The following is a 72089-nucleotide window of genomic DNA, read 5'->3' on the forward strand; positions in this document are numbered from 1 at the left end:
GTAGCGGGCAGTGTCAGTGGCACTGTATTGTCCTCAAAGCGAGCAAAGAAGTTGTTTAGTTTGTCTGGGAGGAAGACATCGTGGTACACGAAGGGGCTGGTTTTCCTTTTGTAGTCCGTGATTGACTGTAGACCCCACATACCTCTCGTGTCTGAGCCGTTGAATTGCAACTCTACTGTGTCTCTATACTGACGCTTAGCAGGTTTGATTGCCTTGCGGAGGGAATAGCTACACTGTTTGTATTCGGTCATGTTTCCGGGCACCTTGCCCTGAAACCTGTTAAGGATATGGCAGACATATGCCCCCTTTGGAGAGATTGGGTACCCCTAGTAAACTGAAAAACAAATCTGTCAAAAATTGCTAATATATGCATATAATAATTATTATTGGATAGAAAACACTCTAAAGCTTCTAAAACCGTTGGAATTATGTCTGTAAGTATAGCAGAACTCACAGGGCAGGCATTCTTCCAAACTAGTTTTTGTGGTCATGAAAGTTGGAGCAACTTTGACGTCATCGCCCCCACCCTTCCCAACCAGTTATGATTCTGGGGAGACACTCAAGAGAAGGGCAGACGATGGCCGATTGAATTGAAGTTTGTTTTGTGTGTCTAAAACATCATAAAGCTTGCTTCTGCACTTAGTTTGACCTGTTTAGTCGACATATAATATGTAATTTTGAAGTTTTGATGCGCAACTTTTCCGGACCAGAGGACATTTTGGGTGCATTTCAGCTGATGTTATTAGCAGTAGCTAATACAAAGACGCAAGACTTGAAACCAAACGATGTATTGGGTAAGTATGAAGCCTTCCAGAACATTCTGAACGAAGACCATCGAAGGTAAGGGAATATTTATGCTGAAATCTGTGTTTCTGTTGACTCCAACATTACGTAGAAATGTAGCTTGTATCTGAGCGCCGTCTCAGCATATTGAATAGTGTGCGATTTCTGTAACGTTAAAAATAAATCTAACAGAGCGGTTGCATAAAGAAGCAGTGTATCTTTCTAACTATATGTAGAACATGTATATTTAGTCAAAGTTTATGATGTCTATTTACGTTATCTTGCCGCGCTACCTAGATTTCCTGCGGACATTTTTGAGTAATTTCTGAACGTGAACTCACTGTAAATGGACATTTATGGATATAAATGGCATATTATTGAAATTTTTTTTTTTACTGTGTAACATGTCCTATTACTGTCATCTGATGAAGATTTTCAAAAGGTTAGTGAACGATTTATTTTTTAATCCTGCGTTTGTTGATTGCATGTTTTGGCTATTCAAATGAGCTGTGTCTGGTGGTGGTTTGACATAAATATGTGCTATGTTTTCGCCGTAAAACATTTTAGAAATCTGACTTGCTGGCTAGATGAACAAGGTGTTTATCTTTCATTTGAGCTATTGGACTTGTTAATGTGTGGAGGTTAAATATTTTTAAGAATATTTTTGCGTTCCATGCGCCACCGTTTCAGCTGAACGTGGGAGGGTTGATTCCCAATTGGGAACCAATATCTTAGACAGGTTAAAAGCAGTGGTTCGCGCTTTCAGATTTGCGCGAATGTTGCCATCAATCAACGGTTTCTGGTTGGTGAATGTTTTAATAGACGCTGTGGGTACAACATCACCTTCACCTGCACTTGCTAATAAACTTGCTCACCGAATCAGCATATTCATCAATGTTGTTCTCCGACGCTATGCGGAACATGTCCCAGTTCACGTGATCGAAGCAATCTTGAAGTATGGAATCCGATTGGTCGGACCAGCATTGAACAGATCTGAGCACGGGCTCTTCCTGTTTTAGTTTCTGTCTATAGGCTGGGAGCAACAAAATGGAGTCGTGGTCAGATTTTCCAAAAGGAGGGCGGGGGAGGGCTTTATATGTGTTGCGGAAGTTAGAATAACAATGATCCAGGGTCTTGCCAGCCTGGGTCGCGCATTCGATATGCTGAGAAAATTTAGAGAGCCTTGTTTTCAGAGTAGCCTTGTTAAAATCCCCAGCTACAATAAATGCTAGCCTCAGGATATGTGGTTTCCAGTTTACATAGAGTCAAATGAAGTTCTTTCATCTCCTTTGATGTGTCTGCTTGGGGGCGAGATACACGACTGTGATAATAATCAAAGAGAAGTCTCTTGATAGTTATTAATGCGTTCGGCATTTGATTGTAAGGAATTCTTAGTCAGGTGAACAAAAGGACTTGACTTCCTTTATGTTGTTATGATCAGACCACGTTTCGTTAATCATAAGGCATATACCCCCGCCCTTCTTCATACCCGAGAGATGTTTGTTTCTGTCGGCACGATGCGTGAAGAAGCCAGGTGGCTGTACAGACACTGATGACGTATCCTCAGAGAGAACAGTCTATGACTAGGGTGGCTGGAGTCTTTGACAATTTTTTGGGCCTTCCTCTGACACTGCCTAGTATAGAGGTCCTGGATGGCAGGAAGCTTGGCCCCAGTGATGTACTGGGCCGTACACACTACCCTCTGTAGTGCATTGTGGTCGGAGACCGAGCAGTTGCCATACCAGGCAGTTATGCAACCAGTCAGAATGCTCTCGGTAGTGCAGCTGCAGAACCTTTTGAGGATCTGAGGACCCATGCCAAATCTTTTCAGTCTCCTGAGGGGGAACAGGTTTTGTCGTGCCCTCTTCACGACTGTCTTGGTGTGCTTGGACCATGTTAGTCTGTTGGTGATGTGGACATCAAGGAACAGTTACCTCTGATGCAGAGGACAAGTTCATTAGAGTTAACTGCACCTCAGATTGCAGCCCAAATAAATGCTTCACAGAGTTTAAGTAACAGACACATCTCAACATCAACTATTCAGAGGAGATTGCTTGAATCAGGCCTTCATTGTTGAATTGCTGCAAGGAAACCACTTCTACAGGACACCAATAGGAAGAAGAGACTTGCTTGGGTCAAGAAACACGAGTAATGTCCTTTGGTCCAATGAGTTTAAATTTGAGATTTTTGGCTTCCAATTGCCATGTCTTTGTGAGACGCAGAGTAGGTGAACGGATGATCCCTGCATGTGGATGATCCGTGCATCCCCACTGTGGAGCATGGAGGAGGAGATGTGATGGTGTGGGGTGCTGTGCTGGTGACACTCAGTGATTTATTTAGAATTCAAGGCACACTTAACCAGCATGGCTACCACAGCATTATGCAGTGATATGCCATCCCATCTGGTTTTCGCTTAGTGGGACTATCATTCGTTTCTTTACAGGAAAATGACACAAAACACACCTCCAGGCTGTGTAAGGGCTTTTTGACCAAGGAGAGTGTTGGAGTGCTGCATCAGATGACCTGGACTCCACAATCACCCGACCTCAACCCAACCGAGATGGTTTGGGATGAGCTGGAAAGCAGAGTGAAGGAAAAGCAGCCAACATGTGCTCAGTATATGTGGGAGCTCCTTCAAGACTCTTGGAAAAGCATTCCTCGTGATGCTGATTGAGAGATAGCCAAAAGTGTGTAAAGCTGTCATCAAGGCAAAGGGTGGCTACTTTGAAGTATATTTTGATTTATTTAACACTTTTTATGGTTACAACATGATTCCATATGTGTTATTTCATAGTTTTGATGTCTTCACTATTATTCTACAATGTAGAAAATAGTAAAAATAAAGAAAAACCCTTGAATGGGTAGGTGTCCAAACTTTTGACAGGTACTGTATGTTCTGTGATTTTTACCCAAAAATCAACTGTACTAGTTGTTCACGCTCTGGTCATGTCCCATCTTGATTACTTTATAGTAATATGGACAAGTGGACAAGTAATATGGACAAGTAATTTGGACAAGCAAAGAAAGACCCAGCAAATATTCAGCTAGCTCATAACAGAGTATCACATCTTGCCCTTAACTGCACATACACAAGAAACATCAACAACATACATCCAGTCTTTTCTGGTCAAGGGTTTACTGGAGATTCTCTTCTTGTTTTTAGGAGAAAAATGAGTGTATTGAAAATGATAGATTGTCTGCATAATCAAATAACATTCAGCTCAGACACCCATACATAACCCCACAAGACATGCCACCAGGTGTTTCTTTACAGTCCCCAAGTCCAAACAAAATCATGGCAACGCACAGTATTATACTGATGGACCTCCCTTCCATCTCCAATTACTAAAGCAAACAGCAAAATTACCATTAAAAGAGGATTAAACGGCCTCCCAAGTGGCGCAGTGGTCTATGGCTGTGCCACTAGAGATTCTGGGTTCGAGTTCAGGCTCTGTCGCAGCCGGCCGCGACCGGGAGGTCCATGGGGAGGCATACAATTGGTTAGGGGAGGGTTTGGCCAGCAGGGATATCCTTGTATCATCGTGCACTAGCGACTCCTGTGGCGTGCTGGGCGCAGTGCACGCTGACACAGTTGCCAGGTGTACGGTGTTTCCGTCGACACAATGTGCACATTGGGCTGGCTTCCGGGTTGGATGGGCATTGTGTCAAGAAGCAGTGCGGTTTGGTTGGGTTGTGTTTCGGAGGACGCATGGCTTTCAACCTTCACCTCTCCCGAGTCCGTACGGTAGTTGCAGTGATGAGACAAGACTGTAACTACTACCAATTGGATACCATGAAATTGGGGAGAAAAAATGGGTCAAAATACAACTTTTTTTTTAAAAGGATTAAACTATATCTCATGGAATGGCGGGGACTGTGAGGGGACACGCTCACACAGACACACTATCGGACACAATTTTTTTATTGTTTTTTTATTGTTTTTTAGTTCTATTGTTTGTATATCATTGTATTTTGGATTTATGTGACTGTCTTTGTCTATCAGTGTAGATTTTGTTGCTTGTCGTGTTTTGTGTTTCTTGTAGACCCCAGGAAGAGTAGCTGCTGCTTCTGCAAAAGTTCATGGAGATCCAAATAAACAAACAAATAAATTCATTATGATTCCTCAGGTTGTTGATTTGCTTGCAATAGAGCAGCAAGCCGTCCAAGAAGTTCATCATCGATGTTGCATAAGTTTACAGTAATTTGTCTCTAGGCTCAGCATTTATTGTTTGCGAAGTCTGAGTTAAGTTATTGAACTGGAAATTCATCACTCTTCTGTACTTTAATATGTGATATTTGGATCAACAATATTTACAGTTGAAGTCGGAAGTTTACATACACCTTGCCAAATATATATTTTTCACAATTCTTGATATTTAAACTTTGTAAAATGTCCCTGTCTTAGGTCAGTAAGGATCACCACTTTATTTTAAGAATGTGAAAGGTCAGAATTTATTTTATGATTTATTTCAGCTTTTATTTTTTTCTTTCATCACATTCCCAGTGGGTCAGAAGTTTACATACACTCAATTAGTATTTGGTAGCATTGCCTTTAAATTGTTTAACTGATTCAAACTTTCACAAGCTTCCCACAATAAGTTGGGTGAATTTTGACCCATTCCTCCTGACAGAGCTGGTGTAACTGAGTCAGGTTTGTAGGCCTCCTTGCTTGCACACGCTTTTTCAGTTCTGCCCACAATTTTTCTATGGGATTGAGGTCAGGGCTTTGTGATGGCCACTCCAATAGCTTGACTTTCCCTCCAAACATAACTATGGCCAAACAGTTCTATTTTTGTTTCATCAGACCAGAGGACATTTCTCCAAAAAGTACGATCTTTGTCCCCATGTGCAGTTGCAAACCGTAGTCTGGCTTTTTTATCGAGGTTTTTGGAGCAGTGGCTTCTTCCTTGCCGAGCAGCCTTTCAGGTTATGCCAATATAGGACTTGCTTTACTGTGGATATAGATACTTTTGTACCTGTTTCCTCCAGCATCTTCAAAAGGTCCTTTGCTGTTGTTCTAGGATTGATTTGCACTTTTCGCACCAGGTATGTTCATTTCTAGGAGACAGAACGCTTCTCCTTCATGAGCGGTATGACGGCTGTGTGGTCCCATGGTGTTTATACCTGCGTACTATTGTTTGTACAGATGAGCATGGTACCTTCAAGCATTTGGAAATTGCCCCCAAGGATGAGCCAGACTTGTGGAGGTCTACAATTTTTTTTCAGAGGTCTTAGCTGATTTCTTTTGATTTTCCCATGATGTCAAGCAAAGAGGCACTGAGTTTGAAGGTAGACCTTGAAATACATCCACAGGTACACCTCCAATTGACACAAATGATGTCAATTAGCCTATCAAAATGCTTCTAAAGACATGACATAATTTTATGGAATTTTTCAAACTGTTTAAAGGCACAGTCAACTTAGTGTATGTAAACTTCTGACCCACTGGAATTGCAATACAGTGAATTATAAATTAAATAATCTGTCTGTAAACAATTGTTGGAAAAATGACTTGTGTCATGCACAAAGTAGATGTCCTAACCGACTTGCCAAAACTATTGTTTGTTAATAACAGGAAATTTGTGGAGTGGTTGAAAAACAAGTTTTAATGATTCCAACCTAAGGTTATGTAAACTTCCGACTTCAACTGTACCTCAGGTCAAATGCATCTTTCCTTCTATGTTTCAGGAACAGGTTGCATGGTGCCGGGGATTTTCTCATCGTGGAGGAAAGGTCTGCATCCCAAATAGCACCCTATTTAATATGTAGTGCCCTATGGGCCCTGGTCAAAACTTGTGCATTATGTAGGGAATAGGGTGCAATTTATATGGCCTAGGTCTTGGCCTGTGTAAAAAACACATTCTCTCATCTACTGGTGGTATCTGTATGGTAAGTGTTCATGATGTAATCTTTAATGAAACGAACCAAACACTGAAATACAAAACAATAAAGTGAACAAACGAAAACCGAAACAGCACCGTGTGGCAACAAACACTCACACGGAAACAAACACCCACAAACCAAAAGTGAAACCCAGGCTACCTAAGTATGATTCTCAATCAGAGACAACTAACGACACCTGCCTCTGATTGAGAACCATACTAGGCCGCACACAAAAGACAACATGGAAAAACAAACAGACTGCCCACCCCAACTCACGCCCTGACCATACTAAAACAAAGAATAAAATAACAGAACTATGGTCAGAACGTGACAGTATCAAACATTCAGCCGGACTGTTTTTCCTCTACACGTCCTTCACTCTATTTTGATATGTGATATATTGTTTATAACATGACAGAATACTGTGGGTGAGGAATTAAATTTAGCGGTGAAACCAGGCCAATACACACATAGTCGACTCTGCGAAACTCTCATTGCTCTGTATTGGCTGTGCATCATTAGTTTCTGTGGGCTGATTTTAGGGGATTTGAGGAAATATTTGGCTAATGCTTTGAGGGAGAGTGCTGGAGTGTGTCCTTGGCCTACACCTGAGTGTTGAAGCATGTCCTTTGCCTACACTACGGCCTGGGCTTGTTCTCCCCATGTCGCCTCTGCAGGACAACAATCTTTGAAGGATTCAATTGATTGTTCACTTGGCACCCTGCCAAGCACTACACCCCTGCCTGTTTTATGAGAAATTGTCCTGAGTACAATTAATATTAGTAATGGGCACCAATATGGAAAATATATATACAGTGCCTTGCGAAAGTATTCGGCCTCCTTGAACTTTGCGACCTTTTGCCACATTTCAGGCTTCAAAGATAAAGATATAAAACTGTATTTTTTTGTGAAGAATCAACAACAAGTGGGACACAATCATGAAGTGGAACGACATTTATTGGATATTTCAAACTTTTTTAACAAATCAAAAACTGAAAAATTGGGCGTGCAAAATTATTCGGCCCCTTTACTTTCAGTGCAGCAAACTCTCTCCAGAAGTTCAGTGAGGATCTCTGAATGATCCAATGTTGACCTAAATGACTAATGAGGATAAATACAATCCACCTGTGTGTAATCAAGTCTCCGTATAAATGCACCTGCACTGCGATAGTCTCAGAGGTCCGTTAAAAGCGCAGAGAGCATCATGAAGAACAAGGAACACACCAGGCAGGTCCGAGATACTGTTGTGAAGAAGTTTAAAGCCGGATTTGGATACAAAAAGATTTCCCAAGCTTTAAACATCCCAAGGAGCACTGTGCAAGCGACAATATTGAAATGGAAGGAGTATCAGACCACTGCAAATCTACCAAGACCTGGCCGTCCCTCTAAACTTTCAGCTCATACAAGGAGAAGACTGATCAGAGATGCAGCCAAGAGGCCTATGATCACTCTGGATGAACTCCAGAGATCTACAGCTGAGGTGGGAGACTCTGTCCATAGGACAACAATCAGTCGTATATTGCACAAATCTGGCCTTTATGGAAGAGTGGCAAGAAGAAAGCCATTTCTTAAAGATATCCATAAAAAGTGTCGTTTAAAGTTTGCCACAAGCCACCTGGGAGACACACCAAACATGTGGAAGAAGGTGCTCTGGTCAGATGAAACCAAAATTGAACTTTTTGGCAACAATGCAAAACGTTATGTTTGGCGTAAAAGCAACACAGCTGAACACACCATCCCCACTGTCAAACATGGTGGTGGCAGCATCATGGTTTGGGCCTGCTTTTCTTCAGCAGGGATAGGGAAGATGGTTAAAATTGATGGGAAGATGGATGGAGCCAAATACAGGACCATTCTGGAAGAAAATCTGATGGAGTCTGCAAAAGACCTGAGACTGGGACGGAGATTTGTCTTCCAACAAGACAATGATCCAAAACATAAAGCAAAATCTACAATGGAATGGTTCAAAAATAAACATATCCAGGTGTTAGAATGGCCAAGTCAAAGTCCAGACCTGAATCCAATCGAGAATCTGTGGAAAGACCTGAAAACTGCTGTTCACAAATGCTCTCCATCCAACCTCACTGAGCTCGAGCTGTTTTGCAAGGAGGAATGGGAAAAAATGTCAGTCTCTCGATGTGCAAAACTGATAGAGACATACCCCAAGCGACTTACAGCTGTAATCGCAGCAAAAGGTGGCGCTACAAAGTATTAACTTAAGGGGGCTGAATAATTTTCCACGCCCAAGTTTTTCAGTTTTTGATTTGTTAAAAAAGTTTGAAATATCCAATAAATGTCGTTCAACTTCATGATTGTGTCCCACTTGTTGTTGATTCTTCACAAAAAAATAAAGTTTTATATCTTTATGTTTGAAGCCTGAAATGTGGCAAAAGGTCGCAAAGTTCAAGGAGGCCGAATACTTTCGCAAGGCACTGTATATAGAGAGAGATTTCAGTTGCATTCTTTCGGAACCAACGTCGATATCATATCGGTTTGAATGAATAACATTGCAACTGTGTGGACTTCACTTCCATGACTTTGTGAAGTCCAGACAACTTCTTGCTGATTGCAATTTGGGCATGTGTGAATGTTCTGGGACCCTAACCTACCCAACCAGTTTGAATACAATATAAAGCCCGTTGATGGCCCATCAAGCAGGCAGTTAAGTATGCTAAATTGAGTGCCTGTCAGAGGATACTGGTGCCCGCCACTAATCAATGTTCATACATCACAGTCATGATAAATACTGAAAGAGAGAGAAATATACCTATTTCACAGAGAATTCAACGTATGTTACCTGTAAAAACAATCTGGCAATGTTTATATGATCCTCTTTCAAACAGTCCCATTTTTTTAACTTTCTTGCCGGTATAACCCCCTTAAATACTTTGGGAGCAAGAGACTTTGACCTGGTCGTTGCCACCATTTTATGGTAACCTGACCATGACAGCATTGATCAAGTTCTATATTCATGCACTGCTTTTATTTCTTCACATTCACAAACATAAGTTTGCTATTTTTGCTCTCCACACTTGTAAATAATTAGTAAATACTTACCATATAATGTGCTAATTTTCCTGTTATCATGAATAAAAAATCTAACTCAAAACATTGTCAGATATGTTCTGGTAATTACAGTGCCTTCAGAAAGTATTGACTTTTTCCACATTTTGTTGTCGTACAAAGTGGGAGTAAAATGGATTTAATTTTCATTTTTTTGTCAACCATCTAGACAAAATATTCTGTAATGTCAAAGTTGGGGGAAAATTCTAACATTTGAAAAAAAATATATATATATATGAACAATAAAACAGTAAGATTTCTTCATTAGATATGCATTCAAGCCAATACATGTTAGAATCACCTTTGGCAGTGATTACAGTCTTTCTCGGTAAGTCTTTAAGTGCTTTCCACAACTGGATTGTGCAACATTTCCCTTTCATTAATTAACAAATTATTCAAGCTCTGTCAAATTGATCATTGCTAGACAACCATTTTCAGCTCTTGCCATAGATTTTCAAGCAGATTTAAGTCAAAACTGTAACTTGGCCACTCAGGAATATTCACTGTCTTCTTAAGAAACTCCAGTGTAGATTTGGCCTTGTTTTTTAGGCTAACGTCCTGCTGAAAGGTAAATTTGAAGTTTAAAACTTCCACTTTAACATTTAAGACTTGATTTGCCCTAAAAAAAAATATGAAACCCTACAAAAATGTCCATGAATTAAAATCGACACAATAATTAGCATTTCCTGTAGGATCTTAGATTTGTAGATCAAGAGGTAGAAAACAATATACCGCGTTTCTTTCCGGCTACCCCTTTCACATATATAAAGTAAAGGCGGTATGCTTTTATTTCATTTAACTAGGCAAGACAGTTAAAGAACAAATTCTTATTTTCAATGACGGCCTACCCCAGACAAACCCGGACAATGCTGGGCCAATTGTGCACCGCCCTATGGGACTCCCAATCACGGCCGGTTGAGATACAGCCTGGAGCCAGGGTTTGTTGTGATGCCTCGCGCTGAGATTGAGTGCCTTAGAACGCTGCGCCACTCGGGAGGGTATAAAGAAGACGGTGTGGTAAAGATCACAAGATTTTGTTTAGGTATGAAATGGATGAGAGAAAGAGAAAACGAGGGTGTTAGGAAGTTTAGAAACGTCTTCAGATGCCATGTAAGTCTTATCTGTCACCTGCAGGCCACCTTTTTCTTCCTATATCAGCATATCTAAGTGGGAGGGAGCCGGGAGAACTACGGTTCTCATTTGACCAACCTCTTATTCCAGAGGGGTTTTTCCTTCCTGCTTGCAAATTGATCCGGCAGCCCTTCAGCCTTTCAGGAAGCAGCCAAACTTCTCCCTCTCTCTAGCCAAGCTCCCAAACATTGTGTCCCATATGGCACCCTCTTCCCTAAACAGGCATGTCATTGCATAAAATGTCGAAATGAGATCCTCTCCGGGACCACTGAAATAAAAAATATAAAATCACATAATAATCACATTATAAGGTACAATGGAGATTTAAAAAACTATTTTTAGCAGTATCTCTTCTATCTCTGACCCCCCCACCACACACACACACACACAGTTTACATTACGTCTATGCGGTCAGATAAATCTGTGAATCATAAAAGCAAAGCTTCCATCAATCATTCAAGTCACTCTTAGTAGTTATCTAGACCATCACACACAGACACAGACAGACACACACACACTTCCTACACTCCCAGATTTTAATTGAAGAACCAAAAGAGCTGCTGACGCCTCATTTTGAATGCACAGCCATTGTTAAGGTGACAAAATAGCATGGGGGATGTGAGTGAGTGGGGCTGGATGGATGGGCCGGTGCATGGGCCATTCCCCAGTGTTTTGCAAATTAATCTGCCCTCAACGGCCTTTAGGAAAGACTGGATGAATCAAATGGGACAACCCCAACCCCCCGTACACACACACATATTCACCAATCAAACCCTCTGTCTGTGCTCAAGATGATTTAGTCTCAAACCGTTAACCATGTACTTTGCCAGTTAGACTGAAGTAGTTGACAATGTCATACATTCACTGGGTTTCATTGTTTTAAAGAAAGAGGTGACTAGAAAAGTATCAAGATTATTGATCTGTGTAATGAACACGATGGGAGACAGAGAGCTGGTGTCAAGCGCAGGGCGCAGCAGGTGTTTATTTGTAAAGGACCACAGGAGGAGGCAGATAGCTGGGAAACAGTAAAGGCAGGGAAAAGGCTAGTAAACATCGTCTGGGAGATCAGGCAATAGGTTGTTAACAGGAAATCCAATAGGCTAAAGTACAGGCAGATGGCATCATTAGTGAGGCAGGCAAAAACTACCGTACGCGGGAGGATTAAATTATGGGAAAACCAGCGCTCCGACTAGAAGTGTGTCACAAAACAATCAATACCTCACAATGATGGTGTGCAAAGAACTGAACTAAATAGTGTGTGATGATATGTGTGTGACCAGGTGATCAGAATTCAGGTGATTGGGCTCTAGAGTGTGAGCTGCGTTCAGGGGATCTATGTGTTTGAGAGTGTGCGCTGGAAAGTGAGCTGCGTTCAGGGGATCCATGTGTTTGAGAGTGTGAGTTGGAAGCAGATGTTACAATCGGTGTATCTTAATTAATATCACTTTTTTTGCCACTTTACTTTAAAGGGAAGCAAATATACAGTGTATACAAGTAGGCCCCATTGTGATACACAACAGACTCTGTGGTCCAGAGTTGACTTCTTTACAAACAACTAAGCCCTACAGAAGAAGAACCATATATGTGAATTTTACGTTATTGGATCAGTGATGTTTTCAAATGTCATTATCTGCTGACTGTAACATCAAGAGTTTTGTACAGACATATGCGTAGATAGCAGAGATGTGTAACATTCTAAGTACAAATGATTTAGATTGTTTATACAAATCTAACTAAATCAGCTGTTGAAAATAATTTAAACTGGAGATATATGGTTATTTGTCTGTAAGGCTGGTGAATAACGCCTGAAGGGAACACCTTGTCTATCAATGGCATGTGCATATTGATAGAGGGTTTGTGTGACTGTGGAGGCAGGTGAGGGGTTTGAAGAGCAGAAAAAACTGTATTTTCTCTAAAACAGGGATTCTCTAACTAATTCCTTCAATGAGGAGGAGTCATACATTTGTAAAACTTTCCCCTTTCAATAAATCATTCTCTAAAGGACCACACACATCGCAACAAATGTAGATCTGCCGTTCGTCTGCTGATTGTTTGGCACGCTGTGTTTTAGAGACCACCCGCTGAAGTTTAAAATGTAAAATCGTTTTGCGCTCGGGTTTTCAAATTACAGCCGACACTCTGCTCAGAGGTGCTAAGTACTCCCGGCCAGCAAACACTATTGGTAAACTATATATACAAAAGTTTGTGAATACCCCTTCAAGTTAGTGCGTTTGGCTAGTTCAGCCACACCCATTGCAGACAGCTGTATAAAATTGAGCACACAGCCATGCAATCCCCATAGACAAACAAGGTGAAAAATCTGTCGATGTGCCCTTGCGCAAGGCACTTAACCCTAATTTGCTCCAGGGGCGCTGTAACCACATTTCACTGCACCCATCTGGTGTATGTGACAATAAAAAAACAAACATCTTTATGAGTTTATACCAGCTATTAGCATGTCTCCAGACTGAACAGACCATCTCCTTTTAAATGAACAGAAAGCCTGTTACTATTACCAGCATAAACATTAACTATTCATGAGAGAGAGAGAGAGAGAGAGAGAGAGAGAGAGAGAGAGAGAGACAGACAGAGAGAGAGAGAGAGAGAGAGAGAGGCCATGTTTATGCCTGGTTCTAACATGCAGCCCTAAGACCATTAAAATATGCATTGTGATCTGATTGAGAGATCCTGAGTGTAGGTTATTTCCCTGACATCTGGGATCAAGGACTCATAACCCCAATCTTTAAGAACGGAGATAAATTTGACCCTAACAATTAGAGGAATTTGTGTGACCAGTAACCTGGGGAAGTTTCTCTGTAGTATTATAAATGTAAGAGTTCTAAACTTCTGAAAAGCACAATGTCTTGAGTAAAAGCCAAATTAGATTTATACCAAAACATTGCACGACTGATCATATTTACACCCTACACACACTGATAGATAAACATGTCCACCAAAATTATACCAAAATATACGCTTGCTTTATCGACTTCCAAAAAGCATTTGATTCTATTTGGCATACAGAACTGTTCTACAAAGTTATTGAAAGTGGTGTAGGGGGTAAAACATATGACATAATTTTATTGCATTGAAATTGGCAATAAAATAAAATAATTCTTTAACCAGGGGTGGGGCTTTCGCCAGGGTTGCAATCTGAGCCCGGCACTCTTCAATATTTACATCAACAAATTGGCTACTTTTCTAGAATAATTCTCAGCCCCTGGTGTTAGTCTCCACAATTCAGAGGTTTAATGCCTACTCTTTGCATATGACCTATGTCTGCTATCAGCCACAGCACATGGCCTACAGCAGAGCCTGGACCTGCTAGAGCAGTACTGCCAGACCTGGGCCCTGGCAGTAATACACAAAAATACTAAAATAATGATTTTCCAGAGAAGATCCAGATCCCAGGGAATTAGACCAAAGTTCTCAATTGGTAAAAAATATATATAGTACTGCACACACTACAATTATTTGATTTAAAAATAAGGACACCTTAATGAGGCAGTGAATGAACTGAGAGAGAAAGCACACAGGGCTTTAAAAAATTAAAAAACAAACTCAAATTGAAATACCTATTAAAATTTGGCTTAAACTAATTAAATGTGTCATTGAACCAATTGCACTTTATGGCAGCGAGGTGTGGGGTCCATGTTTATACCTGGTTCTATGCAGCCTTAATCCTGATCTTTGACACATTCTGATTTTGACAAGTTTAGTCCATTATAGACCATTAACACAAACAGGCAGTGGACTGTTGTTTTTCTGGCTGAGACTCATTCCCATTTTATCTGATTATGAAATCAAGCCATTACTTCATTTCCTGATGAAAATAGTGGTATTGAGGGAGGATCTATTGTTGGCAGGCTGGGAGGTGGTTCAAGTGCATGTCCCAAAACACACCGAATTGGCATGTTGTTATCAATGCAATCAAAGAATGCCAAAGGACCATTCAAAGACCCACCACTTTCATTTGCATGCGGGACTGAGTGTGAATACCTGTCTTCACAGTAGTTATTTAACTGTTCAATAAAACATGATGGAATACCACAATCTGGTCTTTATAGTACCTGTTTTATCTTCTCTATTTTATTTAATGAACTAAACCTGCATTGAAAATGTATGTCTTCTGATGTAGCATGCCAGACACATGCCAAACACATTTGTTGAGAACGATTTACTTATGATTCTGTAAAAAGGGAGCGGAATTTCCACAAAGCCTATTGTTTTCATAAACACGCAGCAACAGCAGCTTAGCCGCCTGGTCAGTCCGAAACCTTTCTTGATGTCACGTCTGTCGGGCCGGTGTCAAGGTTTATCAGATGGTCATGGCTTTCATCTGTGCTGCCGTCAGCATTTGGTTTCCATTTAAATATCTCAATGCCAGTTACAGTCAGTAAATTAAGGAGCTCAAACCATTCACAAGCAGGAAATGAGGGTCCAATTATGGCAACCCCAGGGAGCAGCAAACGGCCTTTAAGAACAGAAATATATAGAGACGGGAAGACTGAAAGGAGAGAAAGAAGAAGAGAAAAATAAAGCTGTCCAGTGTTTAATCTCCAAGCCGGTGAATATCCAGAAGCCAGGTAGCTTTGTGTCTGTCACTGATAAGGTCATGTCATGGTTGGACTGACCATTTATGCTGCGATAATTTGTGTCGGGGGGCTAGGGTCAGTCAGTTATATCTGGTGTATTTGTTACGGGTGTGTACGGGAGGCAAAGTCAGGTGCAGGGTAGCAGAGTAGAGTTAACAGGCGCACTTCTATTCCGGTCAATAAATAAGCACAAAATGACATCAAAGTGCCCAAAACACAGAACATGTACAAAAGTCTAGTGCGTGAACATACCCACATAACAATAAACAATTACACACAAAGAGGGGAACAGAGGACTAAATACATGCAGTGTGATAGATAATCAAAAACAGGTGTGTATGGAAACAAGACAAAAGAAATAGACATATGAAAAATGGAGCAGCGATGGCTAGAAAGCCGGTGACGTCGAACGCCGAACACCGCCCGAACAAGGAGAGGAGCCGACTTCAGTGGAAGTCGTGACAGTATTTCTCCTGTCTTATCCGGTGTTCTGTGTGAATTTAAGTATGCTCCCTCTAACTCTCTCTCTCTCTGTCTTTCGCTCTTTTCTCTGTTCTCTCGGAGGACCTGAGCCCTAGGACCATGCCTCAGGACTACCTGGACTGATGACCTCTTGCTGTCATCTGTCCACCTGGTCGTGCTGCTGCTCCAGTTTCAACTGTTCTGCCTGCGGCTATGGAACCCTGACCTGTTCACCGGACGTGCTACCTTGTCCCGGACCTGCAGTTTTCGACTCTCTCTCTCTGTCTACAGCACCTGCTGTCTCTAACTCTGAATGATCAGCTATGAAAAGCCAACTGACATTTACTCCTGCGGTGCTGACCTGTTGCACCCTCTACAACCACTGTGATTATTATCATTTGACCCTGCTGGTCATCTATTAACGTTTGAACATCTTTGCCATGTCCTATTATAATCTCCACCTGGCACAGCTAGAAGAGGACTGGCCACCCCTCTAGGTTTCATCCTAGGTTCCTGTCTTTCTATGGAGTTTTTCCTTGCCACGGTGCTTCTACATCTGCATTGCTTGCTGTTTGGGGTTTTAGGCTGGGTTTCTGTATAGCACTTTGTGACATCGGCTGATGTAAAAAGGGCTTTATAAATACATTTGATTGATTGATTGAGACTTCCTCTCAGTCTGCCAAGCAGAGAGTATATTTGAGATCGACTACATTGCAGTTGGCGAGTGCAAACTGACTGATCTACAAATCATAATGAGTAGTCATTTAGGATGTTATTTGTAGATCAGTCAGTCGGCAGTCGTTGATTGCAATGCCGCCGGAATCAAATGCATTATGTGTATGTTGACAACGGGGGGCATGGTGGTGCTAACAATCAAGGTTTCTCTGGATGGACCTCTCCAGATGTGAGTGTGTAGTGTCTGGTCCATAAAATCAAAGGGCAATTTGGTAGATTTGTGTTAAAAACGTGAGAAAGGGAGACGCTAGTGGGCTTGTAAAAGCAAATTGGCAACCATGGGGTTTAACGTTAGACAGATACCATGTTGCTTTAACATGTTACATCTTTAAGGAGAGTGTTGTTACTCGGGTGAAACACTTCAGTTCCTCTTTCTAGCCATACACTACATAACCAAAAGTATGTGGACACCTGCTCATTGAACATCTCATTCCAAAATCATGGGTTTAATATGGATTTGTTCCCATCTTTGCTGCTATAACAGCCTTCATTCTTCTAGGAAGGCTTGTTGGAACATTGCTGCCGGGACTTACTTCCATTCAGCCACGAGCATTAGTGAGGTCGGGCACTGATGTTGGGCGATTAGTCCCTGCTCACATTCGCCATTCCAATTCATCCCCAAGGTGTTCGATGGGGTTGAGGTTAGGGCTCTGTGCAGGCCAGTCAAGATCTTCCACTCCACTTCTTCCAATCTTGACAAACCATTTCTGTATGGACCTCGCTTTGTGAACAGAGGCATTATCATACTGAAACAGGAAAAAGCCTTCCCCAAACTGTTGCCACTAAGTTGGAAGCGCAGAATTGTCTAGAATGTCAATGTATGCTGTAGCTTTAAGATTTCCCTTCACTGGAACTAAGGGGACTAGCCCACACTATAAAAATCAGCCCCAGACTATTAATCCTCCTGCACCAAACTTCACGCATGGTGATCTCAGGCTTGTGTGCGGCCGCTCGGCCATGGAAACACATTTCATGAAGCTCCCGACTAACAGTTATTGTGCTGATGTTGCTTCCAGAGGCAGTTTGGAACTCGGTAGTGAGTGTTGTAACCGAGGACAGATTATTTTTACGCGCTACTACGGGCTTCAGCACTCGGCAGTTACGTTGTGTGAACTTTTATAGTCTACCACTTCAATGGCTGAGCCGTTGTTGCTCCTAGACGTTGCCACATTAACAGCACTTACTGCTCTACATGGGCAGAAATTTGCTGAACTGACATGTTGGAAAGGTGGCATCCTATGATGATGCCACGTAAAAAGTCACCAAAAGTCACCAAATAAAAAGTATTTATAAGCAAAACGAGCCCAGACTACCTTTTGTACAAACATATCAACCACAATCTTAAACTTTGGATGGACGATCTCATTGTCCCTGAAGGATGGAGGAGAACCCTGCATAAAGTGCCATAGTCATTAATTTCTCCTCAGCATAATTGAAACACACTTAGCAGTCCCCCGTTGAGGTTGCCTCCTCGATTTGCATTTGAGCGTGAGGAGCTCAAATCCTCTGCCTTCCCTTTTCGTCTGCCAACTTTTTCTTGACACATAATGGAATTGTCTCGGTTGTCTAACTGATATAATGTTGTCTAACCATGGCCTCCAGTCAGAGGTCCCGTGTCAACTGGCACCCTATTACCTATTTAGTGCACTACTTACCATAGGGCCCTGGTCAAGTAGGGAATAGGGTGCCATTTGGGATACAGTCAGAGACAAATGGGGAAAGAAGGGCTGCTTCAGGTGAGAGCTATTAAAGGATATCAGACTCCATCTTTGGCTGAGTCGCACTGAGGTGTTTGTTTGCAGCGGGAGGCAAATGTCCCTGAGTGGATCCTACTATCTCTGCCTGTGGTACTTATCTGATAACTGAATGTCCTGATGAGGTGTTGATAGAAAGCTGTGTTTGACTTGGTGGATCACTACTGTGTTCCTTCATAGCAGTTTTTCATATTAAGGGCCCTTCTTGAATTAAACTGAAAGGTGAGTATAGTGATGGATTTCACCTTTTGGGGCTATTACAGTGGTAACTGCATTAGGAGGTAGTGTTGTATGAGCTGTGCCACAAATACAAATACTGACTCTGTTCATGCTGTACCGTGAACACATCTACAATGCAGATCTGGGTTCAAATTGTATTTGAAAACTGAGCATGCCTAGCTGGTGGAATAGAACCAATGGAATATTCCCAAAAAGTACAACCCCCTCTGAAGGCAGGCTCAATCAAACATTCAAAGTATTAATATTTTTTTAAATACTATTTGAACCCAGGGCTGCTATTCTGTATTGTGGGAAAGGACCCAGACTATTTACAACAGGACAGTTGTTTATTTATTTTACCTCTAGTCAGTTAAGAACAAATTCTTTTTTTTCAAAAAAAGAGGAACAGGGGCAGCGCTTGTCAGCTCAGGGGTTTGAACTTGCAACCTTCCAGTTACTAGTCCAACGCTCTAACCACTAGGCTACCCTGCCGTCCCATTGTGATGTTACCAGCCTCACTACACCCATGTAATTCCCACATATAACTTTAATCAGGAAATGTCCCTGACATGTTTATTTGGGTTACTGACGCACTGACACAATTTCTTTATTTGTTTTATTCAACCTTCATTTCACTAGGCAAGTCAGTGAAGAACAAATTCTTATTTACAATGATGGCCTCCCACATGACCTGGGGGGTCAGATCAAATAAAAAAACTCAGATCCACCCCACTGCCTAGCCTAAAGAGCTTGCCAGCTTGTATTAAATTAGTTAACTCTGGTTCGTTCAGCCATTCCTATGGGGAAAATGAATGGGGAAAGAATGGATTTTGGGATAAATGCCAAAAATAAGGTCTGAGGTTAACATAAGCTTAGGATATCTTACGTGTTTTGTTCTATGAAATAATATGAGCCAGTTAACGTGGCCTTTATGAATATGAAGCCTTTGTGCTTTACACCCTAACCCATAAATGCTTCAAATTGCACAAAAAGTGACGTTAGCTGATGAAGATTATCTCATAAAACTAAATATATAACATCTCCTCCTGTGTTTACCACAGACATTATTTTCGGCATTTATCCAAAAACCCTATAAAAACTAAATTCGTTACCCCAAGGTGGAGTTAGTGCCTACAAAAAGACGCCATTACAAAGGCTCTCTAATTCAAAACAGAACTCCATATTAAGGTGAAACCAAAGAAATAGAATGAGTAGAACAGGTTTTGAACCTCTGACCTTCATTCTTATTCTATGGGTTAAACTATGCTGCTTGGTTTATTTGTGTTTGTCTCTTGCCTTGTGACACATTGAGTCGAGCTCCCTAGTCTTATCCACTTATAGACCAAAGCAGTTAACAGTAGCTCTAATTTGCATTGGGGTCCTATTGTTTTCCAGATATATGCTATTGCAGTAGGGAAGTCAATAGGAGTTGCATAGGAAATCAATGGGTCCATTATTCTCGACAGTTTACAGCCCCAGACTTACATCTCACTTGTGTGGGATAAATTCAGATAAAGCGGGGGATTGCAGATCACTTCTTTTATCTATTTATATCTTTATTTCCGTTTTCTCTCCTTTTCAGTGGCCGCTTTTCAAACATTTGATTTGCTTTTATCTTTAATTTCACTGGATATTTTGATTCCCATTCAGGCCTTTACAAGTGAAATACAAGGGTATTACAAGGGTATCAGGGACAGTTGAAAACATACCTATTTCCCCCAATGCAAATGGGGGAGATATTTTGGTTCATTTAGAGAGAATCTGTGAATACCCTTTCCCATGGTTTTACATTGTAAACACATTACTAGACATGTCCGCACTATTTCCTTTCTCGTAAACTTATTTACAGTATACAACATTTCCACATAGGCATTGTGACCGGAGTAGAGTACTCTTTTTAGTTCAAGTTTAAACCCAGCAAACAAAAATTGGTTCTGTGAAAGTTCCCAAAACATTTGTTAGGTCAACTGTCCAGTTGTGCGGATGATTCTACAAAGTTTATTTTAGCGTGCAAAAAACATTTACATAATTTAGCAGATGCTCTTATCCAGAGCGACTTACACTAGGGAGTGCATACATTTTATACTTTTTCAAACTGGTCCCCTGTGGGAATCAAACCCACAACCCTGGCATTGCTACCACCATGCTCTAAACAGCTAAGCCACACGGAACATTAAGATGACCCTTAATATTTTCATAGCTGTTCAACAGCGTGTTTCAAAACATTATTCTTTGACCTTTCCCAGTCTCTTCCCTCTCTCTGTGGTGACTGTCAGAACAAATACTATATGTTATAGTAGTCTATAACTTCTCTGTCAGTGTAACCAACAGTTCTCTGTGGTCAGTTGGTTCACAGACAGCCACAGACACAGCTTCTCCAGCTTGTTGCAGCCAGGACAGCTGTGGCCCTGGATCCACCCACACACCACTGTTTGCCTCAGCCCTGAAAAGGGGTGACAAAAGGGTCTTAGAGTCTTTTCTAAATGTGGAGCTCTACTTCAGTCAGGCTATCAGCATGTCTCCAAAAGCACTGAATGTACCTCCAGCAGCTGTGGTTATGCTATTCATCCTATTGACTGGAGCCCAGAAGCCCACTCCTCCTTGCAGCATGAGCCTGTCTCAGACTGCGTATGTAAGCCTAGTTGCACCAAAACAGCCCTCCCACTGCTCTAGTCATGTTATAATAGGATTTCACTACTACGTCTCTCTGGGCCAACCAGGTCCTCCATTTTGAGCCTCGGTTATCTACTTATTTCTGCATTCAACCTGGCATGGCAATCTCAACAAAGCGACAAAATGATCCAGCTACTGAAAAATAAGAGTTGCTAAAAAAAAATTTTTTCAAAAATGTACAGGTGTTCTTTGTGTGGGGGAATTTATAACTATCAGCCTTATTGAGGGTTGGCAAGTCCTCCTTGCAACTGGCAATTCTAACGTCTCACTCCTGCCTTCTTCCTTCTACACATCTGAAGCTGTGCCTCTAGCTGGCCTTTACGCTTATTTTTAATGGAAAGCCTCCACGAAGAAGTCAATTTCCTGTGCTGTTTTAAAGGTGGCTGTGGGGGCCCCTGATTGGCCCCTTGTAAGCTCCTATGCATCCCAAATGGCACCCTATTCCCTATTTAGTGCAATTCTTTTGACCAAGACCCATAGGGTGCAATTTTGGGTACAGCCCTACTGTACCAACCAACCAACACACATGACACCTTGGTGCTGGCATAGTCTGATTTACAGACTATGGTCTATAAATCATCACCCACACCCTTCCAGCTGAGAATGGAAAATCAAATGGCAGGAGTTTAGTTTAGCAGGTAGGGTTGGTGTGCATTCCACCAGAAGAATATTCGCTACCTATCAGCAGCTGGAAACACTCACAGAGAACCGCAGAAGGAGAGATGGAAAGCAGAAGGAGAGATGGAAAGGAATGAGTGTGTAGTGTGCGAATTACACCAAGACATTTAGGGGGGGTCAAAAAAATGTATGGGACTAACTATGTGTGCAAGTTTTTATGGGTTTAATAATAAAGATGCAATTTTATGTTATTTTTATGTATTACCTTTTAATTTGTCATGAGTGTAACGGATGTGAAACGGCTAGCTAGTTAGCGGTGGTGCGCGCTAAATAGTGTTTCAATCGGTGACGTCACTTGCTCTGAGACCTTGAAGTAGTGGTTCCCCTTGCTCTGCAAGGGCTGTGGCTTTTGTGGAGCGATGGGTAACGATGCTTCGAAGGTGACTGTTGTTGATGTGTGCAGAGGGTCCCTGGTTCGCGCCCGGGTATGGGCGAGGGGACGGTCTAAATTTATACTGTTACATGAGCACACAAACAGTCATGATGTTTTAATCGTATTGTCAAACAAATCACTTCAAAAAGTAGGCTACCTGTGCATGTTCGTCCACTCTGTTAAATATTTTCAATGGTAAAAGGCCTGAGTGAACTATCTTCACTTATCCACCATATTTGGTGGGACTGTGCAGGCACATGGGGGAAAGATTGTTTAAACTATCACACATATAGAGCTGGGGGTGTTTGTTTCATTTGGAATAACCTTTTATTTTAACCCTATCCGTCCTGAGACCCCAGCATAAATCGACTTTTCATTTATCTTCATCTCCAGCACTTTATATTTAGCCTCACAATGAAGTGTTTTACCATTTTCTTTTCAGGACAACCAGGGCTACACGTAGAACACAAAGAAATTGGCATAAATAGTTGTATTCATGAGTTTTGCTGACAAATGTCAATAAAAAAAGAAAGTCTGCCATAGCAAAATCTGATAAATATGAAGTACAGAAATAGTCTAATGGGTTGTATCTACGGATATAAGAGAAATAGACAGTGGTAGTCTGTAGCTCAAGCACACAATGTTTTTAAAGGGGTGCCGGCGTTACGGTGGGACTCATTGAGTTAATATTTACCACTGTAGCAGTACAAATGGCATTGTAAAGAAATAGGAGAATGGCTAAATGACCATTATTTAGACACCCACCTCCCCCAAAGTTGGACTTTTGTTGGATTTCCCGTAATTCACACTGTGTGTGCATGTGCATGCTTGCGTGCATCTATAACGGATGTCACACTGCTTGCTTAGTGCATACCACTTGATGTGGCTCAAACTAAGGCTGAAACCCCGGCCCTCCGCTTTGCTAGCACACATGACCACCCTCTTACTAGTCGGCACCACCGAAAAGATAGCTAATCGGTGGTGCAAGTGGGGACACTTCAGGCTGAGTAGTAAGTTTCCCACATCCCCATTTACTAAACATGTGTGCGAGAGTGAGAGAGACTGAAGGGGGGTGGGGGGGGGGGGGGGTTGAAAGTTCCTTCTTATTCATAATCAAGATGTCATGTGACACCTAGCAAACTTAAACTAAACCAATGAGTCTCATATCATTTTCCTCCTTCTCATCGCTTGCCTTCCTTATAGAATGCACCCAGATGACCTTGCGGGGTAACAACATGACAGAGCATATTTCCCTCATGGTGACATTCCACCAGCACAGCTGAGAATCTTACATTGGCTGTGTCCCAAATGGCACCATATTCCCAGGGCCCATAGGGAACAGGGTACCATTTGGAACACATTATCAGTCGCTCACTCCGTTCCCTCTACTACATGCAACATAACGATCAGCGGCAAATATTCTGCAAACAACAGCCCTGTCTTGTCAGTGGATAACGACCAGACATACAGAAATTCTTTGAGTAGCTTCAGCCTCACTGCTGAGTTATACCATACAGTGATATAATGAACAACTAACAAGGAGGGAATATCAGGCCTGATGGGAGATGTTTAGCATGATTTAGCTAGCGGTTTGGGAAAGTAGATTCAAAAAGGGGTGTGGTATCGAGGTTGTGGTGCCCTGAATATGTACTACTTGTACAGATGTAGGATCTTAATTTGATCCCCCTGTTGTAAGAGAACTTTCCTGCAATGCAGGAAACGATGTTCGGGCACACAATATTTATTTTCCGAGGCAAGCCGAAGTCGGTGTCGGTAGCTGAAGTCGGTGATAGGTCAACATTAGGGATTCTTCAAAAAAGTATTTGTTGTCATTCAATAAGAGACGACTCGTTTTCATTCACATTTCTTCACTGAGAAATACTGCACCATCTTAGTTAGATGTAAAATTGTGTGACTAAGATCTCCTTGGCAAAAACATCAAAATGATTGACAGATTTCTCAAAACCGACTAAATTAATATTGCTGCTTTTTCTCATTTTCAAGCGAAGGTCTTTAAGGGAGTATGCGAGCACACTTGTTCGGTTCAGGCGCCAGCCGAACTGAAGCATACTGGACGCCTTAAACTACTTATGTTATAGGGGATGCTTGCGTCCCACTTGGAAAAAAACAAGGGAAAATGCAGCGCGGCAAATTCAAATAATGATATAAAATCAAACATTCATTAAATCACACATGTAAGATACTCAATTAAAGCTACACTCGTTGTGAATCCAGCCAACATATCAGATTTTAAAAAGCTTTTTGGCGAAAGCATAAGAAGCTATTATCTGATGATAGCACAATGTCAACAAAGAGGGTAGCATATTTCAACCCTGCAGGCGCTACACAAAACGCTGAAATAAAATATAAAACATGCATTACCTTTGACGAGCTTCTTTTGTTGGCACTCCAATATGTCCCATAAACATCACAATTGGTCCTTTTGTTCAATTAATTCCGTCCATATATATCCAAATGTCCATTTATTTAACGCGTTTGATCCAGAAAAAAACAGCTGCCAAAAACGCAACGTCACTACAAAACATTTCAAAAGTTGCCTATGAACTTTGCCAAAATATTTCAAAGTACTTTTGTAATACAACTTTAGGTATTTTAAAACGTTAATAATCGATCAAATTGTAGACGGGGCTATCTGTGTTCAATACAGGAAGTAAACAAACCATGCTCCTTTTTACGTCTTGCGCAACTCTCAATAGTGTAACGTTGTTCCAGGATGTGCTTCTTCTTTGTTGCACAAATTAATAACCTCAACCAAATTCCAAAGACTGGTGACATCCAGTGGAAGCGGTAGGAACTGAAAACAGGTTCCTATGAAATATCCCTTTGCAAAGACATGTCAGGGAACAGTCAGAGGCACAAAAGAAATCTGAACAGTTAGTCCTCAGGGTTTTGCCTGCTACATAAGTTCTGTTATACTCACAGACATGATTCAAACAGTTTTAGAAACTCCAGAGTGTTTTCTATCCACATCTACTAATAACATGCGTATCTTATATTCCTGGCATGAGTAGCAGGAAGTTGAAATTGGGCACACTATTTATCCAAAAGTGAAAATGCTGCTCCCTATACCTTAAGAGGTTTTAAGTCATGCATTTCAGGGGTTTTCCGGTCTGTCTGCACCTGTGACAGATGTTTTACATGGCCATCTAAAAATAACCATGTCAGGTATCTTCTTGCCATTATAAGAGGTGCAAAAAACAGTTTTCATTTTCACAGACCTTGACAGCCATTGACTTTGGCAGTCATTTACAACATTTATGAGAGAATGACGTTACACTGACAGAGTCAGTATAGGGATGTCACAATAACATGAACTCCCTACACACTCTTATGGTTGATCATTAATTAATGCAACAAGTAAATCACGCCAGCCAGGGGTTAATAAACTCTGTCTCCTGTTTGGTCGAACACAGCTCGCATGACATTCCCCTGGAAGAAAATAATGAATGCTTCCCAAATGGAACCTCATTCTCTTTGTAGTGCACTACAAACGGAATAGGGTGCCATTTGGGACACACCCTATGACTCATGGGGACCTGGGAAGTCACAACTGGAGAGGTATGTTTAGGAACGGTTGGATGACATCATTCATCAGTTAGCATTGTCACAGGAGGGGTGTTACCCACCTGAGGTCACTGCTGCAAAATGGCAGCCAGCAGCAGCAGAAGCAAGAGATAGATGGATGTTTTTAATCTGAGTGACGAGGAGTTAAACATCTGGTGAGGAAGGAACAGAGCTACAGGTGTGGGTCGACATTACGGCTGTGCTGTATGTCCACATGTTTTTTAATTTTTTTTTAACATAAAACATCCCCATACAAGACCCATCTGACTGACTGACTGACACAGTGACTGCATCTCAAATGGTATCCTTTTCACTAAATAGTGTACTACTTTTGACCAGAGCTCTATAGGCACTATATAGGGAATAGAGTGCCATTTGGGACACAGACAGGCTTTGGGAAAGATTCATGAGTCCCTGCATACAGCTGCTGACTTCCCTTCAGCAATTTCCCAGTGTTACAGTAGTAAACAAAGAAACTACACAGCAAATTTGCGATCAGAATTTTAACACCCACAACAGTGTTAAATATGACACCTTGTTAGACATTACAGTGCCTTCAGAAAGTATTCATACCCCTTAACTTATTCCACATTGTGTGACAGACATAATTCAAAATGGCTTAAATAGATGTTTTCTCTCACCATCTACACACAAAGTGAAAACATGTTTTTAGAAATGTTTGCAAATGTTTTGGATATGAAATGTAGAAATATGTAGGTTACGTAACTATTCACACCCCTGAGTCAATACTTTGTAGAAGCTCCTTTGGCAGCGATTATAGCTTTGAGTCATCTTGGGTATGTCTGTATCAGCTTTGCACATCTGGATTTGAGGATTTTCTTCTTGCTTTGTTAAGTTAGATCGGGAGCAGTGGTGAACAGCAATCTTCAAGTCTTTCCACAGATTTTCTATGGGATTCAAGTCTGGGCTTTGACTGGGCCACTCAAGGACTTTCACATTCTTGTTCTGAAGCCATTCCAACGTTGCTGTGGCTGTATGCTTGGGGTCATTGTCCTGTTGGAATGTAAAATATTTGACCTGTCTAAGGTCGTTTGCACTCTCAAGCAGGTTCTCATCAAGGATTTGCCTGCATTTGGCTCCATTCATTATTCACTCAAGCCTTACCAGTCTCCCAGTCCCTGCCACTCAAAAGCATACCCATGGCATGATGCTGCCCCACCATGCTTCACGGTAGGGATGGTTAATTAGCTGTGCCTGGTTTTCTCCAGAAATAGCGTTTTGCATTCAGGACAACCAGTTAAATTTTTGTCTCATCAGACCACATATTATTTTGCCATATGCTTTCAGTCTTTCACATGCCTTTTTGCAAAAAGGGGGGAATCAAGTACAAGTACAATGGTATTGTAGTGGATGTGAGCTTTGACTGGAAGCCAGTGGAGTGTGCAGAGGAGCAGGGTGAAATGGGAGAACTTGGGAAGGTTGAAAACCAGGCGGGCTGCTGCATTCTGAATAAATTGTAGGGGTTTGATGGCACAAGCGGGGAGCCCAGCCAACAGCGAGTTGCAGTAGTCAAGAAGGGAGATGACAGGTGCCTGGATTTGCACCGTTTCCTTTGTGAGGTATGGTTGTCCTTTACGGATGTTGTAGAGCATGAACCTGCAGGAGCGAGTCACTGCTTTGATGTTTGCAGAGAACGACAGGGTATTGTCTAGGGTCACGCCAAGGTTCTTTGCACTCTGGGATGGGGAACACTGTGAAGTTGTCAACTGTGATGTAGAGGTCTTTGAGTAGGCAGGTCTTCCCCAGGAAGAAGAGCAGCTCAGTCTTGTCGAGTTTGAGCTCGAGATGGTGGGCTGACATCCAAGCTGAGATATCTGCCAGGCATGCAGAGATGCGTGTCACCACCTGGGTGTCAGAAGGGGAAAGGTAGTTGAGTGTCATCCACATAGCAATGATAGGAGTGACCATGTGAGGATATGACAGAGCCGAGTGAAAGAAAAGGAGAGGGCCGAGCACTGGGGGACACCAGTTGTGAGAGTATGTGGTGCAGATATAGATCCTCTCCATGACACCTGGTAGAAGTGGCATGCCAGGTAGGATGCAATCCAAGAGTGTGTAGAGCCTGAGACGCCCACCGCTGAGAGGGTGGAGAGGAGGATCTGATGGTTTACAGTGTCGAAGGCAGCAGATAGATCAAGGAAGTTGAGAACAGAGAAGAGAGAGTCAGCTTTGACAGTGCGGAGAGCATCTGTGAAAACAGAGAAGAGCAGTTTCGGTTGAGTGACCTGTCTTGAAGCCTGGTTAGGGTCAAGAAGATGGTTCTGAGAGAGATAGCGAGAGAGTTGGTCAGAGACAACACATGTTTTGGAAAGAAAATAAAGAAGGGATACCGGTCTGTATTTTTTTTTTATGTCAGAGGGGTCGAGTGTTGGTTTCTTGAGGTGGGGACCTACTGGGGCCATTTTGAAGTCAGAGGGGATGCATCCAGTGGTCAGGGATGAGTTGATGAGGGAAGTGAGGAATGGGAGAAGGTCTCCAGAGATGGTCTGGAGAAGGGAGGGGATGGGGTCGAGCAGGTAGTAGGGTAGTTCTGTGTGAGTGGGACCAGTGGACTCAATAGACTGAGTGAATGAGGAGAAAGCTGTCGTTAACCTTCTCTTTTCTTTCCATCCTCAAATAACTTGGCAGAACAACTTGGCAGAACAGTCTTTGTTTCGGTGACTCAAAGTAAATTTCTTTACCACAATTTTTGCAGTTTTACTTTTGTGCCTTATTGCGAACAGGTGGCATGTTTTGTAATATTTTTGTTCTGTACAAGCTTCCTTATGGTCATTTAGGTTAGTATTGTGGAGTAACTATATTGTTGATCCATCCTCAGTTTTTCTCTTATCACAGCCATTAAACTCTGTTTTAAAGTCACCATTGTTCTCACGGTGACATCCCTGAGCGGTTTCCTTCCTCTCCGGCAACTGAAGGATGCCTGTGTCTTTGCAGTGACAGGATGTATTGATACACCATCCAACGTGTAATTAATAACTTCACCATGCTCAAAGGGATATTCTATGTCTGTCTTTTAATTTGTACCCATCTACCAATAGATGCCCTTCTTTGCGAGGCATTGTAAAACATCCCTGGTCTTTGTGGTTGAATCTGTGGTTGAAATTCACTGCTCAACTGAGCAGTACCCCGCTCATAATTGTATAAGTGGGGTGAGAGATGAGGTAGTCATTCAAAAATCACGTTAAACACTATTATTGCACACAGAGAGAGTCGATGCAACTTATTATATGACTTGCTAAGCATATTTGTACTCCTGAAAACAAAGGGGTTGAATACTTAATGACTCAAGACAGTTCAGCTTTTTATTTTTAATTAATTTGAAAATATTTGAAAATACATCATTCCACTTTGACATTATGGGGTATTGTGTGTAGGCCAGTAACACAAAATCTCAATTGAATCACTTTTAACTGTAGGCTGTAACACAACAAAATAAGGAAAAAGTAAAGGGCTGTGAATATTTTCTGAGGGCACTGTAAAGACAAAACGATAGTCATCACTCCTGGAGATATCAGGAGTCCTCTAGCCACACCTGTGGTATTACAGTGACTCATTTGTTGTTACATTAAATCATTTGTGGGTGTTGTTTTAACACTGTAAGATCTAAAGCCGTATTTGCATATTTTTTCCCCCAGGGTACCTTTTGAGATAATTTTAGAGGTACCAGTACCACCCATGACTGTGTTTGCTTATGCCAGATACATTGTTGTTGCATGCAATGGCTTTCATTAATTGAGTACATGAGTAAATATTTTATCAATAAAGTTGAATTATTATGACAATACATCTTTTTTTTTCCCTTCTTTTTTTACAATACCCTAACACAGTGGTCTGAAACTCCTGGTTTGCAGGCTACATTGGTAAATCACATTATGCTGGCATGCAAAGTGTTATATACTGTAATTCCTATTGGAATCCAGCAAGAGTTAGGATATCCAACAATTGGAACTTTGTTCCATGCAATCTGCAGTTAGAATGACTGCCATGGTAGGGAACAGTGTGAAATAAGCTGGAACGACCATCTCAATAACATGTGAAATAAATTCAACCATTTACAGATTGGAGGAGTTTAGAAAAATGAATGTTATTTATCTTTGTGAAGAATAAGATCAATTAATCAATCAATGTGCAATCAGAAACATAGATATTAAAACAAACTATTCTAAAAAACAAAATATCCCATGTCCTTTTCACTCTGAGAGAGTTAACAGAAATGAATTCAATGCAGTCGAGTAACAGCAACACTGTGTGTTGATGATTCCACCGCGATTCAAATAACAATGAATTTATTCACTGCAGGTGGGGTCAATTTCAATCCCACTGGTGTTAACCCCACTACAATCATCACTCAGATATAAAACTCACAACACTTTTAACCTCAACACCAAGATTTTAACACCAGCAAATTTGCTCTGTATGTTCAAGGTGCCATGTTAAATTAATTACCACTAAAGGATTAGTTGATAAAATGATAATCTGTACACTTTATCTCTAGCAAACTCCCTGCACCCATCCGGGTGTTGGTACCGGTTGTATGCGACTCATTTGGGTTAACATAGATTTTCCAGCCCCTCCACTTTAGCCATCAATCTCTCTGTGGTGGGTGGTGTTGTATGGCCTCTTATCATGTGACCTCTTCTAGTTTTTCCTATGCACATGAAATATGTGTTAAGTGCAGATGACCTGAGGAAATTACTAGTGGGTTTTACTTGGAGGCAAGAACCCTCATTCATCGTTACCTCCCCGGTTTTAGTCAGGCTATCCGTCATGTCGTTTCTGTCTTGACTCGTTCACCTGACAAACATAGGAATTTCAGGGAGCCTCATTGTGCAACGCTGTGATGAAATGAATTAAAAGCTGCAGGGAGCTTCACTGAGGCACTAACTGAAATGTCGCGTGGTGATGTCATACCAAAAACAATATTGAGAGGCATTTTGTTGTTCTGTTAAAATACTGGAGATGACTTAGATGCCTGTGTTATATTGACGCTCTTTGAAATGATGTGTTTTAGACCGAAATGTAAGTATATGTGGGTATATATGACAGATGGTGAATGAAATGATTGATGTGTGTGGAGAAAATAGAGTGGCCTCTTTCCAAAAGCATGCAGACCTTTGATATGGAAAGGTGGAAAATAGCAGTCTATATGTGCATATTTATTCAGGCATTACATTTTATCTCCTGACCTGTATAGGATTATTTGAAACTCTATTCCATATTACATATCGTACCCCAGAGAAAATCTCATTGGGAGGTTAGCTTAATGTTGGATACAGTCTACTTGGAGGTTTCCAAGTTCTTTAACCTGAGAAAAGCATTTGCCCACAAGGCTTGTGAAGGTGTGCGTGTGAGTGTGTAAAGGGAAATATTTCCACAGCTATATTTTATATTGATCATATCATAATGTCCTGGTTGTTAGGATTTACCTATTTGGATATATCTAATCCTCACATTTAGAAATGTTTACCTTTCCAGGATGCACAGTTGAGATGGGATTTTGAATATAGGTAATGCTGAGGTGGACCAGTGAGGCTTGATTCCAGCCACCGTTTACCTCATTAGAGATATTCGGTAAGAGCATGCACACACGTACGCACACACTCACACACACATACACAGAAAAACGCAAAAATTGTCTCAAGCGGTCACCCTTTCTGAACCTGCTCCACAATAAGGCTTGGCACTTTGGCCTCTCACTCTCGAGGAGCAACTGGGATAAGTAAAGTGTTCTTTTTAAAAAGGTGAAAAATGTCCATCTTCAGATCAATTCCTCAGTATAGCCATTGATTCAAGACCATTCATTCTCTATGGCCATATCGCCCTGGTATGCACGCAAGCTCACATCTCACTATCTAAGGAATGAATAAGCGTTAATCCCTTCACAGACAGACCCAGAAAAAGTGCATTAGCCAGAATAGTAGGAATGAAATTAATCAATTTGAGTCCTTTCCTGTCTTCAAATGCATGCATAGATAGCGGTGGTATTTTCCTCTACCGTGCTCTACTGTTTCCTTACAGGTTGGGGGAGAGTAGTGTGGGTGAGCGAGTGCATCCCAAATAGCACCCTATTCCCTTCATAGTGCACTACTTTACACCAGGGTCCATAGGGTTTAGTTCAAAAGTAGTGCACTTTACAGGGAATAGGGTGGCATTTGGGACGTACCCTGAGTGTGGCCCTGTTGATGGATGCTGATTCTGGGGACCTGATAAACCACTGGCTGCTGGGGATAATGTTACCTGCAGCCAGGTTGGTTCTCCATGAGTAAGCTCCCTCCCTTGCTGGCTGCCGTGCTGCAGTCAACCCCAGATTCTCCTAGCTGTGTTTGTCACGCCCCTGCTCAGGAACCGGGTCCTCTCCAAGCACTTGGTAATTAACTGGAATGTCAACACGAGATGAACTAGGTTGAAATAATTGCTTCTTTTATCTCCAAGTCATGATCATTATCTTTGTGTTTTTCTTCCTCTCCTACCCCATCGCCTCCACCTCTATTTCCCTTCCTCCCACCTGCCCTCCTCCTCCCACTCACCATTGTCTGATTTGCTCACAATTGATGACCTCCTCTACTTACCTTTAAATTAGCCTGCCCCTAGGATGGAGTGTCTTTCTGAATAGGCTTACAGGGAGCTTCAATATCAAGTAGCTGCGAGCAATTTGTGAGTAAGCCCATGACAGCTTACTAATTGGTTTAGCTTCAATTTAATTCATAGCGATGCACAGTAAAATCAGACCTATAAAAGATTTGGGGGTGAGGGAGGTCGATATTTTATTAACCCGTAGTTTTCTCCTGCTCATATACTATGCATTAAATGTTTTGTACGAATACAGTACAGCATGCAGCGAGCATACATAATATGTTGCATACAGAGAAAGCATACAGAACATGCTTACATCAGCACACAAAACAGTCTACACAATATAGCTAAACATTACAAGAAGGATGAAAATATGGTAGGCCGTACAGCCCACATTAAAAAAGACTATACTTTACTATAGAATACTATAGTACTTACTGTAGAAATCTATAGATTTATGCAGTAAGCTGCACAATGTAGTATCCCTCAATTGTGTAGTGCTTACTATATAATTGTGTAGTGTACTGTAGAATACTATACACATTTCTTCAGTTCTGACCACAACTTTTCAATAGTATCCCTTGATCACATGTATTACTTACTATAGAATGTTAGTATATTGTAGAATACTATATTACACACCGCATATCCCTCAATTGTGAAGTGCTTATAACATGTTCTAGTATACTGTGGAATACTATTCTGCACACTGTAGTATCCCTCGATCCTGTAATGCTTAATATAGCATTTTGTAGTATACTGTAGAATACTGTACTACACACTGTACTATTCCTCAATCGTGTAGTACTTACTATAGAACATTGTAACACATTGTAGAATACACTGGACACTGTACTATCGCATACACACTATGCGAGTAACAGCTAGTTACAGCAGCAATGCAATGGCAGCAAGAGACATCAGGGTATGCGTGCGTGTGACATCCATTATTGAGGAAGCATGTCTAGAACTGGTCAACATAAATAGACCACATGCACATGAAAGTAGAGTGTGAATCCAATTGTTGCAATATCTGTTGATGTGATCAGCTGATGCCACCACACTGGAATTTCCCTCCTGAACTGGCTACGCTTTATTTCAGGAAGGAAACACTATGTGTGCATTTAACCATTTATTAAAAAATCTCACTGCCAGAGCGAAGTTTCATTTAAAGATGATAAAATAACTACAGGCAGTGAGCACGATATGCTACATAAAATCCCCCAAAACAGCAGAACCACAAGCCAGACAATTAACTATGTGTGTGGAAGAACGCACCGTTTAAGAGCTCTTACTTGACCAGTGAAAAGCAAAGGTCATTCTACCATTACATGACTGACTACTAGGCCTATGTGTGAATATTAACTATGTGTAGCATGAGCTAATGCAGCTGCAAGTTTATTTTTCATACAACGTAATGACTTTAAATTGTTTAACTTGGGTAAAATGTTTCGAGTAGCCTTCCACAAGCTTCCCACAATAAGTTGGGTGAATTTTGGCGCATTCCTACAGACATTGTTGGTGTAACTGAGTCAGGTTTGTAGGCCACTGTGCTTTAACTTCCTGACTGATGTCTTGAGATGTTGCTTAAAATATATCCATGTAGTTTTCCTACCTCATGATTCCATCTATTTTGTGAGGTGCTCCAGTCCCTCCTGCAGCAAAGCACCCCCACAACATGATGCTGCCACCCCCGTGCTTCACGCTTGGGATGGTGTTCTTCAGCTTGCAAGCCTCCCCCTTTTTCCTCCGAACATAACGATGGTTATTATGGCCAAACAGTTCATTTTTTGTGTCATCAGACCAAAGGACATTTCTCCAAAAAATACGATCTTTGTCCCCATGTGCAGTTTACTGTGGATATAGATACTTTTGTACCTTTTTTCCCTGCAGCATTTTCACAAGGTCCTTTGCTCTTGTTCTGGGATTAATTTGCACTTTTCACACCAAAGTACAGGTACGTTCATGTCTAGGAGACAGAACGCGTCTGATTCCTAATCGGTATGACAGTTGCGTGGTCCCATGGTGTTTATACTTGCATACTATTGTTTGTACAGGTGAATGTGGTACCTTCAGGTGTTTGGAAATTGCTCCCAAGGATGAACCAGACTTGGAGGTCTTAAATTTGTTGCTGAGGTCTTGGCTGATTTATTTTAATTTTTCCTATGATGTAAAGCAAATAGGCATTGAGCTTGAAGGTAGGCCTTGAAATACATCCACAGGTACACTACCAATTGACTCAAAATATATCAATTAGCCTGTCAGAAGCTTCTAAAGCATGACATAATTTCATGGAATTTTCCAAGCTGTTCAAAGGCACAGTCCACTTAGTATATGTACACTTCTGACCCACTGGAATTGTGATACAGTGAATTATAAGTTAAATAATCTGTCTGTAAACAATTACTTGTGTCATGCACAAAGTAGATGTCCTAACCGATTTGCCAAAACTCTACTTTGTTAACAAGAAATTTGTGGAGTGGTTGAAAAACGAGTTTTAATGACTCCAACCTAAGTGTATGTAAACTTCAGACTTCAACTGTAGATACACCACCGGGTGGCTTCGCTGAAGCAAGATGAGTGTCATCTTGGTACATAAGAATATCTACATATGAACCCAGCCAACCACCTGCAAAATAAATGCACCGCCGGGTGCCATGCGACCTCCTGTAGCTATAAAACAGTGTTATACTGTATATCAGATTGCAATGCAAAAGACATAATCAACATAGCTAACATGACACAATCATGATCATACTAGCAATTAGTGCAGGAACTCGGCACTCTCAGAATTCCAATTCAATGTAAAATCGTAGAAGCTGTCTTTCAGTCTTTCGATCCCAGCTTTGATGCACCTGTACTGTCTCTGCCTTCTAGATGGTAGTGGGGTGAACAGGCTGTGGCTCGGGATGCTGAGGTCCTTCATGATATTATTTTCCTTCCTGTGACACAGGGTGTTGTAGATGTCCTGGAGGGCAGGCAGTGTAACACTGGTGACGCGTTGGGCTGATCGCACCACCCTCTGGAGAGCCTTGTGGTTGCAAACTGTGAAGTACCGTCCCAGGCAGTGATACAGCCCAACAGAATGCTCTCAATGGTGCATCTATAGAAGTTCATAAGGGTCTTAGGGGCCAAGCTAATTTCTTCAGCCTCTTGAGGTTGAAGAGGCACTGTTGCACCTTCTTCACCACACTATCTGTGTGGGTGGACCATTTCAGGTTGTCAGTTATGTGCACACAGAAGAACTTGAAGCTTTTTAACCTCTCCACTGCGGACCTATCGATGTGGATAGGTGTGTGGTCCCTCGCTGTCTCCTTAGGTCCACGATAAGCTCCTGCATTTTGTTGACGTTGATGAAGATGTTATTTTCCTTGCGCCACTCCGCCAGTGCCTTCACCTCCTCCCTGTAGGCGGCCTTGTCATTGCTGGTAGTCAGCTCAACCACTGGTGTGTTGTCTGTAAACTTGATAGTTCAGTTGCGGACGTGCATGGACACGCAGTCATGAGTGAACAAGGAGTACAGGAGGGGGCTGAGCAGGCATCCGTGTGGGGCCCCCGTGTTGAAGACCAGAGACTACTAGGTAATTACAGTAATTTTGGAAAGTATTCAGACCCCTTGACTTTTTCAACAACAAGAAAAAATACGTTACGGCCTTATTCGTATTGTTATTCATATTATTTTTTCTCTCATCAATCTACACACAACAAAAAAGCAAAAACAACAGTGTGCCAAGTGTGTCAAGGCAAAGGATGACTAGTTTCAAGAATCTGAAATATAAAATACATTTTGATGTGTTTAACACTTTTTTTGTTACTACATGATTCCACGTGTGTTATTTCATACTTTTGATGTTTTCACTATCATTCTACAATGTAGAAAATAGTTGTTGTTTTTTTATCTAAAAATTGAATGTGTGTCCAGACTTTTGACTGGTACTGTAAGTATTCAGACCTTTACCTTTGTTAAAGCAACTTTGGCAGTGATTACAGCCTTGAGTCTTCCTGGGTATGGTGCTACAAGCTTGGAACACCCGTATTTGGAGAGTTTCTCACATTCTTCTCTGCTGATCCTCTCAAGCTCTGTCAAGTTGGATGGGGAGAGTTGCTTCACAGCTATTTTCAGGTCTCTCCAGAGATGTTCGATGGGGTTCAAGTCCGGGCTCTGGCTGGGCCACTCCTGTGTTGTCTTGGCTGTGTGCTTAGGGTCATTGTCCTGTTGGAAGGTGATCCTTCGCCCCTATCTGAGGTGCTGAGCACTCTGGAGTAGGTTATCATTAACGATCCCTCTGTACATTGCTCCGTTCATCTTTCCCTCGATCCCGACTAATCTCCCAGTCCCTGCCACTGAAAAACATTCACACAGCATGATGCTGCCACCACCATTATTCATCGTAGGGATGGTGCCAGGTTTCCTCCAGACATGACACTTGGCATTCAGGCCAAAGAGTTCAATCTAGGTTTCATTAGACCAGAGAATCCTGTTTCTCATGGTCTGAGAGTCCTTTAGGTGCCCTTTGGCAAACACCAAGCAGGCTGTGCCTTTTACTGAGGAGTGGCTTCCGTCTGGCCACTCCACCATAAAGGCCTGATTGGTGGAGTGCTGAAGAAATGGTTGTCCTTCTGGAAGGTTCTCCCATCTCCACAGAGGAACTCTGGAGCTCTGTCAGAGTGACTATCGGGATCTTGGTCACTTCCCTTAAGTGGACAGCTCTAAGAAGAGTCTTGGTGATTCCAAACTTCTTCCATTTAAGAATTATGGAGGCTACTGTGTTCTTGGGGACCTTCAATGCTGCAGACATATGTTGGTGCCCTTCCCCAGATCTATGCCTCAACACAATCCTGTCTCGAAGCTCTACGGACAATTCCTTCGACCTCATGGCTTGGTTTTTGTTCTGACATGTACTGTCAACTGTGGGACCTTATATAGACAGGTGTGTGCCTTTCAACATCATGTCCAATCAATTGAAATGACCATAGGTGTACTCCAATTACATTGTAGAAACATCTCAAAGATGATAAATGGTAACAGGATGCACCTGAGCTCAATTTCTAGCCTCATAGCAAAGGGTCTGAAAACGTATGTAAATAAGGTATGTCGTGGACAGTCATGACAGGTATCTGTTTTTTATTTATAACAAATTTGCTAAAATGTCTAAAAACCTGTTTTCGCTTTGGAATTATGGAGTATTGTGTGATGAGGTTGATGAGGAAATATTTGAAATGAATCTATTTCAGAAGAAGGCTGTAACATAAAACAAATGTGGAAAAAGTCAAGGGGTCCGAATACTTTCCGAATGCACTGCACTTATCACCACCTGTCCTATCCAAACAGTCTATCACTACTGGTACTGCTCTGCAGTAGCTGATGCATCTTTAAAATGCACAGTGACAGTGACATGATAATCTAAAACCTAGGCCTACAATATCGAGCTGAAGCTTATGTCTAACAATATATGCCGGTAAGCCATGATTGAAGAATAGATGTTGACCTGGTAAGAAGAAATATACTGCAAAGATGACCAGAATAATGGAAATGACCCAGTATGTTTAGCCGGTGGCAAACTGATGCCATCCGAGTAGCACAAGATACCACACTGCTCGACAGCTGATCAGTTTACGTCGCGGCCCACAACATTTGAGCCAGCACGATGGTGGTAGATATGAGTCATGCTCAGTTAAATTACTGTAGCAGAGTGAGCTGCATCAGGGTATAAGATGCCTTCATACGGACAACGTACAAGCATGCATGATAACGTGTGTTAACTTGCTTACAACAGTCCTAAAATATAGTACAATACTAAAATATTGCCTAACCTGATACTTCATAATCACTTCGGCGGGAATGAATGATGACAGAACTAATTCATAGATAACTGCAAGAATGCATTTTTTCCCTCTAAGGGGCAATCTGGAATAAACCAATAACGATTATCCCACCACTATTAGATAACTAGCTGGGGAGAAGTCTGAGAAAGTGACCACGATGCACAAAACAGCTATGGATAACAGTAAAACCCGATAATGCATTAGTAAATAAGACAGTAATAATTCATCCACGAAGGGGTAAATTGATCGCACCAACCATACATCACAAGAAATACACAATTAAAATACACAAGAACATAAACAATAAAAAGCTGGATATTGTCAATGAATGTAAAACTAAGTGTTCATGTTAAAAAGCCTCATTACATCTGGTAAAGGATCTGCGAAAACCTTGGTTTTGCACCTGGATAAAATTAATCGGTCTGCCATCGTACTGCGATGCTCCAAGCAGATGCTGTGGAAGGCGTGGCTAGTGTTTGCCTCTATGACACCACAACCTCACCGTGTGCTCTTGGTAATAGCAATGACAGCAGACATGCCATAACGACTATGTGTAGAAGATACAAGACATAACAGCCAATGCATGAATTAGCATGAGCATTGACCTCAGCAAGGAGCCTAAACATACACATACTCCTGCAATGGAATATTGGCAGTCATGCCATAATGCAATACTGTGTGCACATAATGAGGTAAAGAATATCAGCTAACACCTGAATAGAAAGAATTAGCATACAATACAATTGTCTAAACAAAACTGTCAATAGAATAATACTATTAGAATGCAATATGGATTGATAGGGAGGGACTAGCTATGTAAAATGCATGACACATGATTAGAAACATGGCTAATAATCAGAGCCTAAACATACTGCTACCGATAAGGATGAAGCAAATAAAACTACATTGACTGAAATGACACTGTAAAATATATGCTAATAATGAGCTAGCAGATACTTTGATTTGCTCCGAGCAGAAAAGCGGCAAAAGTGTAGTTAGAGAAGCACATTAATCCAGACCAGTCTGCACATTAAGTTGAATGTATTGTTAGGTTAAACAGTGTAATGGATCAGCACCATCTCCTTTCTCATGATCAGAAAACATTTCCTACTCACTGTATATCGACACATAGGCCTGTATAGCTAGCCTAGCATAGGCTACTTCCTAGGAATGATTCTCCGTGATCACAGAGTGCATGACATTGGGAACTGACAAAGTGTACAATAGGCTACTCCCGAGACTAATTCTACTTAGCTAGCTAGTTTGTAGCAGCTATTGACTGACAACTGTAGAGCAGCAACATGGTTGATCCTTGCAATCAATGACATCCCCGCAGCAGCCAAGCTAGCAAGCATTCACAAAGAAAGTTCCTATCGTAAAACACCAAGCATAGCGGAAAAACAGCTAGTTACAGCAGCAACGCAATGGCAGCATGCATGCTGATGACATTCGGCATCGAGGAAGCATGTGTAGAACTAGTCAACTTAAATAGTCTGCATGTATGTAGGGTGTGAATCTAACTGGTGTAAAATCCACTGATGCGATCAGCTAATGCCACCAGACTCCACCACACTCAGGTTTCTCTTCTGAACCGGCTACATTTAATTAATGCCTGCAAAAACACTCGAATGTTTGCAAAAAAAAATAGTTTTTAATTTTTATATACCCCAGCCATTCCACTCCCTAGGCCTGTGGCGGTCATGATTTTGTCAGCCGTTAACGGTCATGCAAATAACTGCCAGTCTCACTGTAATTTAATGTTAACATAAACAAGTTTAGCATCTCTGGGTTTCCATGCATAGCCTACAAGCCACTGATGCAGACCTTTGGAACATCTACATTTGAAAAAGTCTAATAAATCCATTTAATATAGCCTACGCCATCACAATCAATTCATTATTTATTTTAAAGAAATATTATATGAAGAAAATGTAGCCTATTTCAGATGAACAGAAAAGCGTATTCTGAGCCATCTTTTTGTTAGGCCCTGATCTGGCTCTGCCATATGGCTATGGGCTACACAAGTTCATTTAGCAGACATGATTTTCTTATAATTACATTGGCATTATTTTATGTTATTTTATAGTGAGACGAAAACAATTGAACATAGCTGAATAAAATAGAAAGGATATTTTCCCCAAACGATTTCCGAGGGATTGTGCACATGCAGCTATTCTGTGTTGAGTGGTTACCAAGTGATATTTTGAAACATGTCCTCCCATATGGTTAATTTAGAGTTATTTATGGAGCTTTAGTTATGATACAACTTTTAGGCTATATGTTTTGATTCCCACAAGGGAACCAGTACGAAAATAGTATTAAAATGTATGCACTCACTATCCGCTCTGGATAAGAGCATCTGCTAAATGACTCAAATGCAAATGGGATACATTCTAAGGCTGCATGATGGGACTCTAATAATGATTTTTTTTTAAAGTTGCATGAAAGGCATGTGCTCTGCTCTGTTTCTTGCGCAGGCTACACGCACTTCATCAGTCCCTTATTCACAATTTGACAAGCACTTGGCAACAGAGCTGTGACTCGTCACTATTCAAAATAGGAATCCTCTTTTAAATAGCGACCATAGTGACCAGTCAAAAATCTGTTTTCACACGTGCAAGGACTGGGATTATAATGGGTTTACATGTTTCACTAGGCTCAGTAGGCTATGGGCTCTCCAACACTGTTCCAGGGGTCCTAGGCCTATAGGATACGCTTAGAGTTATTTGGCCACATTAGTTGTTATGCAAACCTTATCAAAACATACTGTATATGCCTATGGGCTAGGCTATATGATGCATGCGACTAGGATTTGAAAAAGTCTACTGCACTGTTTCTTGCCTTGGGCATCGTTCACATTTGATGTAACTCTCACCCGTCAAACGATTCTCAATTGAATCCTGTCTTTACATATACTAAATTATATACAGTACCAGTCAAAAGTTTGGACACACCTACTCATTCAAAGCTTCTTCTTTGTTTTTACTATTTTCTACATTGTAGAATAATGGTGAAGGTATCAAAACTATAAAATAACACATATGGAATCATGTAGTAACCAAAAAAATGTTAAACATATCAAAATATACTTTATATTTGAGATTCTTCAAAGTAGCCATCCTTTGCCTTGATGACAGCTTTGCACACTCTTGGCATTCTTTCAACCAGCTTCATGAGGTAGTCACCTGGAATGTATTTCAATTAACAGGTGTGCCTTGTTAAAAGTTCATTTGTGAGATTTCCTTCCTTCTTAATGCGTTTGAGCCAATCAGTTGTGTTGTGACAAGGTAAGGGTGGTATACAGACAGAAGATAGTATTTTACCAAATAGGGTTAAGTTCATATTATGGCAAGAACAGCTCAAATAAGCAAAGAGAAACGACAGTCCATCATTACTTTAAGACATGAAGGTCAGTCAGTACAGAATATTTCAAGAACTTTTAAAGTTTCTTCAAGTGCAGTCGGAAAAACGATCAAGCGCCATGATGAAACTGGCTTTCATGAGGACCGCCACAGGAAAGGAAGACCCAGAGTTACCTCTGCTGCAGAGAATAAGTTCATTAGAGTTAACTAAATCAAATCAAATTGTATTGGTCACATACACATGGTTAGCAGATGTTAATGCGAGTGTAGCAAAATGCTTGTGCTTCTAGTTCAGACAATGCAGTAATCTAACAAATTCACAACTACCTTATGCACACAAATGTAAAGGGATGAATAAGAATATGTACATACGAATATAAGGATGAGCGATTGCCGTGCAGCATAGGCGAGATGCAGTAGATAGTATAGAATACAGTATATACTGTACATATGCGATGAGTAATATAATTTTAAAACATTATTAAAGTGGCGTTGTTTAAAGTGACTGGTGATACCTTTATTAAGTCCATTTATTAGAGTGACCAGAGATTTTAGTCTGTATGTCGGAAGCAGCCTCTCTATGTTAGTGATGGCTGTTTAACAGTCTGATGGCCTTGAGATAGAAGCTGTCTCTCGGTCCCAGCTTTGATGCACCTGTACTGACCTCACCTTCTGGACGATAGTGGGGTGAACACGCAGTGGCTCGGGTGGTTGTTGTCCTTGATCATCTTTTTGGCACTCCTGTGACATCGGGTGCTGTAGGTGTCCTGGAGGGCAGGTAGTTTGCCCGGTGATGCGTTGTGCAGACCGCACTACCCTCTGGAGAGCCTTTTTCTACTGACACCACACTCCGAGGGCCCTCACCTCCTCTCTGTAGGCCGTCTCATCGTTGTTGGTAATTAAGTCTACCACTGTAGTGCCGCCTGCAAACCTGATGATTGAGTTGGAAGCGTGCATGGCCACGCAGTCATGGCTGAACAGGGAGTACAGTAGAGGGCTGAGAACGCACCCTTGTGGGGCCCCAGTGTTGAGGATCAGCGGGGTGGAGATGTTGTTTCGTACCTTCACCATCTAGGGGCGGCCCGTCAAGTCCAGGACCCAGTTGCACAGGGCGGGGTCGAGACCCAGGGTCTCGAGCTTAATGACGAGTTTGGAGGGTACGATGGTGTTAAATGCTGAGCTGTAGTCAATGAACAGCATTCTTGCATAGGTATTCCTCTTGTCCAAATCGGATAAGGCAGTGTGCAGTGCGATGGCGATAACATCGTTAGTGGACCTATTGGGGCGGTAAACAAATTGGAGTGGGTTTAGTGTGTCAGGTAGGGTGGACGTGACATGATCTTTGACTAGTCTCTCAAAGCACTTCATGATGACAGAAGTGAGTGCAACGGTCAAATAGTCATTTTGTTCAGTTACCTTAGCTTTCTTGGGAACAGGAACAATGGTGATCATCTTGAAGCATGTGGGGAAAGCAGACTGGGATAGGGATTGACTGAATATGTCCGTAAACACACCAGCCAGCTGGTCTGCGCATGCTCTGAGGATGCGGCTAGGGATGCAGCCTCAGGATGTAGGGTTTCCAGTTTACATAGAGTCTAGTGAAGTTCTTTCAGGGCCGACGAGGTATCTACACCTCAGATTGCAGCCCAAATAAATGCTTCACAGAGTTGAAGTAACAGACACATCTCAACATCAACTGTTCAGAGGAGACTGCGTAAATCAGGCCTTAAGGTGCGAATTACTGCAAAGAAACCACTACTAAAGGACACCAATAAAAAGAACAGACTTGCTTTAGCCAAGAAACATGAGCAATGGACATTAGACCAGTGGAAATCTGTCCTTTGGACTGATGTGTCCAACCGCCGAGTCTTTGTGAGACGCAGAGTAGGTGAACGGATGATCTCCGATAGTGTGGTTCCCACCGTGAAGCATGGAGGAGGAGGTGGGATGTGTGGGGGTGCTTTTCTGGTGACACTGTCAATGATTTATTTAGTATGCAAGGCACACTTAACCAGCATGTCTACTAAAGCATTCTGCAGAAATATGCAATCACATCTGGTTTGCCCTTAGTGGGACTATCATTTGCTTTTCAACAGGACAATGACCCAATACACCTCCAGGCTGTGTAAGGGTTATTTGACCAAGAAAGAGAGGGATGGAGTGCTGTATCACACCTGGACTCCACAATCACCCGACCTCCACACAATTGAGATGGTTTGGGATGAGTTGGACCGCAGAGTGAAGGAAAAGCAGCCAACTAGTGCTCAGCATATTTGGGAACTCCTTCAAGACTGTTGGAAAAGCATTCCAGGTGAAGCTGGTTGAGAGAATGCCAAGAGTGTGCAAAGCTGTCATCAAGGCAAAGGCATTTTTACTTTGAAGAATGTAAAATATATATTTTTTTATGTATTTGTTTAACACTTTTTTGGTTACTACATGATTCCATGTGTTATTTCATAGTTTTCACTATTATTCTAAAATGTAGAAAATAGTACAAAAATTATGAAAAACCCTTGAATGAGAAGGTGTGTCCAAACTTTTGACTGGCACGGTATGTGTGAAATTTGTTTTGATTTATAATTGGCCATTATCATGCACCTGTCAGAAAAGGGGCAGTGGAAAAAAATACTGTATGCACTTGAAGAGTGTATGGAGGACACTTTTTCCGCAGTTCATCTTCATGCCAGCCATGTAGTCTACTCCAGTTGTAAAGTGTTTGATATTAGGAATTTTGATAAATAAATATAGTAAACCTACAGTAAATAAAGCTTGTGGGATCCTCGTTTAAATAGAGGCCATCAAAACTCAGTCTTCTCATGCAATTGCACAGCATAGCCTAAGTAAATGTTGTTCAGCATGGGCTTATAGGAACACTTATTTTATTCCATGCATCAACCAGCTATGAGAAGCTGGGTCACGGTGCGAAACAATTGATCCTATTCCACTCAAACTCTGAGTTTTAAAAAGTGTTTGTTTTGATTTTCGATTGCATTTGCGTTGATGTCAGTGAGCAAGTTTGGTAGGCTACTAATGACTATCAGCGGCAACAGAGTGCAGTTTTGGAGAAGCCTAGTTACCGTGACTAATTGATTTTGACTGCATGACTCGTGACTTCTAGTGTGACGGTAATACAGTTACCGTATCAGCCCTACCCCTAACCTATATAAACATTTGTGCCACCACATGCCAAGTATAGAACATATATTGTGTTCCCTACAGGCTGTAGAGATGTAGAGAAGAGCAGAAGCTCTAAACTATCTTTTCAGACTCCAGGCCTACCTACCTACCTACCTACCTACCTACAGTACCTACAGTTTATGGATAATTAGCTCTTATAGTTTTTGTCCAGTTTCCTCAAGGAGACAGCTCCCACTTCTATGTCATAAAGCGCAACTCTTCTCCTTCGCATAAAGTTGATCAGCCAGGTGATTGTGGCCTGTGGAATGTTATCACACACCTCTTCAATGGCTGTGCGAAGTTGCTGGATATTGGCGGGAACTGGAACATGCTGTTGTACACCGATGATCCAGAGCATCCCAAACATGCTCAATGCATATCAAGGATCTGGAAGCTGAAAATGTCCCAGTTCCTTCATGGCCTGCATACTCACCAGACATGGGGTGTGGATTCTTGCTGAAGCATGAGGTGATGGCCATGGATGAATGGCTAGACAACGGGCCTCAGGCTCTCATCACGATATCTCTGTGAATTTAAATTTCCAATGTTAAAATGCAAATGTGTTGCATTGTCCATAGCTTATGCCTGTCCATACCATAAGCCCACTGCCACCATGGTGCACTGCTATCTGCCCGGTACAGTTGAAACCGGGATTAATCCGTGAAAAGCACACTTCTCCAGCGTGCCAGTGGCCATCGAAAGAAAGCATTTTCCCACTGAAGCCGGTTACGACGTGGAACTGTAGTCAGGTCAAGACCCTGGTGAGTATGAAGAGCACACAGATGAGCTTCTCTGAGACAGTTTCTGATAGTTTGTGCAGCAATTCTTAGGTTGTGCAAACCCATAGTTTCATCACCAGTCCGGGTGGCTGGTCTCAGACCATCCAGCAGGTGAAGAAGCCAGATGTGGGAGTCCTGGGCTGGCGTGGTTACACTTGGTCTGCGGTTGTGAGTCCGGTTGGACCTACTGCCAAAATGGCATTAGAGGCAGTCTGCATGCCAATTGCACGCTTTCTCAAAACATTTTTTAGTCTTCCTTTTGGTAGTTACAATCTTGTCCCATTGTTGCAACTCCCGTACGGACTCAGGAGAGGCGTGCCTCCTCCAAAACACGGCCCTACCAAACCGCAATGTTTCTTGACACACGGCTTGCTTAACCCGGAAACAAGCCGCACCAATGTGTCTGAGGAAACACAGTACAACTAGCGATTAAAGTCAGCTTGCATGCGCCCGGCCCGCCACTAGAGGGCGATGGGACAAGGAAATGCTGGCCAGCCAAACCCTCTCCTAACCCGGACGACACACACTCTTTTATTTCAGCTCATGAAACATGGGACCAACACTTTACATGCTGAGATTATATTTTTGTTCAGTATAGGTGGACTGTGGGCTGAGTTTAGCTCCTAGTTGAAAGTTGCAAGCATCTAAAACACAGTATTGACCGTCTTATATTACCTCCTCACAGATAACAATTCTAGGGAAAGAGAATGTTTCCGTAATGATACCCGTAATGTTACCCTAAAGTTTGAGGGTCCAGATTGCTTTAGTGTTAACGTTAGGAGAACATTCCCTTAAAATGTCAAACTGAACATATCTAGAATGTGGTTACAGTGTTCTCTAAATATATAACAGTAATGTTGCCCAGGCATCACTCTTGCTCGACTCCATTGGGAACAAAGTCCCAGAGGAGGGAGAAGCTGTCCATTCTTTCCCTCCACTTGAGTGCCTGGATTCTCATTTTTCCCGGGGGCGGGCCTTTCAGACGACTTCGGAGGTGAGGACGATGGTATGTCTCTTGACGCATCAGGCAGTTCCCTCTGTGACCAGTTGCTCTCTTCTGCTCAGCTTGTGCTGCCCAGTCAACCTGAGGAGGTAGGGCAGGAGTCAATTACTAATTTTTCCCTCTGAGGCAATCGGACAGGCTGCCACCAAACTCGAGGTTGTGTATCCTACTCCTCCCCCGCCTACAAAGAAGACTAGAATGGATGAAATCACCTCTCAGGGTAATTCCACATCCATATGACAACGTGTTCCAGCCTTCCAAGACTGTGTGTCATTGGTGGAGTCTTTCTGGGCAGAGCCACTTAAGTCACCTTCTCCTAACTAATCCCACTTGGATATTTATGGCATGGAGTCATTGGGATGGTTCAGAACTTCGCCCGTGGAGCCTTTCCTGGCTGAGCACCTCAACACTAAGACTTTGAGCTCATCTTCCTCTGCCCCCAAACTCGCTCATCTCAACGACCGCTCCACCGCGGCCGTGTGGAGTCTCCATCGACTTGCCTGGTGGCACCGATGACCGGGATAAATTATTGGAGTTTAGCCACCTTGCTGACCATCCCACTTGGGCCATCAAGTTTACCTCTGAGGCTTCTGGGAGGGTCTTGGACCCGCAACTGTTGGCCAGAAATCCCTCTGGCTGATTTAAGCAAGGCTGTCTGAATGGACAGATCCTGAATGGACAGATCCCACCAGCCTGTGTGGAGATACAGGCCAGGTTTGAGTCTAAGAAAAAGGAGAGTGAGGCACTGGGGTACCAATGAAGTTGCACACCAGGAGCTGGGGCTGACAGAACTCCCCAACCACAACAACCAAAGTCTCCTCGGGAGTCCTGCATCAGGTCACACAGGCCTCACACACACTCCAGAGGTGCAGCACAGGAGCCCCCCCACCTCACGACCCATAAACACCACGTATCCGCCAGTCCCTTTCACGGTTTCCACAGGGCTCCCCACTATCTTGCGTCTCACATGGATCAGTGACACACGTGTGGAGTTTACAATTTGTGGGGTCCCTCTAAGTTTCATGGGAACTCCACAGGGGAAAGTGTCCTTAGAGGGAAGAACCTGCCCAGGCTTCTTCAGCCTCTATTTCTTAGTCACCAAAAGGGTTGTTAACGGTACTTCAACAATCTGAGGGTCTACAGATTTTGAATGCTAACACATCGCATGCTGTTAAATCTGATTCGGCCGAACGAGTAGTTCACCACAGTAGTCCTCAAGGATGCTTATTCATCCTGCACACAGGTGATATCTAAGGTTTGCCTTCTAGGGCATAACCTACGGATATCTCACCTCGCCATTCGGTCTGTCCCTGACCCCATGGATGTTCATGAAGTGTGCCTAAGCTGCCCCAGCCCGCCTAGAGGAGAGGCTTAAGAGTCCTGACGTACAGCGGCTAATGGTTGATCTGAAGGACACTCAAGCTCAGGCAGCGGACCACACAACCCAGGTGTTGTCGCACCTTCTCACTCTAGGATTCAGGATAAATCATGCCAAATGCTCGCTCTTACTGACCGAAATCTATTTGGATTGTCTCTGGACTGTTGCCTGTTGAGTAGCCCTCACTGTTAATAGAGTGACAACTTTTTGCCACTGCCTCTCAGTATTTTACCTGACAACATCAGTCATGTACTGGATGTATCTGAGGCATCTTGGGCTCATGGCCTCAATGATTGTGGTAGTTCCGCTTGGCGTCCTCCTCATGAGAGACTTCCAGCACTGGGTGACCTCACTCCACCAGCACAGATGTGTGGTTCTCTCTGCAAAGTGCATATCGGCCCTTCAATGCCGGAGAGACCCATCCCTCTTGATGCAGGGCTGCCCCACTGGGAGAGTTATCATGCACAAAGTAGTGGCGACAGAATGCGTCACTACAGGGATGGGGGACGAAGGGCGTACGGTGAACGGTGTATATTCAGACCATCTGAGTACTGCCCATATCAACATTCTCAAGCTCTACACTGTGTTACTTGCCCTCGGGCACTTCCGTCCGTTCCTACGGGTCCAACATGTCCTAGTCAGGTCAGACAATTCATCTACGGTGGCGTATATCAACTGCCAAGTAGGAACGCACTCCCGTCAACTTCACTCTCTGGTAAGAGAAATCTTGCTATGGAGCAGCGAACATCTGCTTTCTCGCAGAGCAACACATATGCCAGGCAGACTGATCTCGGGTTCGGATTATTGCTGTGGGTGAATCCCCTACAATGGGAGTGGGAACATCATCCAGAAGGAGGTGTAAGGGCCTTACGGCAGAGCAGCAACAGATGTACGCATCATCCCAAACCATCTCAATTGGACTGAGGTCGGGTGATTGAGGAGACCAGGTCATCTGATGCAGCAGATGCTTTACGGTGGGAACCACACGTCTCACAAAGACACAGCGATTGGAACCAAAAATCTCAAATTTGGACTCAAGGCCTGATTCATGCAGTTTCCTCTGAACAGTTGATGTTGAGAAGTGTCTGTTACTTGAACTCTATGACACACTTATTTTGTCTCCACTTTCTCAGGCTGGAAACACTAATGAACTTATCCTCTGCAGCAGAGGTAACTCTGGGTCTTCCTTTGCTGTGGCGGTCCTCATGAGAACAAGTTTCATCATAGCGCATGATGGTTTTTGCGACTTCACTTTAAAACCTGTTATGGATGATGCGAATTTTCGCAGCTTTTTGTTAAAAATCGCGCAACATTTCAAAGTCCTGCTACTCATGCCAGGAATATAGTATATGCATATGATAAGTATGTGTGGATAGACAACACTCTGAAGTTTCTAAAACTGGTTAAATTGGGTCTGTGGCTATAACAGAACGTGTTTAGGAGTAAAAATCCCTGGTAAAACTGTTTACCAAAAACAAAAACAAAATATTAGTCCGCCATTCAATGTATTGTTAAAGGCGACCTAAAATAAATGAGGACCCCCTGTAAACGCCTACAGCTTCCACACGATGTCGCCATTGCTATTTATCCTTGGTTACAACACGAATAATCCCCTCCTTTCTTGAGGCGCACCACAGTATGTTGTGAAACTGAAAAAATGGACGATGATTTCCAGACTTGCTGCTATCGAATACAGATCGCCCCGTGATCAATTTGATACATCATTAACGTTTATTAATACCTAAAGTTGTTTTAGAAAAGTCGTTTGAAGTGATTTGTAAAAGTTTATAGGCGACTTTTGTAATTTTAAAAAGTAAATGGACTTTTTGCAGCATCAGACTGGCCTTCTGCAAATGACATTTTGGGTATACAATGACGGATTTAATCGGGAAAAATACCCAATTGTGATGTTTATGGGACATATAGGAGTGCCAACAAAGAAGCTCGTCCAAGGTAATGAATGTTTTATATTTTATTTCTGCGTTTTCGGTAGCGCCGGCTACCGCAAAATCTGTTGTTTACGTGTCGTGCTGGTATTTTGGGGGGTGCATGCTATCAGATAATAGCTTCTCATGCTTTCGCCGAAAAGCATTTTACAAATCTGACTTGGTGGCTAGATTCACAACGAGTGTAGCTTTAATTCAGTACCTTGCATGTGTATTTTTATGAAAGTTTGAGATTTATTGAGTACTATACTCAAGTACTATAGGTGGCGCTCTGAAATTTCCGCTGAGCGGTCCCTGTGCAGGGACCACCTCCATATTATTAAAGAAACTAAGAAATATTCTGTATTGACTGACCTTCATGTCTTAAAATAATGATGGACTGTCATTTCTCTTTGCTTATTTGAGCTGTTTCTGCCATAATATGGACTTGGTCTTTTACCAAATAGGGCTATCTTCTGTATACCATCCCTACCTGATTTGCCACATTTGTCCACATTTTTGAATGGTACTGTATTATTGGAGATAGTTTGGTGCCTAAAATAAGGGGATAAATACATGTAAAACAAAAGTGTTTCTGACCTTTCTTATATCTCTCAGATATAGGACAAACACTTCAGAACTAACATCCTTTAGACTTTTTTGGGGACTATCTGTTGTTCCATGTAGTTTATATTGGCTAATATAATGCCAAATGCCAAATTCAATGTTTCATCCAATATTGTTTTAATCTTTTGGGGGGATACCTTAAGAGGGCATACAATTCTAAATCAAATAGCTAAATAATACTTGATATGACCATCTTAAAACAATTCCATGTTAGCTTAGACCCCCCCCCCACCTTCATGCGCTCTCGGTTCAACCTTCATGTACTCTCTCGTTTGGACGTTCCTGCGCCCTCTCTGGCGCACTGTCCTCAGTGAAAATAAAACTATGGGTTATGGTATGTAACACCAGTTCTCAGAAGGAGATTAGGGAGACATCTCACCAGATTGCCCCTCTTTCACGACGTGTGAAAGAGGTAATTCTTTGAATGAGGAAATTAGAGCATTGCTGGGTGCTATATAGACACGCGGGGCTGAGGAATCACTAGTATGTATTAGATTCACATGCTACAGTTATCCCAGCCATAAGTCCCTTTCTTCTTTTCATCATGGAACTTGCAATTTGAACAGTTTCGCCTGAAGCCTCCAACTGAAATAAACGTGATTTAATTTATCCATTGTAATAGTGTCTGATAGATGTGTCCATCGCTGGGCTCTGCCAGGCCATTTTGGCATTCTATTCCCTACATAGTGCACTACTTTGGACCAGACAAAAATTGTGCACTATATAGGGAATGGGGTGCCATTTGGGACACAAACACCTGGCTGCAGGAATCAATAGTCTGAAAAGGGCACGCACACACATGTGAATCTATGGGTTCTCCACCAGTCCTGCATCTTGTGTATGTCCCAAATGGCACCCTATTCCCTATGTAGTGAACTACTTTTGACCAGGGACCATGGGAAACAGGGTGCCGTTTGGTGGGGACACCTTATGGGCCTTCACCATACAGAGTGTAAGGGTAACAGAGCAATCCAGCAACGCAGGGCCTGGCTTTCAAACTAAACACACTCTCATTATAGCAGGTCAGCACCTGAATATATGTTTACTATTACAAGTTTACTGCTGTTGTCGGTGGGTGCTCCAGCCCTGTGTAGTTTGGACACCTCCCTGTTGAGTCGGAGACACAATAGAAGCGACAACAGGTTACAAGAAGACATCATCAAATCTGCTCTGAGCTGAGCTCACACTTGTGTGGGTAGACAGTGATGAATATGCGTCCCGAGTTTTCTCTGTGTATTTCACATAGACCAGGTGGGATAGGAAGGCATGGCTAAATTTGTTTCACTAAATATCCGTCCATGTAACTCTAATTCAGTCTGCTACCTGATAATGATGGTGAAACAAGTTACATTCATCACACCTTGAGACAGGCTCTTTAGCAAAGACTTAGGTCAAATAAATGAATGATTCAAAGTTGTATTGTCACATGCACATGGTAGAGCAGTAGTAGAATACTACAGTGAAATGCTTACTTGCGAGCTCTTTCGCAAAAATGACTTGACTAGAATATAGTATATACATAAGCAATATAAAACATGATGTAAACTTTTTTTAAAAGTGATTAATGTTCCATGTCTATGTACATAGGGCAACAGCCTCTAAGGTGCAGGGATGAGTAACCGGGTGGTAGCCGGCCAGTAACAGTGACTAAGTTTAGGGCAGGGTGGAAACCGGCTAGTGATGGCTATTTAACAGTCTGATAGCCTTGAAATATATGTTTTTCAGTCTCTCGGTCCCAGCTTTGATGCACCTGTACTGACCTTCTGGACGATAGCGGGGTGAACAGGTCGTGGCTCGGGCGGCTGGGGTACTTGATGATCTTCTGTGCCTACCTGTGGGCTGAACGCACCACCCTCTGGAGAGCCCTGCGGTTGCGGACGGTGCAGTTGCCCTACCTACAGGAATAGAGCCTGACAGGATGCTCTCAATGGTGCATCTGTTTGTGAAGCACTGCTGTCTTGCAAAAAGTAAAAAGCTGCAAACAACAGATTGACCCTCTGTTTTGAGGAACATTAGCAACAAGCACAATGCTATGCTATTCAAAATAAATTCACCAGATAATGTGAGCAGAGCTCCATAAGAATTTTGTAGGAAAGATACTGCTGCAACTTTTTAATTTAATTTATGAAAAGGCACTGTGGTATAATTAATGTTCAGTAGTCTGAGTGCTTTTCATTGAATCAAATTAATACCTCAGTCAGACTTAGAAACCCTTCTCCCATGAGATGAAGAGACTCTTCAGTAAAGATTAACAGGATGTTGTTTCACAGCATGGGTGCATCCCAAATTGCACCCTATTCTCTATATAGTGCATTACTTTTGACCTGGGCCCATAGGGAATCCCATAGGGCTCAGGTAAACATTTTGTGCACTATAAAGGGAATAGGGTCCCATTTCGAACGCATACACAATCTCCCCAGCCAACTCATCCACCACACATCAGTCCAGGGAGAACAGCCTGCTTTTACAGCTTTGCTTCCAAAACAATGGCAATAAAGCAAACCCCAGCTGCTCGTCTCCATACCCACACAAGATACTTTTCAGTTCACACCCCTAATGGTGGCCATTAGCTCCCCTCTTCACCTCTCTCCCTCCCCTCCTCAGCCTTCTTCCGCCCAGCACAGTTGCATTCCTAAAGCAATGGCCAGGATGCAGTGGTTTACTCATCTATGTGAATGAGAGGCCCCATGCATTAACAGATCACCCTCAATGGTGTGTGACATTGTCTTTCACTAATCTCCTTATCCTGGTGGTATGACTTAATTTTCAATGGTAAGGAATAATGATGCATAAAATACATTTTAAAAAGTACATAAGCATACATAATGTAACATACATAGGGATAGACCTACATGTAACTTGTATTTCCTCAGTGCTATTGAATGGGGGATGTGCAGTTGTACCTGAACCAATGTGACTTGCCTTTGTGAGCACAGAAATTGAAGGAAAGCAAATCGAGTACCCCTGTCTGAGGCTATTCAGAAGGAATCCATCCCAGGATCTTCAATATCAGATGGGCCCCAGTCAGAGCTCTGGTATTGATCCTATGCTTCAGCACTTCTCTATGGGTCTTTTTAGCAGAAGCTTTCAGTCCTACAGATAAGAACTGTGGAGACAGATTACTCATTACTCATATGGAGTCTGCTAGCCAGTCTCCACTTATGCTTTATGTCATCTTGATATTCAAAGCTCACCTTTAACCTAGAATCCTTAATGGTGAAACAACCACGTCTATTTGTGATATTACAGCAACAAAGAGTTTGACAACAACAAGCAGTGTTTTTTCCCCTTGGACATCATTGCAATCGCGATATACACTACATGACCAAAAGTATGTGGACAGCTGCTCGTCTCATTCCAAAATCATGGGCATTAATACGGAGTTGGTCACCCCTTTGCTGCTATTACAGCCTCCACTTTTCTAGGAAGGCTTTCCACTAGATGTTGGAACATTGCTGCGGGGACTTGCTTCCATTCAGTCACAAGAGCATTACTGAGGTTGAGCACTGATGTTGGGCAATTAGGCCTGGCAATCTGTGTTCCAATTCATCAAAAAGGTGTTAGATGGGGTTGAGGTCAGGGCTCTGTGCAGGCCAGTCAAGTTCTTCCACATCGATCTCAACAAACCATTTCTGTATGGACCTCGCTTTGTGCAGAGGGGCATTGTCATGCTAAAACAGGAAATGGCCTTGCCCAAACTGTTGCCGCAAAGTTGGAAGCACAGAATCGTCTAGAATGTCATTGTATGCTGTAGTGTTAAAATGTCCCTTCACTGGAACTAAGGGGCCTAGCCCGAACCATGAAAAACAGCCCCAGGCCATTATTCTTCCTCCACCAAACTTTACAGTTGGCACTATGCATTGGGGCAGGTAGGGTTCTCCTGGCATCCTCCAAACCCAGATTTGTCCGCTGCACTGCCAGATGGTGAAGCGTGATTCATAACTCCAGAGAACCCACTGCTCCAGAGTCTAATGGCGGCAAGCTTTACGTCACTCCAGCTGACGCTGGGCATTGTACATGGTGATCTTAGGCTCTGCCATGGAAACACATTTCATGAAGCTCCTGACAAACAGTTCCTGTGCTGACGTTGCTTCCAGAGGCAGTATGGAACTCAGTAGTGAGTGTTGCAAACGAGGACAGACGATTTTTATGTACTACGCGCTTCAGCACTCGGCAGTCCTGCTCTGTGTGCCCTACCACTTCGCGGCTGAGCCATTGTTGCTCCTAGACATTTCCACTTCACAATAACAGCCCTTAAAGTTGACCGGGGAAGCTCTAGCAGGGCAGAAATTTGACTGACTTGTTGAAAAGGTGGCATCCTATGATGGTGCCACGTTGAAAGTCACTGAGCTCTTCAGTAATGCCATTTTACTGCCAATGTTTGTCTATGGAGATTGCATGGCTGTGTGCTCGATTTTATACAGCTGCCAGTAACGGGTGTGGCTGATATAGCCAAATCCATTAATTTGAAGGGTGTCCACATATTTTTGTATATATAGTGTATGTTTTTTACCATGCTGCTCAAAGCTTTAATAAATAAATACATTTAAAACATTTAAACAACAACTTTTCAAACAGCTCTTACAACTTGTCAAACAGCTCTTACACTAAAAGGACATTATCATAATTTTTTTTTTTTACAAATGCACAATATTATTCCAACCTCATAGTGTGGAAATATATATAAAACACTGCACTGGGTCTATGCTCCAAGCTCAGGATATCATTGATCCCTCTTGGAAAAACTGTCTTGTTTTTTGGAGTGCGTTTTTGCACCAGGTGTTGTGGTTGTTTTTAAATATTTAGATGTTGCACTACATTACTCCTATGGGATGATCGTTTATTGCATTTCTCATGCCACATAACTAAATAGGCTGTTACAAGCGCTACAGGCCTGATGAAAGTAAAGAAAGTCATAAAAACAAACATGATGCAACACTTCAAAAACAGCTAGTAACTCTTTGACAGGTATGATCAAATTGGAAAGTCCATTAATTCAGGTTACTGTTATTCATGAACACACACACCTAAACAAAAACACGTCAGCTGTAAATTGTCACATTGGACAAAATTTTCCTGCCAGGGTGGCTGAGTGTGTGAGCCACATGTAACCAGCCTAATCTGATGAGAACACTGGGGCCTGAGTTGTCTGTTTTGGTAATGCATTTGAAGCTAGGGCCTGCCACACTACCCTGTGTACTTCCTGTGGAAAATGAAGCTGGTGAGTGCTCTCTCTATCTCTCGCTCGCCCTCTCTTCCTCCTCTCCCTTTCTGCATGTCTAATGTCTCACCATATGAGATTGAATGGGGGGGAAGGTAGAGTAGAGTAGTGGATTTTCTGGAGTGCAGATCCAGAGGGGTAAATGATTGCCCTCTAGGGGATGAAAAGAGAGCTAGAAAAGCCTTATAAGAGGTGAATCTGGCAGCGGGGAAAGAATAACTGATGCTAGGGTGGTCTTTAGAGAGAGGCTGCACTGTTCCTTGACACAGCAATCTTTGCTTCGGTCTCTGATAATATGACTCTCTCTCTCAGGGTCACACAGAGTGTTTCTTGGTAGTCTTTTAAACAAGTCTACTTTGATAAAAAATGTATACACCTTACACACATGGTTATGGTCTTACAAAAAGAAGACACCTGTACCAGATATAGAGTTGAAATGTATTACATTTTGAGTTTGCATCCCAATATTACTATTTTTAACCATCACAGAAGACTGAAATTTAACAAAAAAAATGATGTTGAATAATTACGAAATTATTAAAAATATTAACATTCCACCCATGAGGCCACTACAGGGTGATTTTATCATTTGATTGCAGGAATGGGTTGCTACGGCAAAAATGAAAGTTGGGTGGTTGGTCGGGAACGTTTAGCAATCCAAAGTTTGCGTGTTCGAATGTCATCATAAACAACTTTTTAAGCTAATTAGCAACTTTGCAACTACTTACTATTTTTAGCTACTTTGCAATTACTTAGCATGTCAGCTAATCCTTCCACTAAACTTAACCCTTTAACCTAACTCCGAACCCTAACCTTAACCCTAACCTCAACCGAACTAATGTTAGCAACCTAGCTAACATTAGCATAAGTCATCTAGCCACCTAGCTAACATAAGCAAAATATTGTAACAATTGTAATTGGTAACACATCATACGAATTGCAATTTGTAACATACAATACATCCTACAATTCGTATTATATTGTACGACCGCTATTGCATATGTCACTGTAACTTAACAGTAACCGAAAGGTCACTGGTTTGAATCCCTGTACCGTCAAGGTGGAAAAATCTGCCGTTCTGTCCTTGAGCAAGGCAGTTAACCCCCAACAACAACTGCACCTCGGGCACCAATGACGTGAAGATCAATTAAGGCAGCCCCGGGTACCTTTCTGATTCAGAGGGATTGAGTTAAATGCGGAAGACACATTTTGGTTGAACGCATTCATTTGTGCAACTGACTAGGTATCCCCTTTCCCTTTCATATCATACTAAATTGATTTTAGTAACATATAATAAGCGTTGCTCTGAGACCAGGTTGCAGACCATCACATTAAAAAACTGGAATAACTGTCTTCAAATATGTTGTACACCACGTGAGGTTGGTGGCACCTTAATTGGGGAGAATGGGCTCGTGGTAATGACTGGAGCGGAATTAGTGGATTGATATCAAATCCAGGTGTTTGATGCCATTCCATTTGGCCATTTCGGTAATTATTATGAGCCATTCTCCCCTCAGCAGTCTCCTGTGTTGTATACATCAGATGTCTACAAACACAAAACAAGAGTGAAATACACATTATTGTGGGTACTGCCTAAATAATATACATTACTGAGCTCAGGCGCCACAATGAGTCTCACTAATCCATTCAATATTCTAGATATCTGTTTAGCCAGAAAAAACAAGGCAATGCAATAATACTTAATTTATGGGGAGGACTGTATGAAACTGATGCACACTTATCTTCGACTTTCCCAATGTATCGTCTGCCAATCCCTACCACCAGTGTACATAACATTTTCCTGTCTCCACACCGTCTACCAATGAAATCTCGTGTGGCAGCAAAGGGTTAACGGAATGTCTGGAAGCTGCTGGGCGGAGTGAAGAGCTGTGATTGGGTAATTAAAAATGACGTAAACGATATGAAAGACCAAAAAACTAGCTAAGAAGGCAGTTGGTAACTTTGGGAGGGGGTTGTTTGGTTGAGCGAGAAGTGTTAAGGGTGACATAAACTAAGTAGCACAGCAAGGAGTTACCAGAAAGTGCCTGTGGGTATTTAAAACGCGGCAGTGGCCTTGAAACACACAACGGAACATGGTGCAGCAAACAGAACACAGTGAGACAGAGAGTAGCAGAGAAGCTACAGACACTGAGGAAAGCGAACTGATGGCGTGTAGCCCGGTGCCACTGAAATCCGTGAAAGCTGACTGGTGCAAGACAGCAACCGGTCACATCAAACGACCCATGAATGCATTTATGGTGTGGTCGAAAGTCGAGAGGAGAAAGATTATGGAGCAGTCTCCGGACATGCACAACGCGGAAATCTCCAAAAGACTGGGAAAGCGGTGGAAATTGTTGAAGGACAGTGAAAAGATCCCGTTTATCAGGGAAGCCGAGAGGCTCCGGCTACAACACATGGCTGACTACCCTGACTACAAGTACCGACCCAAGAAGAAACCAAAGCTTGACAGTTCCACAAAACCAGCCGCGCAATCACCGGAGAAGAATAACATTAAACCCGTGAAAGCCCCGGGTAAGAAATTCGCTAAATTAAAAACTATGAAGGCGGTGACAACGAGACCGTCTCACGACCCTCGTTATGACTATGTTTTCACCAGTTTTACAACTAGCAAATCTGTAAAAATGGAATATTCTGATGAGGATGACGACGAAGAGGACTACGAGGAGGAAGTGTTCTCTCGGATTAAAATGGAAGAGGACGAGGAACCAATACCGTACAACATCGCCAAAGTGCCGGCGAGTCCCACTCTGAGCTCCACTGCAGAGTCTGAGGGTGCGAGCATGTACGAGGAGTCCCGGAATGCGAACGCAGCTCCTACCAGACTGTTCTACAATTTCAAGAACATTACCAAGCAGAACACAATTTGCCCTGCATCACTCTCACCAGCATCTTCATTCAGGTCGGTCTCCACCTCGTCCAGTTCCAGCGAAGACGCCGATGACTTACTGGTTGACTTCAGTTTAAATCTAGCCTCCAGTGCTCACGGAGTGGAGCTGGGGACCTCGAATTCAGGAAATCTGTCTCTTTCCTTGGTGGATAAGGACTTGGACTCTTTCAGTGAGGGCAGCCTTAGCTCTCACTTTGAATTCCCAGACTATTGCACCCCCGAATTGAGCGAAATGATCGCAGGCGATTGGCTTGATGCAAACTTTTCAGATTTGGTGTTTACCTACTAGCTAGCTAAGTAAGTACAAAAGGGAATCATTCTCTAGTAGTAGCGGGAACAGTGTTATATCAGTTTCCTCTCCAGACCTGTGTGCTACCATGTAGGGAAGGAGAGGGTCCTCAGTGAACTGAAACAAATTCGTTACAATGCGGTACTATTGCAAAAAAATAAAACGGTGACATTAATTTGTCACCATGACTGGTTTTATGGATTTCCCTCGGATCTGCAGTGAAACTGCTCAAATTTAAAAGCGGACCACAGTAGACTCTGAACTATGCATTCCCATCTCACTTGTAACCACTCGTCTGAACACGGCTGGGCTGATCCGAGGCTAAATCTGAGACACTGTTCATTCAGGATGTATAACTTTTCAAAGGTTTTATGATTTTCTATATTCCACAACTTTGTTTTAATTAGTTCCGATTCCCCCCTGTTATGGAAATACTGTAAGTAGTACGCTAAATCCACAGGATGCAGCATTTTGATACATAACCAACACATACCTCATCTTTGAAAAAATATATATATTTTCTGGCATATTTTTGTACAGTTAAACGAAGGGAATGTTCTTACTGTGCTTTCAATTGTTTGTTTTTTAAAACGTTTTTTTCAGGCACTTGTACCCGGTTTCATTTAGCATGCAAGGGTTGAAAAGATGTCAAGTTGCATCGACATGCCTTGCAATTATTTTAAGCTATGGTATATGTACAGAAGAAGTAGAGCATATTTGGGGTGCTTAATGAGTTCAATTGGAATTGGTGACTGTGGACCTCATTGCTGGTACTAGTTTTAAGATTGTACATGTTCTGTAAAATTAGGAGTTTATGTATATGTGTGAATGGGTCCCAAATAGCAGGTATGAAACTGGATTTTCTTTGTATTATCTTATTGGCACATTTTTTTTCTCTCTTTATTTTGTGCAATATAGGCTACTCTTAAATGGACTGTCCACATTTTTTTTGTAGCAAATGAAATGCATTACTTGTCGTCATGCTGAAGTCTGTATCTTGACTAAACTGAATAAATCAGCTGGAACTGATTCAACTGAATGTCCATGTTTTTTTTAATGGGGACATTATTGATAAAAATACTATTGACTGTTTTTTAGGACTTATCTGGCCAAGTGTAGCAGCTATTTGGTAAGGACAACTCTTCAGCTTGTTTAAATTACATCAAATAGCCTCATTTTTTCATTAATTTTCAGTGTGGGCATTTTATTGAGACCTTGGCATCCCTGAGAAATGCTCTGATATCACACCTTGCAGTGATTTGTTCAACTTTAGCATTACTTTCTTTTACCCAATGCTGTGTGAATGTCAACACCCTCTTCCAATTGTAGGCCTACAGGTTATTGTAATATATTTTATGTTCCTGTGTTAACCTTTAAGTCATTCTTATCAGATATCTTACAGGATCTGTGCCTGCTCATGAACAAAGGTAGACTATTTAATTGTATTCCCACTTATGATTTTGCAGGATGTTAAACTTTGCTCCTGATAATATTCAACTACACGAAGCCAAAGAAGTACAGTAGTTATCTCAAGACTTATTGGTGAGTCAAAATACTCCGGTCCCAACACCTCTCCTGCATTGGTCTGATCGCACCCTGACCAATGGCACCCTATTCACTATATAGTGCACTAGTTTTGACCATAGCCCTATGAGGAGTGGTGTAGGGAATAGGGTCCCATTTGGGACCTGGACAATGTCTTCACTTGTGCTGTAAGATCAATTGCAATCTGAATTAGTGCTCTCTGTCATCTTTGGGAGCAAAGCCCACTTCAAGACATTTAGATAATATGGGCCTAACGTTCACTCTTTCACCACTTTTAATGCTGTACCACTATCACTTGTTTTGAGACAGACAACTGGTAGGCTACAACTTGCATCCACACAGCCATTTTAAATAGGCTCATTGGTACCTTATTTGGATAGAGGTTAATCCACTCAATCATCTAATGTTCCTCACCTAGCTCGTCTCCTGTGGTGATATGTAAACATTGACAGCTACAGTTTGTTGGCTTTTGCCAGATAGACAGTGACCCATTCACCCCATAAAGTGTTTGTCTTAATTTGTAAAAGGAATACTGTTGCCTACCAGCTAAGCCACCACAATTTACATTTACTTTAACATGACTAGCAGAACAATTCAATCCCCACATTCACTCAGCCAAGTTGTATGTTCATAGAAGTAGTTTGTGTGTATGGGGTTGTGTGGCTTCCCATTTATAAATGTTGTACATCATTGCCATATTTTGATGGCATTTTCATCTATGGGGAACTGTAAGGACACAGGACATGCTCCTATTGGCACCCTATTCCCTGTATAGTGCACTACTTTTGGGTAGAGCCCTATAGCTTCTAAACACATTAAAAGTCATGAAAAGATGGAGTTGGTCCAGACAACACTATAGCCTTTTGACGGATACAAAAACAGGTAGCAACCGTTTCATAATAGTACAAGACTGACTGCAATGTCAACATGCCGGCACCAGGCTACTTTACTCACTAGACCTCTCCACTGTGTCACGATATGCATGCATCAGCTCTAACACACACAAGGTGTGTGTTATTGCCTTTGGATCAGAGTCCTCTGTGCTGCTTCTCTTATTGACATAAGATTCTCTTCCTGTTGGAAGGAGAGAGCAGATGTGTTAACCTGCAGAACTTCAAAAACGAATAGCCTGAAATCATTAGCAAACACAACACACAGATAAAGGTCGTCAAGGCTATTACTCTCCTAATGTTGTTTAGAAAATATACGCTTGGCTTGATTCCAATTTAGTGGAGAGGCTAGAGAGTGCTTGTTCAGCCTTGTTGCAAATCTATTACATTATGGACACATTTTTGTTCATGTGATGTATTTATTTGCAATTCTACAGCTGTTCTTCATGCTCCCGCAACACTTAGTTCTGCCCCTGTCCTTTATGGCCTGCATACCAAATGGCACCCTATTCCCTATTTAGTGCACTACTTTTGACCTGGGCCCATATAACTGGTAAAATGTAGTGCACTACATAAGGAATAGGGTGCCATTTCGGAAAAATCCATTGACTTGGATTTGTCCCACACACCAACAGAACATAATGATTTGAAAATATAATTTAATCTTCTTGTCGTCGTAACAGAATATAGTCTCATGGATAGGATAACGAGTTGATCAATATCTATTTCATCTATTATGATCTGTATAATATTCATAATCCAATTCAGTTAGGCCAAAAGACACTCTACCAACCGACTCTCTGGGATGCCTGAGTTTCAAACCAAGACAAAGAATCCATACATTGGATTGTGGAACACAGGTCCCTGTCTAGAGTGGGCCATACATATTAGTTGGCAAACAACCTACCAGCTCATGGTCGTTATTCATTAGTGCACACCGTAGCAAAAGGAAAACGTATGTTTCTTAGTCCCTCCCTGTCTCAGTCCGTTTTTTGAGTATGACTCCGCTCACTCTTTCCTTTGCCGCATATATGTTCATCTGTAGAAAGAAAGTTACAATCTGTCCTGCTGCCAAAATGCATCGGTTTGAATATTAATTCCCAGTTCTTTTTGTGGAGAGCAGTGCTGTATGTCACCTTTCAGTGTACTCAAAGATCCTTGCACAGACCCTTTTCTAACTGTCCTGTATTTTGAGTGAGGTAAATAAAGCACTATATTAACTGTTTTTATGGCTTTACAAATTGCAATGCTTGTAAATGAGGAAGCTTGTTGATATATCTCTAACGGCTTTCTCCTTGTTGTACGAAGCAAAAGAAGTAAAGACGAATAGGTTTAACAGTAGAGGATAATTCTTCCACGTTTTTTTATAATATCACCTCCTTCCATGTGGCTATACTTAGAACCACTGACAAAGTGAATGTAATTTTCACTTAGGCCATAGAAATTAATTTAAAATGTAATACACGCCCAATTCCATTGTGTTCATAAAGCAAGACAAACATAATTCCCATTATCGGTCTCCCCCTGTTCACCATTCTTTAGGTTGCCCTGACAACCTAAAGGTGTATCAGCGCTACGTGTGACTACCAAATGGCACACTATTCCCTATATAGAGGTAATCTAGTGCCATTTGGGACTCAAGCATTGTTAGTGGCTCTAATTTGAAAGTCAATCTGGTGCTGTGGCTCACTGCATGATTAGCACAGGAAGCTGAGTGTGCTACAGGGGTTAATTATGATGAATGCAAGGCTCAGGCCTTTAGGGGTCTTAGTCCTAAAAATGAAGTGAACTCTTTCTCCAACCACATGAAGGTTACATCCCAAATGGCACCCTGTTCCCTTTTCTAGTGCACTATGGGCTCTGGTCAAAAGTAGGGTATTTTAAAGGGAATAAGGTGCTGTTTGAAGGAAATAGGGTGCCGTTTGGGATGCCACCAAATGTGCCATCCAGAATCTAGGTTCTAAATTAGGTTCCTTCCTCAACGTGTGATTGTCTTGATTACTAGACTGTGTTTAATTCATAATCTTAGTCTGTGTTTAATAGCATAATCTCCTCCGGTTAAGATGTCTATGCTTGTCAGACACATCTAATATGGCTCAGATGAAATATGCCCCCTTGGTCTTCCTCTTAACTCGGTCATTGGCTGAATCCCAAATAATATCCTATTCCCTAGTGCTCTTCTCAAAAGTAGTGCACGATGTACAGTGGCAAGAAAAAGTATGTGAACCCTTTGGAAATACCTGGTTTCTGCATAAATTGGTCAGTAAAGTTGATCTTCATCTAGGTCACAACAACAGTCTGCTTAAACTAATAACACACAAACAATTATACATTTTCATGTCTTTATTGAACACACTGTGTAAACATTCACAGTGCAGGGTGGAAAAGGTAGGTGAACCTTTGGATTTAATAACTGGTTGACCCTCCTTTGGCAGCAACAACCTCAACCAAATGTTTTCTGTAGTTGCGGCTCAGACCTGCACAACGGTCAGGAGGAATTTTGGACCATTCCGCTTTACAAAACTGTTTCAGTTTAGCAATATTCTCGGGATGTCTGGTGTGAACTGCTCTCGAGGTCATGCCACAGCATCTCAATCGGGTTGTCAGGACTCTGAGCCTCTCCAGAAGGCGTATTTTCTTCTGTTGTTGATTTACTTCTGTGTTTTGGGTCGTTGTCCTGTTGCGTCAACCAACTTCTGTTGAGCTTCAATTGGCGGACAGATAGTCTAACATTCTCCTGCAAAATGTCTTGATAAACTTGAATTCATTTTTCCATCAGGGCTGTCCAGGCCCTGAGGCAGCCCCAAACCATTTTTTTTATTTCACCTTTATTTAACCAGGTAGGCTAGTTGAGAACAAGTTCTCATTTACAACTGCGGCCAGACCAAGATAAAGCAAAGCAGTGCGACACAAACAACAGAGTCACACATGGAATAAACAAGCGTACAGTCAATAACACAATAGAAAAAAAGAAAGTCTATATACAGTGTGTGCAAATGGCGTGAGCAGGTAAGGCAATAAATGGGCCATAGTAGCGAAGTAATTGCAATTTAGCAAATTAACACTGGAGTGATAGATGAGCAGATGGGGATGTGCAAGTAGAAATACGGGGGTGCAAAAGAGCAGAAAATAAAATTAAAACAATATGGGGATGAGGTAGGTAGATTGGGTGGGCTATTTATAGATGGGCTATGTACAGCTGCAGCGATCGTTTAGCTACTCAGATAGCTGATGTTTAAAGTTAGTGAGGGAAATATGTCTCCAGCCATGATGCTCCCTCCACCATACTTTACAGTTAGGATGAGGTTTTGATGTTGGTGTGCTGTGCCTTTTTTTTCTCCACTCATAGGGTTGTGTTCCTTCCAAACAACTCAACTGTAGTTTTATCTGTCCACAGAATATTTTGCCAGTAGCTCATGGAACATCCAAGTGCGCTTTTGCAAACTTCAGACATGCAGCAAGTTTTTTTTGGACAGCAGTGGCTTTTTCCATGGTGTCCTACCATGAACACCATTCTTGTTTAGTGTTTTACATACAGTGCCTTGCGAAAGTATTCGGCCCCCTTGAACTTTGCGACCTTTTGCCACATTTCAGGCTTCAAACATAAAGATATAAAACTGTATTTTTTTGTGAAGAATCAACAACAAGTGGGACACAATCATGAAGTGGAACGACATTTATTGGATATTTCAAACTTTTTTAACAAATCAAAAACTGAAAAATTGGGCGTGCAAAATTATTCAGCCCCCTTAAGTTAATACTTTGTAGCGCCACCTTTTGCTGCGATTACAGCTGTAAGTCGCTTGGGGTATGTCTCTATCAGTTTTGCACATCGAGAGACTGACATTTTTTCCCATTCCTCCTTGCAAAACAGCTCGAGCTCAGTGAGGTTGGATGGAGAGCATTTGTGAACAGCAGTTTTCAGTTCTTTCCACAGATTCTCGATTGGATTCAGGTCTGGACTTTGACTTGGCCATTCTAACACCTGGATATGTTTATTTTTGAACCATTCCATTGTAGATTTTGCTTTATGTTTTGGATCATTGTCTTGTTGGAAGACAAATCTCTGTCCCAGTCTCAGGTCTTTTGCAGACTCCATCAGGTTTTCTTCCAGAATGGTCCTGTATTTGGCTCCATCCATCTTCCCATCAATTTTAACCATCTTCCCTGTCCCTGCTGAAGAAAAGCAGGCCCAAACCATGATGCTGCCACCACCATGTTTGACAGTGGGGATGGTGTGTTCAGCTGTGTTGCTTTTACGCCAAACATAACGTCTTGCATTGTTGCCAAAAAGTTCAATTTTGGTTTCATCTGACCAGAGCACCTTCTTCCACATGTTTGGTGTGTCTCCCAGGTGGCTTGTGGCAAACTTTAAACAACACTTTTTATGGATATCTTTAAGAAATGGCTTTCTTCTTGCCACTCTTCCATAAAGGCCAGATTTGTGCAATATACGACTGATTGTTGTCCTATGGACAGAGTCTCCCACCTCAGCTGAAGATCTCTGCAGTTCATCCAGAGTGATCATGGGCCTCTTGGCTGCATCTCTGATCAGTCTTCTCCTTGTATGAGCTGAAAGTTTAGAGGGACGGCCAGGTCTTGGTAGATTTGCAGTGGTCTGATACTCTATCCATTTCAATATTATCGCTTGCACAGTGCTCCTTGGGATGTTTAAAGCTTGGGAAATCTTTTTGTATCTAAATCCGGCTTTAAACTTCTTCACAACAGTATCTCGGACCTGCCTGGTGTGTTCCTTGTTCTTCATGATGCTCTCTGCGCTTTTAACGGACCTCTGAGACTATCACAGTGCAGGTGCATTTATACGGAGACTTGATTACACACAGGTGGATTGTATTTATCCTCATTAGTCATTTAGGTCAACATTGGATCATTCAGAGATCCTCACTGAACTTCTGGAGAGAGTTTGCTGCACTGAAAGTAAAGGGGCTGAATAATTTTGCACGCCCAATTTTTCAGTTTTTGATTTGTTAAAAAAGTTTGAAATATCCAATAAATGTCGTTCCACTTCATGATTGTGTCCCACTTGTTGTTGATTCTTCACAAAAAAATACAGTTTTATATCTTTATGTTTGAAGCCTGAAATGTGGCAAAAGGTTGCAAAGTTCAAGGGGGCCGAATACCTTCGCAAGGCACTGTATCTTAGACTCGTCAACAGAGATGTTAGCATGTTCCAGAGATTTCTGTAAGTCTTTAGCTGACACTCTAGGATTCTTCTTACCTCATTGAGCATTCTGCGCTGTGCTCTTGCAGTCATCTTTGCAGGACGGCCACTCATAGGGAGAGTTGCAACAGTGTTGAACTTTCTCAATTTATAGACAATTTGTCTTACCGTGAACTGATGAACATCAAGGCTTTTAGAGATACTTTTGTAACCCTTTCCAGCTTTATGCAAATCAACAATTCTTAATCTTAGGTCTTCTGTGATCTCTTTGGTTTGAGGCATGGTTCACATCCGGCAATGCTTCTTGTGAATAACAAACTCAAATTCAGTGAGTGTTTTCTTTATAGGGCAAGGCAGCCCTAACCAACATCTCCAATCTCTTCTCATTGATTGGACTCCAGGTTAGCTGACTCCAATTAGCTTTTGCAGAAGTCATTAGCCTAGGGTTTCACATGCTTTTTACAACCTACACTGTGAATGTGTAAATTATGTATTTAATATAGACAAGAAAAATACAATTTGTGTTATTATTTTAAGCACACTGTCTATTGTTGTGACTTAGATGAAGATCTGATCAAATCTGATGTCCAATTTATGCAGAAATCCAGGTAATTCCAAAAGGTTCACATACTTTTTCTTGCCACTGTAGGTAAAGGGTGCCATTTCGGACACAGTCATTAAAGAGAAGTTGACCTGAGGAATGACCATTAGAACTGTTCTATTATGTATGATGTCGTAGTAGTAGGTAGTATGATGTCAATACTATGTTTTCTCTCTGTCAAATCACTGTTGTTGTAACATGGGATATAAGGACATTAAAACGTCTTATGGCTTGAATCTCGCTAACGGGATCGATATGACAACAGCCAGTGAAAGTGCAGAGCGCCAAATTCAAAACAACAGAAATCTCATAATTAAAATTCCTCAAACATAAGTATTTTACACCATTTTAAAGATACTTGTCAATCCCACCACCAATCCCACCATTGTCCGATTTCAAAAAGGTTTTACGACGGAGGCACACCAAATGATTATGTTAGGTCTGCACCTAGTCACAGAAAAACACAGCCGTTTTTCCAGCCAAAGAGAGGAGTCACAAAAAGCAGAAATGGAGATAAAATTCACCACTAATCTTTGATGATCTTCATCAGATGACACTCATAGGACTTCATGTTATGCAAATCATGTATGTTTTGTTCGATAAAGTTCATATTTATATACAAAAATCTGAGTTTACATTGGCGCGTTGTTTAGTAGTTCCAAAACATCCGGTGATTTTGCAGAGAGCCACATCAATTTACAGAAATACTCATAATAAACATTGATAAAAGATACAACTATCATGGATGGAATTATAGATACACTTCCCCTTAATGCAACCGCTGTGTCAGATTACAAAAAAACTTTACCGAAAAAGCACACCATGCAAAAATCTGAGTACAGCGCTCAGACAACAAATCAAGCCATACAGATATCCGCCATGTTGTGGAGTCAACAGAAGTCAGAAATAACATTATAAATATTAATTTACCTTTGATGATCTTCATCAGAATGCACTTTGAGGAATCTCAGTTCCACAATAAATGTTTGATTTGTTCGATAAAGTCCGTAATTTATGTCCAAATACCTCCTTTTTGTTCGCGCGTTTAGCCCACTAATCCAAATTCATGATGCGCAGGCCAGACAAAAAAGTCAAATAGTTCCATTACAGTCCGTAGAAACATGTAAAACAAAGTATAGAATTAATCTTTAGGATATTTTTAACATAAATCTTTAATAATGTTCCAACCGGAGAATTCCTTTGTCTTCAGAAATGCAATGGAACGCGCGTGACCAGCTCATGCCACTCTGCCAGACCATTGACTCATTCATCTCCCATTCCCCACTCATTCACAGTAGAAGCATCAAACAAGGTTCTAAAGACTGTTGACATCTAGTGGAAGTGCAATTTGACCCCATAGACACTGTATATTTGATAGGCAAAGAGTTAAAACTACAAACCTCAGATTTCCCACTTCCTGGTTGGATTTTTTCTCAGGTTTTTGCCTGCCATATGTGTTCTGTTATACTAACAGACATCATTGAAAAAAATGAGAAACTTCAGTGCTTTCTATCCCAATCTACTAATAATATGCATATTTTAGCAACTGGGCCTGAGTAGCAGGCAGTTTACTCTGGGCACCTTATTCATCCAAGCTACTCAATACTGCCCCCAGCCATAAGAAGTTAAGGGATATTATTGATTGCTTTAGAAGTATTTCAAAGTCAGGAGGTAATATATAAAGAGTGAGGACAGATCATTAACAAGGTGTGATGTGAGATGTTATGTTGGTGCTTTTCTATTTATCTATTTCTATGTTCGTGCTTTTCTATAAACCAATTTCTGTGTTCATGTAATTATGAATCTGCAATTTGGCAGTACAACCAGACCCTTGTTCTGAGAATGATATTTCAGTTTTGAGAACGATATCTCAGGTTTCAGCCTAGAGGTAAACAATAATTCATTTAAGATTGACTTTGAGTGTCCCTGTGTAAGAATTTCCACATCAAAGGGTTTTAGAAGTAGATGAAAAATAAGTTAGTTAATAATGTACATGAACTCAGGAAAAAAAAGAAACATCCTCTCACTGTCAACTGCGTTTATTTTCAGTAAACTTAACATTTGTAAATGTGTATGAACATAAGATTCAACAACTGAGACATGTGACTAACAGAAATGGAATAATGTGTCCCTGAACAAGGGGGGGGGGGGGGGGGGGGGGGGGGGGGGGTCAAAATCAAAAGTAACAGTCTGTATCTGGTGTGGCCCCCAGCTGCAATAAGTACTGCAGTACATCTCCTCCTCATTGACTGCACCAAATTTGCCAGTTCTTCCTGTGAGATGTTACCCCACTCTTCCAAGTCACCTGCAAGTTACCAGACATTTCTGGGGGGAATGGCCCTAGCCCTCAACCTCTGATCCAACAGGTCCCAGATGTGCTCAATGGATTGAGATCCGGGCTCTTCGCTGGCCTTGGCAGAACACTGACAAGCGACGTTGTTGCCGGTGATGTCTGGTGAGGACCTGTCTTAAAACAGGCCTACAAACCCTGAGTCCAGTCTCTCTCAGCCTATTGTGGACAGTCTGAGCACTGATGGAGGGATTGTGCGTTCCTGGTGTAACTCGGGCAGTTGTTGTTGCCATCCTGTACCTGTCCAGCAGGTGTGATGTTCGGATGTACCGATCCTGTGCAGGTGTTGTTACACGTGGTCTGCCACTGCGAGGACGATCAGCTATCCGTCTTGTCTCCCTGTAGCGCTGTCTTAGGCTTCTCACAGTACCGACATTGCAATTTATTGCCCTGGCCACATCTGCAGTCCTCTTGCCTCCTTGCAGAATGCCCAAGGCACATTCACGCAGATGAGCAGGGACACTGGGCATCTTTCTTTTGGTGTTTTTCAGAGTCAGTAGAAAGGCATCTTTAGTGTCCTAATTTTTCATAACTGTGACCTTCATTGCCTACTGTCTGTAAGCTGTTAGTGTCTTAACGACCGTTCCACAGGTGCATGTTAATTAATTGTTTATGGTTCATTGAACAAGCATGGGAAACAGTGTTAAAACCCTTTGCAATGAAGATCTGTGAAGATATTTGGAATTTTCTTTTTTTGCTGAGTTTATATTCACCATACTGTATTTGGACCATGGTGGGAATTTAACTTTCAAACCCTTGATATTGCCAACCCTATCTTCCTTTCTTCCCTTCATCACTTGTGTTTGGTTCAATTTGTTTTTGTTAAGAACTCGAGCACACAGCCATGCAACTCCATAGACAAACATTGGCAGTAGAATGGCCTTGCTGAAGAGTTCATTGACTTTCAACGTGGCATGCCACCTTTCCAACAAGTCAGTTTGTCAAATTTCTTCCCTGTTAGAGCTGCCCCTGTCAACTTTAAATGCTGTTATTGTGAAGTTGAAACGTCTAGCAGCAACAACGCACAGTGGTAGGCCACACAAGTTCACAGAACGGGATCACCTAGTGCTGAAGCGCGTAAACATTCTTTGGTTGCAACACACTACGAAGTTCCAAACTGCCTGTGGACGCAACATCAGCACAATAAGAGGAGAACGCTACCTGCCCCAATGCATATTGTTAACTGTAAAGTTTGGTGGAGGAGGAATAATGGTCAAGGGCTGTTTTTCATGGCTCGGGCTAGGCCCCTTAGTTCCAGTGAAGGGAAATCTTAACTCTACAGCATACAATGACATTCTAGACGATTCTGTGCTTCCAACTTTGTGGCAACAGTTTGGGGAAGGCCTTTTCCTGTTTCAGCATGACAATGCCCCTGTGCACAATGTGAGGTCCATACAGAAATGGATTGTTGAGAACCAACCACATCGAACACCTTTGGGATGAATTGGAATTTGTATTTATTTTTTGTATTTATTATGGATACAATGCAGCAGCTACTCTTCCTGGGGTCCAGTGAAATTCATGCAGCTTATACAATTTTAAAACATTACATTCACAGATTTCACAACACACCGTGTGCCCTCAGGCCCCTACTCCACCACTACCACATATCTACATTACTAAATCCATGTGTATGTATGTTATCGTGTGTGTGTTTGTGTGTGTACCGACTGCGAGCCAGGCCTAATCGCCCAACATTAGTGTCCAACCTCACTAATGCTTGTGGCTGAATGGAAGCAAATCCTCACAGTAATGTTCCAACATCTAGCGGAAAGACTTCCCAGAATAGTGAAGGCTGTGAGAGCAGCAAAGGTGGGACCAACTCCATATTAATGCCCATGATTTTGGAATGAGATGTTTGACGAGCAGGTGTTACCGAAAAGGGAACTAAAGTAAGTGGAGCATCCCCAAATGGCAGTGGTGGAATAAGTACTCAATTGTAATACTTGAGCAAAAGTAAAGATACCTTAATAGAAAATTACTCAAGTAAAAGTGAAAGTCACCCAGGAAAATACTACTTGAGTAAAAGTCTAAAAGTATTTGGTTTTAAATATACTTAAGTAACAAAAGTAAATGGAATTGCTAAAATGTTCTTAAATATCAAAGGTAAAAGTATAAGTAATTTCAAATTCATTATATTAAGCAAACCAGATGGCACCATTTTCTCTTTTTTATTGACGGATAGCAGGGGCACACTCCAACACAATTTACAAATTAAGCATTTGTGTTCAGTGAGTCCTCCAGATCAGAGACGGTAGGGATGAACAGGGATGTTTTCTTGATAAGTGTGTGAATTGGACCATTTTCCTGTCAAAATGTAATGAGTACTATTGTGTGTCAGGGAAAATGTATGGAGTAAAAAGTACATTATTTTCTTTAGGAATGTAGTGAAGTAAAAGTTGGAAAAAAATAAATAGTAAAGTACAGATCCCCCAAAAAACGACTTAATTAGTACTTTAAAGTATTTTTTACTTAAGTACTTTTACAACACCTCAATA

The 72089-nt window shown here is 41.9% G+C and overlaps 1 protein-coding gene and 1 pseudogene across 1 annotated transcript; one reads left to right on the forward strand and one right to left on the reverse strand.

Annotated features, from left to right (window-relative positions):
* Positions 1 to 27238: 27238 nt before the first annotated feature.
* Positions 27239 to 48446, reverse strand: LOC118964410 (annotated as a pseudogene).
* A 9303-nt stretch (positions 48447 to 57749) lies between these two features.
* On the forward strand, positions 57750 to 60051 carry sox11b (SRY-box transcription factor 11b). The gene is given in 1 exon segment (NM_001124183.1): positions 57750 to 60051. A coding segment is annotated over 1 exon segment (1104 nt). The 5' UTR covers positions 57750 to 57919; the 3' UTR covers positions 59024 to 60051.
* The last annotated feature ends 12038 nt before the right edge of the window (positions 60052 to 72089 follow it).

Source organism: Oncorhynchus mykiss, chromosome 4, assembly GCF_013265735.2.
Source record: "Oncorhynchus mykiss isolate Arlee chromosome 4, USDA_OmykA_1.1, whole genome shotgun sequence".
Lineage (NCBI taxonomy): Eukaryota > Metazoa > Chordata > Actinopteri > Salmoniformes > Salmonidae > Oncorhynchus > Oncorhynchus mykiss.